Here is a 71,607-nt window from a genome sequence, read left to right on the forward strand (position 1 = left end):
ATATATATATTATACAATTTTTAATATTTATATATTTAATATTTATACAATTTTTTATATTAATATACACATGTTTCACTATTATATATAATTTTTAGATGGTATAAATTATGAAGGGTGTGCTGAAGTCACCACACAAAAAAAAATGGTATTAAAAACTGTGGTCGACGTGTACAGACAGGGACGGAGCCACCCCAAAGGATGGGGTGGGCTCCAGCCCAGACTTGATTTTTGGACTTATTTAAAAATATGGATTGAGTTTTTTTTTAAAAAAAAAATTTAGCTCATTTCAGCCCACATTTTAGCCCACAAATTTAAAAAATAAAATAACATTGAGTATATTACAAATTTTAGCCCAAATTTTAGCTCATATTTTAGCTCACAAATTTTTAGTCCAGGATCGAAACTTTTTCTGGCTACGTCCCTGTGTACAATTATAGGCATTTAATTAAGTAGATCCAATCAAATACTATTTCCTATTACAATCAGAAACATACATGAAAATGACAAACTAAGGATTTCATTCAAAATATCATGATTGCCCGTTGAGCATGTTTAATGGATCACAACCGGTCCGTCAAGCCCGAAACCATGACCGATATGGATAAATCGGACTTGAAACCACCTCCATCCATTATTTAATTGATTGAACATACATTTTGGGTCCAGTTTGATAAGTGTGATTAAGTTTGGATTGTTAGATAATCTTATGTTTGATTCTATTTATAAATTTGAGATTGAGTAATTGTAGGACAATTTCTACTGTTTACCTTGGCAAATGTATCCATGCTTTCAGGGTGGATTAGTTTTATCCGAGTGGACTGAAAAAAGAAATGACCATAATAGCCCTTACCGTGAATAAAAAAATTGCAAGTGGGTGAGTCTATTTCTTCTAAAGAAAATCGCTTAGCGACGGTTTGTAAAAATCCTTCGCAAATAGCAACGATTGTTTTATAAACCGTCGCTAAATGTCAAATTAGCGACGGTTTCTCAAAAAGATCGACGGTTTAAAAATAGCGGCGACGGTTTCTCAAACCAAGATCGGCGACGGTTTCGCAAGATCGGCGACGGTTTCATGCACTAATAAACCGTCGCTAAATGTCAAATTAGCGACGGTTTCACAAGATCGGCGACGGTTTCTCAAAAACCGCCGCTATTAGCGACGGGTTTTCAGAAGCCGTCGCTAATTTTCCGGACAGGTAGAATGACGGTTCCCGACCGGCCGCTTGCCGCCGTCGCCACTATCGTCGTCGCGAAGGAGATGGGCAATTTCGTCTCTTCATCAAAAAATTCAAAATTATCCTACACTTAAAAATCGTATCAAACTTAATATTATTTTACACCATATATTACAATCCTACCACAATCATTTTCTTTATCATTTACAGTACTAATCATTAATTTATCCTATCCTTCCAACCAAACGTAGCCTTTGAAAAAACATTTAGTCAAGTTATATAAACTTGACTCTGATATTATACTATTATTCGGTAAAGAACCAACTCAGTAAACAAATTAATCATTCAAGTAGTTAATTTTTCACAATTACAAAAAAAAAAAAAATCTAAAAAAACTATAGTTAAATTTGTTACAAAATATTGTCAACCTTTTAAATAACAGAATAAAAAAGCTTTGTTGAATTTACCAGTACCATTCAACCTAATTTTCACAATATTATAGGCACACTTAATAAATATCGATTTGACACGTATAAGGAATATAAAGAAACAATCAAATCACATCTATCAAATATTTCTTGCTGAATTAGTTCGACAACTGATATTTGGATTAATTTGAAATATGAATGTTATCTTGTCATTGCATATCATCGAACGGATGAAATTTGAAATATCAAAAAAATATTTTTAGCTCTAGACCATTTAGAATGTTCATACAACACATACAATATATCAAATATCTTTTAAATGTTATTACTATAATTCATTTACCCATACGATATGTTTCGAATGTCTTGGTTAATGTTAAGAGTATGTCTCTTGTGAGACAGTCTGACAAATCTTTATCTGTGAGATGAGTCAACCGTACGGATATTCACAATAAAAGTAATACTTTTTCATTGACGACTCAAATAAGATATCCGTCTCACAAAATACGATCCGTGAGACCGTTTCACATAATTTTTTTGCCTTATGTTAATTATTGGTGGCTACATAACCAATTCCAAAGAATCAAATACATATTACAAAATAACCCTTAATTGTTGTAATTGTCGAGAAATATGTGGTCCATTATTATTATTTGTGTTGGATGATGTTACACCGGAAGTCTCAAATCAGGCCCAATAAAATTAATATTGGGTTGTCGATTGGATCACAAGGGGCCCAAAAGCTATTTTTAGTTTTCGTTTGTCCATAAAGATATAAAACCTTTTAAACTTTGGACTGGTTGGACGTATAATCAATATACTTTCAAAAATGACAAATATAAATTATTTTGTTTTTGAATATAATAAAGAACTTAATTTTTTTTTAAAAAAAAAACAAAGTAAAACCTAAGATGTTGAATTCGTATTTTGTAGTATGTATATGTAAATTGAAATTATGTGTAAGAATGACAGATGGATATTGAATTAATATTTATTTAATTTGAACAGCTAATATCATATATTTGTACATATGAATTAAATACAACATCGAACTCCATTATGATACAGATGATCTGATAAATATATAGAGAGTAGGACTCTTGTGAGACGGTTTCACGAGTCTTTATCTATGAGACAGGTTAATCCTACCGATATTCACAATAAAAAGTAATACCCTTAGCATAAAAAGTAATATTTTTTCATTGATTACTCAAATAAGATACTACTTTCACAAAATGCGACTCGTAAGACGTCTTATATAAGTTTTTGCCATACATAGAGTACCATTTTGCGATTGTTCGAAGAAAGAAAATAGCTCGTCTTTTCTTTATTCATCTAAAATCATTGGTTTTCGTGAATGTTTGACCATTAATTGTTAATATAACGAAGAATATCACAAAAAATGTTAATGCAGCGACCAGAGCGTGTATTCTACATTAAAATTGGTACAAATGCATAACAAATATATTCATATGTTTGTATATATTTGTGTGTGTGTTACATAAAGATGCTTTTTGTACATGTAACATGGTTTGATAGTGTTTGATTGTATGAGCTTTGGAATATGGTTTGCTAAGATTTATGTGACATTTAATAATTGGGAGTTTTTATTGCGATCCACATATTCTTGTCTCTGCCCTCAACGTGCCCTGCCCATCTACTTTTCAAGCACAACTCACTCGCACAGGGAATCCTATGCTGCATATTTTTCTCCTGCTTGAACAATCCCATGCCCCCCTTTCTTCTTGTGAAGCCGTCGAGTCGATTTTCAATATTCGACATGCGATAAAATTTCATATCTTCCGCGACAACGTGACACCAGATCTTAAATATCGAAGCGAAAAAATCGCGATAAAAGCCGAAATATCTAATTTTATTTATACAATGTGTGCAGGCACCCAACCTCTCTGTGTTTGTTCAAGAGTTGGTGTATACAAAATGTTGCAAATAGCAGTTTGGCTGGTCAATGGATTTTCAATTTCAGATTTAAATAAATGACCAGAGTTTGTTGTAATTGAACTGTTTGGTAATTATTAGTATATGTTGGTGTGAGTTTACATTTATTTTAATAGTAGGTCTCTTGTGATAGGATATTTATTCGTGAGGTTGCTCAGTCATGCTCATATTTAAAATAAAAAAATAATATTTTTTTATAGTGACTCAAATAGAATATATGTCTCACAAAATTAATCCGTGATATCATCTCACTTGAGTTTTTGTGGTATTTTTTACATACTAGGAGTCTTGAATTAAAGTTTCACTAGATTTGAACATACTGTTTCTAATATTTAAACTAATTTTTTGAAGAAAAAATAATCGTGATTAACATGGGTCCATGCATGGAAATATTTAAAAAACCGGGCAGGATAATAAAAAATAAAAGAAATCGGGTGGGATATTAAAAAAAAGACAAAAACTTGTGTGAGACGGTCTCACGAGTCGTATTTTGTGAGACATATATCTTATTTGGATCATACATGAAAAATTATTTTTTTTATGCTAAGAGTATTACTTTTTATTGTGAATATCGATAGAGTTGACATGTCTTACAGATAAAGACTCGCGAAACCGTTTCACAAGAAATCTAATCTTTAAAAAAATTAAAATTAAAAGAAATGGGATGGGATATTCCATATTCGTGGTCCTCCGTGGAATAATCAAACATTGCCACATTCAAAATGATTTTTTGGATTTTTATTTGAAAATTGGTATGTGGACTTTTAACTATTTCTACGAGTAATTATATTACTGGTGAATAATTTAATATATTTTTTAAAATTATCAAAATCTTTGTTCTATTTGCACATCAAGTTGCTCATAAATTATCGGTGGACACCTTTTTCTCATATAAATGCACGAACATAATAACTCATGTGACAAAGTGTCGTAGATCGATTTATGAGACAAATATTTTATTTGAATTATTCATTAAAAAACATTATTTTTTAGGTCAAAATCATTATTTTTTATTAAAAATATGAGTAAATTTGACTCGTGTCACGAATCGAGAATATCTCGCAAAAGACTTACTCAACGTCGAATGCTGTTATTTAATTTGTACTTAAATTTTCAGTACTCAAGCTTCGTAAAATTATTCAAATTGCTATTTATTTGTTGATTTTTCAATTCATTTATTTCTATTAAATACCAAATACTTGAGCTTACGAATTCAGAAGTATCGTTTATGTCAAATTGGGAGAATCATATCTATTGCACTTTTAAAATATCGAAAATGCATAAAACTCCAAAGTAAATATTTTTTCACCTTATATTTTAAAAGTCCCTGCATAGGCTTTTACGTCTGATTTATATAAAAATAAGATTTTAAAAAATCAATAATTCCATATAAGAGAGTTTTTTTATTTTTTCTAAAAATAAAAATTCATACGGGCTAGCTAGCTAAACGATATAAATTTAAAGTTATTTGTTGATATTAACTTCAGCCATTTATGACTTGGTCAAATATGCCAATTTATTGTACCGATATTAAATTTTCTCCATTAAAACTTGAATTTCTGTACATTTTTTAATAATTATTTGCAAGTATTAATTGTTTCATAAAGAATAAAATGTAAAATACACGTAAATGCAATCAACAGGGTAAATAGTTGAATAATAATAATAATAAAAACAGGGCCCCTTCAAGAAAATTGGGACATTGAATTTAACCCCTCCAATTATCTACCATTTAAACTTAGATTAAAAATAATAATAATATATTATTATTATGATAAAAAATATTTGTATCAACTTATATAATGATAATATAGTAAATACCTTGTGTGATAGATATGTAGATGAGTCAATCTGATCCATACATAAAAAAAAATATTTTGACATAAAAACTAATATTTTTCGTGAGTTGGGTCAAGTCCGATATCATTCTCATAAAATTAACATGCGTGACGTCTCACACGAATTTTTATGATATTTTTTGGACCTTAATTTGTTGTAAGTTATACATTTCCGACATGTTCTTAATTTGTGTATGACCTACATTAAAATATGTCATACTGTTTTATATACAGACTAGAACTCAAGATTCATGAAATGTGTATATCATTCATTTTTCTACGAAAGATTTATATTTGAATATTGTTGTGCTATATTTAAAATAGACCAATACTTTCCACCTTGACTGTGTGATTGGTCATCCCATCATATGGTATCATAATACAAATATATATGATTTTTTTTTTATAATTCTTAAACTATGGGTTGGGGAGGACTCGAACCCGAGCCACTATATAGGGGGGAGACGGTGACAGATATATGATGATGTTCTTGTGTTGATTATATTACACACAATGAGTTTCTGCACCATATGTCATATATATTGTTAGACACAATGTTTGGTAAATACCATATTTGTGGACTTGTGTAGAGATATGGCGTATTATGCAAGAAGAATACATAAATATGCACATCTTTGTGTGTGTGTGTGTGTGTGTGTGTAACTTAGTGATGTACAAGGTTTAAATCAAGATCATAGTCAGGGCTTAAACCTAAGGAATCTTCCAGCAGATGATGATGCCGCCACATCTTCTTCAGCTGTAAAAGTAAAAGACTGGAGTAGTTGCAGATAATGTATTTACAGTGTCCAAAAATAAACAAAAGCCAGCCAGACGTGTACATACGAGTACCCCACACCTATTTAAGCCTCCAACTCACAATTTCTCAAAAACTAGAAAAAATAGCCACTCAATTTGCTGTATTTCCCCCTAGGGTTTTGGTTTTTCCAGTTCAAAACTTCACTCATTTCCATTCACAACACACCACTTCTTGCCTCTCCCTCTACCAGTTCATTTTTCTTTACAGTCATGTCCAGTTTGTACCATCAAAACTTGAACTTTTCACCTGCTAGAAGAATCCCTTCTCCACTTCTAAGGACCAATTCTGATGTTGACAAGTATTTCTTATTTTCTTCCCTATTTATGCTCAAAGATTCTCGAATCTTGATTCTTGATGGGAATTTATTAATCTTTTGTTTTGCTTTTGTTGTCGATTGACTGCAGCCAATATTTGACAGAGCTGCTTGCAGAAAGGCAGAAGCTTGGACCTTTTATGCAAGTAGTTCCAATCTGTAGTCGACTCCTGGATCAAGGTTTTGCCTCTTGATCGATTATTGGATCTGGTTTTTTAGTTTTAGGAATTTCATTTTGGCTAATTATTAAGATTTCTCGTGTTTTAATGTGTATGCATGATCATACTGGGGTCCCCTGTTTTCAATTTTTGGAACTGGATCGTGGCATTGACTGTGATTAATCATGGGCTATTAATTTCTTCTACGCCTGCTGAAGTTTGTTTTGTGATGAATTTTTCCTAATGATGTTTCAAGATACATTTATATCTTAAATGGCTGGCCAAAACAATTCATTAATTTGCTTAGCTGTTTAAAATCTTACACCTTACTGTTACTAGCATGGAAAGGGTTGGTGGCGGTGGTAGCTGGCGTTTTGGTGTTGGGATTTGGGATTTGTTTTCATTTGCTACGTGTGATCGAAATTCGAGGAAAGCATTTATTGAAAGATGCACTTCACAGAATAAAGTGATACGTGTTACGAATGCACACTCTTCACGCGATAGAGCAATGCATGAGCTATTCTATCGTTTTGTGAGAATGGTAGGTCGAGTGACACATAGTTGATGGCCTGAAGTTGTAGGAAATGGAGGTGGCATGTTTCATGAGGTATCATGTTTTTTTTTCTCTCTCCCCACTGAGAATGATAGGTGTGGTATTCAGAACCTTGGGGTGAGCTTACGGGTGTGAATGAGTCGAGCTCAAAACGAGCTTGTAAAGAGTGTGGTTGAGATTTATGATTTGATGGTTAGGGTTCTATTTCGAATTTCACGATGGTCTGACACATATGGAGATCAAACATTCAGTACAAGAAGTTCCTGTATTGTGTAGAGCCGAGTAAGTCTCAAAGTGTAGACCTTAATATTGTCTGATACTCCTCATTGCTTAAATATATGATGTCCTTATTGGTGGGTTCATTCCTCATTCAGATAGAGATCTTTACTTGATTGCCAATGAGATTTTTGCTTCGAGTTTAAGATTGCTGAAATGTTGAGAATTCTTTAGTTTAATTCTCATGTATGGGATGTATTATATTTAAATTATCATTTTGATGACAGAAATTTTAAAAGTCTCTGGAAGATTCTCCATCCAAGGGTTTAGTGACTATGACAATCTACAGCGCGGTAGTCCAAGTCAGGTAACCTCTTTGGATTTGATGCCGGATATTGGAGGAAAAGGTATTGGTAGCTGGAATGGAAATGGCTGGAGCGGCATTCAACATGAGGTGAGCTAAGATTTTCCTCGTACAGAAATTAAATACTTGCATTTTTTCCTCGTACGGAAAATTACTTGCATTTTTTCCTCGTATGGAAAATTACTTTTCATCATTACGAAATATTTGGCTCTTCCCACTAATTCTGTGGGTAGCTCCTTATTTCATTTGGTGTTACTTTTATATGATTTGAAGAAGTTGTAAAGTTTTCACATTAGTTCTGGAGCTTATGTCACATTATAGACAACAATAGAGATGGTGTGCCGTTGGATCATTATCGTTGGTGCATGTATCTTTGAACTTCGAAAGATCAAAATTCTGACAGCAGACAAGCGCAGTTAAAACTTAAAACTGTTTATTGCTTCTACCTTAATCAGTAACATAATGCTGACAGAATGATCACCATTTCTGGCAAAATATATACTATCAAAGAAGTAGGGTGTATAGATGCTTAGAGTTTATCATCTTGATGACATGTTATTCAGTTGTCTCACAAATACTTGGCACTCATTTGTGCGTCCACAGATTCAACATTATTGTAAATTGTTTTATGTAAACAAACTAATTGACAAACTAGAATTTAATTGTAGAAGTCTTACAATTGTAAAAGTATAACCTCCTAGAGTCTCTTGCTTAATCCTAAACATTATCGTTTTATTAGTCACCTTGTACACATTCCACGATCACCTATTTAATATTTCCGTAAACAAATTACCGAAGGGAATTTAATTTATAAACTAAAATATGATGCTGGGATTTTGGCAATACAAAGTTGGCATACATTGATGGTTACTCTAAGGTTTCTTTCTTGCTTAATCTATGTCATAGTTGGTTTTCCAATATGTATAAGCTCTATGAAGTATAAATGATGTTTACTTGATCTGTTTCAAGTGGAATCTTGAATCTGATTTGCCAGAAGCTGACATATTAACCGATTTTTTCTTTCATTATATCGCCCTGTGCGTGCTTTAGGAAGCAAAGTTACCTAGTGAAGAAGAATACTAGCTCATCTACGCAGCAATTTAAACCCATGCTCGTACTTAATAAAATTTTCTTAACTTTTATTCTTTATTGATCAAACTTCCAAATTTATCAAAATGTATGTCTCTTCATGGTAGATGATACTTATATACTGTCATTGTGTTCATTGTGCAGCAGAGATTAAGTAGACCACAGGGTATGACCATAGACTGGCAATCGGCACCTGGAAGTCCGAGTTCTTTCACCGTGAAGAGGGTATTACGCTTGGACATACCAGTCGAAAGATATCCAAATGTAAGCTAAGAAGATCCCCTGCTAAAACTTAAGTTTCACTTTCTTGAACCTATTGCTAAGAACTAAGGATTGTAATATTCTCCTTGGACAACAGTTCAACTTTGTTGGAAGGCTTTTAGGTCCTCGAGGCAATTCTCTTAAACGTGTAGAAGCTTCTACTGGTTGCCGCGTATTTATCAGGGGAAAGGGTTCGATAAAGGATCCTGACAAGGTAAATACTTTCATTGTTTATGTTCAGATAGAAACTGTTTGGTATTTTTGTCAATCTGTCTGGGGTAAAGGAAAAAAAATCATGGCATTTGTATCTCATATAATTTTATTTCCACATATGGTCCCGTTCATCATCAGTTTGTTTGTGATATTTTTTATGGTCATTAATTCATTATTTATGCTTTAACTGAAGGAGGAGAGTCTGAGGGGGAGGCCGGGCTATGAACACTTGAACGATCCATTGCATATTTTAATTGAGGCAGAATTGCCTGCCAATATTGTCGATATACGGTTGAAACAAGCAAAGGAGATTATCGAAGAGCTGCTCAAACCTGTGGTATGTCCAATATTCATTCATTTATAATCATTGTTCGAGGATTAAATGATCTGCGATATCATAAGTTTCTAGATATGTGAAACCCATAGTCTCTCTAGGCTGCCCACCGAAATTGGTCTGTCATGTGACTCATGTCTCAGGACTTGGAAATTCTACATCTGAACTTTCAAGGAAATTGAATACCATGACATACATCATCTTCGTTTGGTTGAATGGCATTTAATGACTAGGAATACTTAATATATATATTCTATGATTTTTTTTCTTCATTTGGAATGTAATACAAGAACGTTCCTTCTTGAGTTCTCGGCTCATGTTTCTCATATCAATTACGGTTGTAACTCCATGTTATGTTACTGCACACAAGGCGTAGTGATCACTGTAAGCTATTTGTGCTTTCCTCATACTCTTTTACGTTTTTAATCACTAGTATTTTATGGAAGTATATTAGTTGGAACCTCGACAAAAATAATTAATGTGTTTTGTCACGTCCATGCCTTGTTTTCAAGTTAGAACTTAAACTTCTCTGTATAACATTCGAAAATCTTTAGAATATTTAGGAAAGCTATTTAGTGTTTTGGTTGATAGAACTATCGTCCTTCGGATTGAAAACAGGACGAGTCTCAGGATATGTACAAGAGACAACAGCTTAGAGAACTTGCCATGCTGAACAACATCAGAGAAGAGAGCCCCCAACCAAGGGGGAGTGTATCTCCCTTCAATTCTGGTGGACTGAAGCGTCCCAAAACTGGCTGGTAATAACATCATGCTATAGTTTTCTTCAGAAGCCGGCGATCTCCTAATGCATTTTACAGTGATGCATGCCTTTGGCCATTGAACGGAGCTCAACGACCAGGCAACGGACTTCAGACGCAAGAATCACATGAGAATATAGAAACCATGGTTAGAAGTAACAACGCCTTTCTCTGTGGCTGTTTATTGTTGTTAAAAGTAGACTAGTAGGATGGTTATTGGATTTATTTGTTGTTGATCTGTTATTTTTCCATGTTTTTTTGCCAAACCGATGGTGGTGATGTTTGTTAGCAAGCATAATTCTGTATTTTATGTTACATATATATAGCATTTTGCCTATAAGATTGAATTTTCGATTGCATCTTCAAACTCTCCATTTTGTCTTCTCATTTTCACCATGTTTCCTTATCGATACCGCGTTTCATGGTTCCACCAGAGGGATTCGGGGTCATGGTTCCACAGAGAGGGATTGGGGGTCGTGATGCAGACCGATAGTCTTCATGTTTCTATATTCTTTCCCTGCACAGTTCATTATTAAGTTGGCATACGACAGAAGCTTGGAGGTTGGAATCTAGTCTCAAGCTTCAGTTTTTGAGATGCTTTTTTGTGTAACAAGGATAATATACTTAACCATTTGGATCTCTTATTGATCTCAAGATATCATGACAAGTTTCCTAGGACATACAATAAGTCGGCGCTTATTAATCATTCTGTCTGTCTGTCTGTCTTCCTCCATATGACACCGACGGTTGCAGCCGACAGTTTACATTTTTACCACGATTAAATGACGTATGATTATTGATTACTCGTTTGAAAACAAGTTTTCATCCTATTTAAATGAATTAAGAGTTGAAAATTTATATAATAGACTGTTTAATTCAAAGACCATGCATCGTAATATTAAAATTTATCACTTAAGATTTTTTATTGATTACAAAATTTAGAAAATCCGTAGCATCAATTTCTCACATTCCTCCAACGATGCAACATTGGTGGAAAAATGAGAACCATTAGCTCATTACATATTTATGTAATTATCTGCTTGAAAAAAAACAAAAGAATAATGGGTTTAGCCACGCGTCCTAACACAATCAAAAAAACATTATTATCACTAGTACATCGATCCACATGTTACATGTTTATATAATATTTTTCATAATCTTTTATGTTCGTATTTTATTTTCAATTTCGCAAACAAACTACATTTCCTTATATGTTTACTTGTTTGTTATAACTTGAAAAAATATCTTTTTAAATTGAGAAATTTTTAAATGTATTGATGTGACTAAGGCTTCAAATTTTGGGGGTATGAAAAAATTTTGGGGGAAGATCTCATTCGTGAGATTGACATGATTTGAATTATTACACGTGATACTGAAAAAAAATAAGTACAAAAAAAATAAAAAAATTAACGTCTCTTCGATTTTTTATAACCTGTCGAACTATTCTAATATAGAAAAGATATATAAAAACGTACTTACAAATTCAGCGGCCCAATACGATTAATACAATCCTAAGAATTTAATACGCTTTGAATATCCTCCAATGCATCAGAAATAACTCAATCAATTAATTTGTATAATAGATCCAAATTCGATCACACCCAACGGAATAAGAAAGTTTAAGTTATCTCGCACGCGCGTGTCACCTTTGAAAAAACAAGTTTGTCACACAAAACACATAAATACATCATTTGGCCTAAATTGCATGTGCGACGTTGCTGAAGTTCGGAAGAACACATCAAAGCAAACACCTTTAAATTGGAAAAATTTGAGAAGGAACCAAAGTAAACAGGTCAAAAGTTGCCATTAAAACGCTAAATGCGCAAATAAAACAAATGGATCAATATGGAAACAACCATCATCCTGTCAAATTTATAATTTGGTTCTACAGAGAACATAGGGGACGACAAACAAGAAACAATGTTCAAAAACCTTCTGCTTAATGTAGCTGCAATGTCACACATCCTTCATCACGCAGTTAAATCCTCAGACAAGAAAGCTCTTCCTGGTTTACGGTTTGCCAATGGCCCGTGACATCCCAGAAGCTGCAAAATATGAAATTTCTAATACATCACACAAATGCTCCGAGTACAAATACCAACCAGCATATACCACCAAGAAATTATAATAAAATAACTAAAAGAAATTGTAAATATAGAAATTATGCCAGTCATCTCAATGCCATCACCATACTTTTGCATTGACACCATCTGGTAAAATCTTATTCTCCGATTTCCATTTGATATAATCAGTGCGGCTGAATTTAGTGAACCCCCTGCAATTCAAGGTGGAAAATATAAAGTATAAACTGCAAACATTTATAATGACAATTAAAAAATAACATCCTTCAATGAGGGATCCGTCAATAGGAAAACTCCAGTGGATCCAGTAATCCAAATAAGACCAATATGAACCAACAAATTAGCTTACCACTTCCTGCTGACAATAATCTTTTGCCGGCCAGGGAACTTGAACTTAGCACGACGCAAAGCCTCCTGAGCATGGGGACTGTTACCGTCTTTGCAACGGACAGACAAAAGAACTTGACCAATTGCCACACGAGCACATACACCCTGAGGCTTGCCAAAAGCACCCCTCATACCAGTTTGAAGCCTATCAGCTCCAGCACACGATAACATTTTGTTGATGCGCAACACATGGAATGGATGCACCCTGACTCTCAAATGGAAAGCATCTTTTCCTGCAAACTTGGTCATATACTTGTTGCACGCAATGCGAGCAGCCTCAAGTGCCTCACTTGACACATTCTCTTTTTCCCAGCTAACCAAGTGCACACAGAATGGGAATTCATCCACTCCCTTTTTCTTCATGCCCACATCATATATCCTGATCTTGGGATCTGGTACACCACGGCAGTACCGTGATTTTGGATATGGCTTGTTCTTGATTTGGCGGTAGCACCTTGCAGGCCCTACATGCAAGCAAGATTCAAACCATCAGAAACTCAGAGTTGCAACAACAGCAAGCATGGTTACACTCATGGCCAAGGTTCTAAAATTCGCTAAGCGCTCGTCAGGTGCTAGACCAGCACCCAGAGCCTAGGCCGCCTAGATAGGATAAAAAAAAGGAAATATGTTATTCATGATAACAAAAATAGGAAATGTGTCAAGATACAAAAATGTTTTAGAATATTTAGCTATTGCGGCATTGGCCCATTTATTTTAAATGGGCTTGTCTATTAAATGGCCCGTAGCTAAAAAAATTGATAGGCTTTCTTTTTCGATGCCCTAGTCGATACTGCCATCCCCATTCATTCACTTCTTTTATTTAGAAAGCCTCCTCACAGCAAATGAAAAATACAGCCGGAGACCGAGCAGGAACCCTAACCACGCATCATTCTTCCCATGAGTTGTAGTTTCAGAAGTCGGAGTCCAGGTACAGTCATTCTCCCCAGTTTACTTCCCTAGACGACGCATCATTCTTCCCATGAGTTGTAGTTTCAGAAGTCGGAGTCCAGTTACAATATCTAAATTCTTCTTTCCGTAACCATAACCAACACTCATCCAACCAGGTTTTTAACTAAAAGAACTTAAAAAAGTAAAAAACAATCGATCATGCTTAGCCCGTAGATAAACCCGGCTCCTCCGGTGAACCAATAAAAAACTCCCCAAAATGTTAAATTGAAGGAAAAAACATCCAGATACCTAGAAAGGAACGGCACCATCTAAATCCTTATTATCCCAAACAATAATTAAATAAAAAAGAGAAACAAGCCAAAGGTTAAAAAAGAGACATGATAAAAATCAGATCCCATTAAAGTCCCCCCATTTTTCAATATTACCAAAACAACAATCTCCATAATAAAACCATGTTCTAACAAATATAAAAAAAAAACAGAAAGATAACAATAGATCCAGACATCAGAAACTAATAATCATGCTATCAACCAAACATCATAAAATGCTTAATGAACACAAATCTATTGAAAGAAACTTACTTCGTCCCATGGCGAGGTCCTGGTCGTTGAGAGAAGACAGAGTTGAACGGAAACCCTAAACCGGATGTTATGGCTAATGCTATATATATTGTAGCAAACAAGGGAAAATTTTAGGGCTCTGTCATACGTATGGGCTCGCGTCATATCAACTAGGATTGGCGGGCCTGCCCAATAAATGGGCTGTCCAGAAGCTTCTTATTATGGGCTTCAAATGGGTCATATTTTTTTAGTATTTTAATTATTTTTTAAAATGATAAATTTTATAGAGAAATATCGCTATACAATTTTTATTTTTAATTTTTTCCCAAAATTATGGTGTTAAAATAAAATAACGGTTCGATTTCATTTACCACGTTGAACTATGACAATATCCTTTAAACTCCTCAAAGTATTTACCATTTCATTTTTCTCTTTTTAACTTCATACTATGCTTACTCAATCCTTTTTATACTCAATTTTGCATCTTTGTTGCCATATATTTATTTAGCAGGGGTATTCTGATTTTATTTTAAACCGAAAAATTTGTAATTCCAGATGGAGAAAACCAAATTTCGAACGGAACCGATCTGAACATAATATCAAATTTTTAATTCGGATATAAATTTTAAAGCCGTAATTTATTATTCGATTTTGTTTATATATGTAAAAAGAACAATCCGAAAAAAGTAAAATATAATTAGATGAATAAATTTTTTATGTTTATTTAGATTATATATTTTAAGAAATGATATTTAATAAAATAATAATATGTTTGCTAATTTTTAGTTAACGGTTAATTATTTAATTTATTTAGATCTTATATTTAACTGTTTTAAAGAAAAATTAACAAAAATAAAATATATTATATTTTAAAATATATTTAATTGCTAATTTAAATAATGATTAAAATCGAATCGAATAAACCAAAATAATCGAACCGTTTTGATAGAAAATCGAACCGAATTGATATAATATTTTTTACTTTGAGTTTTCATTGTTGACAAAAAATATCGAAATATTTCAGATTCACTCTTTAATTGTATTTCAAATTTTCAGACCGCTAGATCATTTCACATTATTCAGTCAAAATATCAGAAGTTCAAGCCGTTTTCACAAAGAAAGTCAAGCCGCATATTATTTGAAATCTATCTGCAAGATATCATTCGTCAAACTGACCGGATCAAAGTTATTTTTGTAGTACACGTGTTCAGACTATTGAAACTCTAATCGTATTGCAACCGGTCAGGCTTGAGTATTTCAAAAAAAATAATGCAAGTCAAGACATCAAAATTTTCATATTTTGAATTATTACATAGTGCTTCTTATTTTGTCCATGGTCTGTCAGCTTTTTGAATAGTAAGGAGCCTGCAGTCGCAAAAACACGAGAAATATTAAATGAATATTTAATGATATGTGCGACGACTTTAAGCGACGTGTTCGTTTTATCATGTAACAGTACCAGTGATTGTGAAAAGGCATGACCGTTGGAGCTTTTCAACTATATATATATATATATATATATATATATATGTGTGTGTGTGTGTGTGCGTGTGTGTGTGTGTGTGTGTGTGTGTGTGTGTGTGTGTGTGTGCAGATTTCAAAGAGAAGAAGATAGATTGAAACCATTTGAATTGTTTGATTATTTTCTAAAAGCATGAAATATTTCCAATAAATCTGAGGACGCTCAGACTTTCAATTTTAAGATGCTCACTTAGCAAACGTTTATCAGAATATATCAGATCTCCAAGGATCACTATGTGCTACATTATCAACTTAAGTCGTCAAGCTGAACGTTGGGTTATTTGTATTGTTTTCTGACGAACCGAGGGTTCGTAAAGATCCATATCTTGTAAAGTGATATCTAATTGTTTCAGCTTACATAGTAATGAGTCCTAGCTGAATTAAATTGTTACATGATGTTGTAAAATCAAAGTCTTTTAGTGGAATTTTTCCTAAATAGAAGAAATGATGACCTAGGAATGTTATCTTCAAATATCCATAAAAATATATGTCTCATTTATTGTACTCCTTATATTTTTGCATATTATTTTCAAGTCGTTACTTGTTAACTATCAATTGTATTATATAATTCTACCACTAGTTAAGATAGTCCGTTTCTGCAATTATTCACTTTTCAGTGGTCCAACAAAACTATCAGTTCGAGAATATTTCTTAATAGCCTCAAAACTATTAATAATGACTCAAAGTTCAGATAATTAAATAAATTTTATTCACCTCTTCTAAACTCTATTTCGATCGTAACATGAATAGAAGGAAAGATCACATATTTTTAAAACCGAAAAAACTAAAATAAATTTAATAAACTAAACCCTAACACTCCAACATATATTATTAATTATATCACTATTTGTTATCGAGTAGTACTTTTTATTATGATTAGATACCTGTAACCTGCCATTTGCAACTGAATGATAAAATCATTTATTTGAATTAAAATTATTATGAAACAAAATTTAAATTTGTTAAGTTTAGAAATTTTGACATTTGTTATTGAAATGCAGCACATAAAACTGTAGATATTGGAGAATGAAATCGCATTTCTGAATTCAACTTATTCCGAGTTCGAACATGATGACCGTGTAAAATGCTTGAGAAACACAAAACTGAGTACATAAATCAATATCATCTCCTAGCTTCAGAACAATCTAAAACAGCTAAGCTACAGATCGATTATGTACAAATGCAACACCAATTTTTTGATGGTATTGATCTACATGAAGCTATATGATCGGACTGTGTACGTTACTCTGTAAAAATCCATCCTTGGAGAAGGCATGGAAACATAGTCGTTACCTCGGTACAACGGTGGGAAAGACGCCACTGACAAGCTCGTTACCTGAGATATCTTGTGAAAAGTAAGGAACTCTTGAGGAAGAAGCCGAAGATGGCGGAGTCACAAACTTTCCGGGATCAGAGACTAAAGATTCTGTTATCTTGGGGTCAGATTCGGGTATCATATACCATATGTTCTCAAGTTCTCTGACCACTTTTGCCATTGAGGGCCGGTCATCAGGGTCATCTCGGCAACAATTCAGGGCCAGATTTAAGAACTTCTCCACGCACTCAGAAGGATAAGATCCCATGTGTTCATCAATGACAGAGAATATGATGCCTGAACTATATGCAACATTGACCTGATGCAGACGAGCATACGCTTAGCGTGTGTGCATACAATTGGGATTCTTGTTGTACATAATTTTGGCTGTTGAAAATTTTGAAAAGTGGAAACGATGCTGTGTTGAAGATAACTTAAGTTCTATCATGGCTGAAAATTATAATTTCACAAAGGCGGAAAAATTCATCATGAAAGTGAGACAAACAATCCATTGTTTGTTAGTTTTGTAAGAGAAGGAGGTTCAGGCAACCACTTGTGTAAGAAAATAGTGGATGAATAGCAAATCAGTGAGATGTCGCAGTCGCAATTATGCTGGAGAACACTTAAGCAACATAAATGATGCTCTTCATTACATGCCTTGAACTGTACTCTGCGAAATGGTATCTTACCTCCCTGACGATGTTTTTGCCATGAAATATTGGATGCATCCCAGTTAAGAGCTCAAAAAAGACAACCCCGAGGCTATAAACATCGCTTTTGTCAGTCAATTTTTGAGTAAGAAAATATTCTGGATCAAGGTATCCCTGCAGTAATCAGGCCACGACGAAACATATATGAGGAACATGATCGAATAATACATATACATGTGTGTGAGAGCGTGTGTTTATATATTCTCGCTAGCTCTTTTAATTGTTCTTACAGGAGTCCCTTTGACTACTGTAGATACATGAGCAGGCACGGCTCCTTCAAGCTCTGGTACTGGAGCTAGCCGCGATAATCCAAAATCAGCAACCTTGGCAATTAACTTAGAGTCTAATAATATGTTGCTCGACTTGATATCCCGATGAAATATCGGAGGGTTGGCTTCTGCATGAAGGTAAAGGATGCCTCTGGCCGAAGCTAACGCGATTCTTACTCTCGTAGCAAAATTCAGAGGCACTTTAAACTTACCTGTCATATCAAGGCACCATATAACGTTTTTGCAAAATGAACCATAGATTATTGCTGACCAACACAAAAGTAGCAATAACTCTACTTTCATAAATTACCAGATAGGTGGTCCCTCAAGGTGCCATTAATCATGAACTCATAAACCAGCATCTGCACCATGAAATGCACCACAAATATGAGAATTCCACTCATATAGAAAGATTTAGCAGCTTGTTATATCAATCAAAAGAACTAGGAGAATCACAAAGCTCGGGGAACATAAATAAAGATCTCAAATCCTGCTGTTTACATGTTCGGATTCTAAGTTTAAAATGATATGCCAGCTAATTGGCAAATTGAACCTTAAGAAATCAACTTATGGCTGGAGAAGCCTTCCCCATTTAAATTATATTTTGCCATAAAAAATCCAAATTTTCATAGGACATTCGAACAGGCACTGGACTTTCACCCATTAGCTGGGTTTGGTATGTACGAAAACGTGAAGTTGGTACCTGTTCACCTTCTTCATCGCAATATCCAACCAATGATACCAGGTTCCTATGATGCAACCTGGACAACAGGTCTATTTCCGTCAGAAACTCCTTTTCACCCTGTAGCGATCCCTGCTGGGCACGCTTTATTGCCACAACTGTTTTATCAGCAAGAACACCTCTATAAACTTTTCCATAACCTCCCTCTCCGACCTGGCTCGAGCTATTAAAATTATTTGTTGCCAGTGCCATTTCCGCATAAGTGAAATCTTTCACGCCATCAATTTTTTTGTAGATCCTAGATACTGAAATGTTTGCAATGATTGATTAGTCTGATTGAAGTTGTCAAATAATATTAGCAATTAATCAAGCACAAGAACTTCTCTACTGGACTTCAACAGAGGGTACTACTGCACCCGTTATCACAGCCAAAAAGGTAGAAAAGAGGGAACACTCACGTAAGCGTCTCTTTGAAGATATGTGATTTCTCCTTAAGTACAGCTTTACGAGAAGGAGTGCCACAAGTGCTGTTAGAGTAACTGTTCCAGCTATTGTCCCTAATATAATGCCTACTAATGCACCATGGCTAACACCAGATGATGATCGGGGCATCTCTGAGAAAGAAAACCAAAAAAGGAATAAGAAGCCACTCTCAAAAATTACGAAAGCGAAGATGACTGTTCTTAATTATATTAAAATTATGACTGCTTTATTAACTTCATAAAAACAATGTTGTAGTGCTTCAGAGACAATCAAACCATATCTCAAACTAGAGGCCAATTTGTTTGACTTTATGCCTTTGTATAATTCAAATGTCTATAAACATATCCTAGCTGGAAAAACAGACGTACCATTTGCATAAAGTTCAGAAAGAGTGAAATTGAGAAGCTCAAAAGGACCAAACACTTCACTATCAGGAATCCTCCATCCACTAAACAATCCACGAATACGTAGAATTTCGGTCCAGTTAAATAACCTAACACTATTGTTGATATATGACGGAAAAATCTTTAGGGACATTTTGAGACGAGGACCCTTTTGCCATGCAACGGAATCAACATCAAGCTGATCCAGATCCAACCTAAGCCCGGAACTTAGGTAGACCTCAAATGCTTTGGCATATGGAAGAAAATCTGAGAACCCAGGACTCTTCAAGCGATATCCAACATAAAGTGGAGCAGCACAAAAGCAACGTCCACTAGGAGATACGGGGGCATAATCATATGGAGGTGGGCATGTTAGAGGATCACAACTTTTGACATTTACAAAGCCTGAGGTATTGCTGAAATCTACTTCACGACCACCACAAAATTGAATCAGGTTGCTATTTGAGCATGCAGGATTTCCTTGAAGCCTGAATAGTAATGCAGTATAAATGGAAAAGGTACCTTAATAGTTCTAAACTTGTATTTATTCAATAAAAACATTAGTTAAGAAGGTAAATAATGCAACATTTGAAAGCTATACAAACGACAAACCCAATGGAAACATTTTGAGGGACGAAAAGAGTGCCCGAAATATTTGAAAACTTGTTGGACGTAAAATCCCTGCAATGCCAGCAAGTACACATTAATATACTAAAATTAAGAATACCATTCAGTCTAATGATAATAGAGAGATCATCATATAAAGGAGAGGCCTTACAGAAGAAGCCTCTCAGTCTCGTTTAAAATTCGATTTTGCCAGATGGTTGATGGTACAGAACCACTCAGGGAATTATTTGCAAGTGACCTGCAGCCAAAAAGTCAAATTATTTTAGGATGTAAAACATGAATGATAACTCTAAGATACATAGGGGACTTTAAAAATAACTAGACTAGAAAACAAGAGAATAAACTCCATCAAGTAAAGAACATGAAATTGATGGAAAGTCGATGAAGCCTCACAATTTCTGTAGAAGAGGCAGCCTTGAAAAGCTGTCAGGAATGGTTCCATTCAGCTTATTGTTTGAGAGATCACTGCAGAGTAGAAAAAAAGGTCCAACAGCAAAGGTACTTGTGTGTTATTAAAAAACAAAAAATGTGAACGACGCTTACATGGTTGTGATATTTTCAGATATAGCACCTGGTGGTATGGAACCATTAAGCTGGTTCCAGCTCAAATCTCTGCAATTCAGCACCCCGCCCAATTAGAGAAAGAGATGAATATTCATTTAATTTTCCAGCCATAATTCTAGGCACTGTTCCATGCTCGCTCTCAACTCCATAAGCCACACAGGGTATCGATGTTTAAATAGGCTTAGGACAAAATTATTTATGATACTTAAACGAGTCGATTTTTTCTTACAGGTGAATCATTCATATATTTGCGGATTAGCCAACAAATGGATATTTAAAAACCACACTAGCACCTTCTGCAGAATCCTACCTGTAGCAATATGAGAGCCACTTGCAACAGGACTCCAAAACTCAATAACATGTCAAAACCACGAGATAAAAGTAGCCAAGTCCAGAGTAGGAATCAAGTCTAATGAGTATCTACTTACATGTAAGCAATCTTAGGCATATTGCTCCAATCAGGAATAGGTCCTTTCAAACTGCAGTTCCTTAGACTCCTGATATATCCAACAAAACCAAATTTTATCAACTTTACCTTGCACTAGTTCTCAATACACCGATCCTCGTCAGAAACATCAAATCTTTTGAAAAGGAAGACAAAGCAATTAAATTTTAAGCACCGACCAAGTCTGCATATTGGAAATTGTGGATATTGGACTCTGCTGGAGAAGTTGAATTGAGATGCTTCATTTTTAGAATTACAGAAAAATGTACACTTAATGGGAAGATCATGTACCATGCACAACTGCGATAAAAATCTGTGTAGCACAGGAAAAGTTTAATAATATAATCATTCACTTACAACTTCAATAGACTAGACATGTTGCCGTATGTAGCAGGTATTGTACTTCCTTCAAAATTATTATTATCGAGCTGACTGAAAAACAAAAGAAAGAAAAAATAAGGTGGACGGAAGTAAACATAGAAATAGAAAATGATGCACCTCAGTGCATATACTCTAATTTTTTTTTCATAAAATAAAGATTCAGAAATAGAGTCAACTTCTTTTCTTTAACCACTGAAATATTAAAATGCGAAGGAATTAAAAACAAAAGGGAGTTGAGGAAGGCATTCTCTATGTCCTTCAACGATACTCAATTAGGAAACAAACAATAGTTGATAACCATACAGGTTTATTACTGATAATATAAACAATATACACCGTGCATCATCAGTTTCACACATGCGATAATGTGTGCGCATCATTTGCTGTGTGGCGTAGAGAAACAACATAGAACAAGACTGTACTTTATATAGCAAAGAAAAGTTTTGCGGAAAGAATCAGTACCAGTTCTTTCAAACTTGTCTGAATGTAAAAATGATTTCACTTGCATTCCTGTTAAAATATCTGGATGAGGCCATTATGTTAATGGAACGATTACATTAAGTTATTCGCCTTGATTTGAAAATCGGTGAGGCATAGTTAAAAGGCATCCCCAAGTTATTCTAGTAAAGCCACACAGTTCTAGACATAATGACAAGTGACAGCTGGATCAAAAAATTTGTTGCAATTTTGCATGAGGATTAACATTTCACGAGGAAAAGATGCATACAATATTTTCAGACTTGGTGTTTCAGACAATTGCGGAGGAAGATATCCTGATAAGTTGTTATTATCGAGCAACCTGTAGAAAAATTCATGCACATGTGTAAATGATCTTCAAAATGCCACAAAATTGATCTAATAAACAGATCTTCCACTCACAAGTGAACAAGAATCGGAAGTCGATACAAATCTGGGGGAATTTGTCCGCTGAGAGAATTATTATTCATATGGCTGCTCAGAATGCAGAGTAAGAATTACATGAAGTAAAAACATAGCCAAAACACCTATCACTTTCAATTGCTCGAAAAGGTTTAATAGTCTGAGAAGATAAACAAACTTTCACGATGATGCATCTATTAGAGTTAAAAAAGAAACAAATCCTTACAAGTGTTTTGCTTTGCTCAACTTAGCAAACGAAAGTGGTATCTCTCCCGATATGTGATTTTGGTCAATTTGTATCCTATCTAAATTTGAAAGGTTACCAAGCTCCTCTGGTAAGGAACCTGTAAGTTGATTTCCATTCAGAAGCCTGCAAAAAATGATGTGGAAACACCAGTGAAGGCATGAACTTTGATCCGCACATCTTATAAAGGAGCACGGTTTTAAAAATACCAAGGAACAACTTTAATTATTTGAATTTTGTTGTGCTTTTTTATATGAGTTTGACATTCTATTTATTTACGGCACATCATAAACTTAAACAGACTCATCTACATGTCCCTCTATCAAACCATGGACAAAGAAGAACAAGAGCATCTGGGAAAAAGAAACTTTGAAAAAAGAACAATTACAACTTACAAAAGTTGTAATGTTGATATGTTGCCTATCTCCTTTGGTATGGATCCAGTTAAGTTGTTCCACATAAAATCTCTGTAATAGAAATAACATTAAGTTCCTACAAGTTTGGCGAACCATGAGGTAATGCCAACTTTAGTGATCCAAATTTCTAATGTGCTGTAAAATGTAATGGGATAAGAATATTTTACTCACAGTATCGTCAAATTAGATAAAAGCCCAAGTTCTGGTGCTAAACTTCCTGATAGATTCAAATTTAATAAGAACCTGTTCAGGATAACAAAAGCAGGTAACGCATTCTTTGAACTGCAAGGCAACATTTGATGCCATGAATTTGTAATGCAAGGTCTGGAAAATTATTGGACGTACAGTTCTTTGACATGAAGATAAGCATCATCCAGTGGTGTATTATAACAGGTGATCCCAGTCCAATTAGAAGTACATGGATCCCCACTTTTCCAGTCGTCAAGTTTTCCGTGATCAATCAAACTATTCTTGATGGCTCGCAACGCATTCACTACACGAAACATGAAATTATACCATTTCATCAAATATTAAATCCTTTCGTGTTTCGACATTCACTGATGCCTGCTGACTCAAAGTAAGAATCATCCCTAGTTTCAGTACCGAAATTAGAGACAATGATACTATACATAGAAATCACAATCAGGACAATAAAAACCAGCAAAAATGAGATTGACAAATGCCTTTAATACTTGGACTTTAAATGGTTCTACATCAAACTACCACCCATCAATATAAATTACACAGTGTCGATCCCCAAACCAATTTCTCTACATTCGTAAAGCATTTACTACAGTGCGGAGCCAGACTTCGAAACGTGTAAAATTGCAGGCATCTCCGGCTCTTTAACCAAAAAGTTAACATCACGCAAAACCATTACATAAATTGAATAGGATGAAGGTTTCCGTCGCCACCACAGGACGTATAACTAGAATACATCACAAGAATATAACAAGAAGGATTATATCAAACGGAAAAGTTACCTTCTTTTGGATCCGTTAATTGGCTCTGAGCAATAAGAAACAAAGACAGACACAAAGCTACACTCAATCCAATCTTCGCAGAAGTTAACTGGGACATCCCAAGAATTGCCATTTATCCGAGATTATCAATATTTTCTACAACATATATCACCCACCTGAAATAGCAATCAATAAAAGATCAAAGTTTGCACACAAATTAACACAACCCCCAGTAAGGTAATCAAACCCACGCACACTCTATAACCAAAAAGAAGCAGCAGTCAACCTCCAAATCACTACGAAAAAGTCAAACCAGAACAACCCTTCAAAAGAAAACCAAAGGTATCTAATAGAATCCCACGAATTCAAACAATAACCACAAATCAACAAATTGGGCAGTAAAGAAAATATATCAAGTAAAAATTTTTGCGAAATGCTTACACGAGAAGGTGGTTTGTTTGCTGAATGAGCAATATTTTTGGTGGCACCGGAAAAGAAATCGATACAAAGAAAAGCAGTATGAAATAAAGAAATAAACCCAAGTAACTGGTCTGTCATCGGGCGGGTAACAAACAACATACATTGAATATATTTCTGCTGATGATCAATGATGAGAACAGCAGCCATCTCTTTCATTTGTGGAGGCTTCAACTTTCAACTTTGAATACTTCCAAATATATATTTACTATATACTTCAGATATATATGTGTGTGTGTGTGTGTGTGTAAACTGTACATGAATATACAAACGGTAATCAAGCAGATGTTGGTCCTTTTCTAAATACAAGAAATATAATTAACGCAGTAGTGGTCCAGTGGATGCCATCGTTGACTTAAGCTCCGTAATGTACTGACATTTAAGCTTTCTTTACAATAAAAAAGGGGAATATTCTTATTTTCTGATATATAAATTAAATTATTTATTGATCAAATAAATCAATCCTCTTCAAATTACCAGTATAGATACATGGACAATCATCATACATTATATATAGTTCATCTTATTTTCTTTAGAAAATCATAAAACTGCATAAATGTTAGCAATGCATAAAATCTTGAGTAGATATCTTGTGAGATGGTTTCACGAATCTTTATTTGTGAGACGAATAAATCCTACCGATATCCACAATAAAAAATAATATTTTTAGCATAAAAAATAATACTTTTTCATGAATGACCCAAATAAAATATCCGTCTCACAAAATACGACTCGTGAGTCTGTCTCACACAAGTTTTTGTCTAAAATTTTTAGGGGAAATTTTCCATTTTGTTATTTTTATCTATTGCAAGTTTGGTCATTTTAGCACTTTCATGCAAAAACAATACTAAAATCCAAACATATAGATATAAACTAAAATTTAACACTAACATATATGATAAAATTGTTTTTTTACCCAGTTTTTTATGGTAAAATTTTAATGATATGAGTATGTAAATTGATTGAAACAAAAGATAGGATTGGAAACCGCTGTAATTTGGTATTTAATTGTGCGCGACAACTTGTAGTCAGGGTTTCCGTCTCTAATTATTTAGGGCCGGAAAGTTGTTGAATTCAACTTTCATGCATTAAATACACGATTTGATTGATGGGAAAGCAAAAGCGCACACACACACACATATATATATATATATCATTGTTTTATATATTATAATAATATATGAAATTGATATAATCATATGAAAGACAAAGTCACGCTTCCTATGATAATTAATTAATCACAAAAAAAATTATGAGACGATCTCACGAGATAATTTTGTTAGAGAAATCTCTTATTTAAGTCATTTATAAAAAAATAATATTTTTTATATAAAAATATTATTTATTATCATATATATGAACATAATTAACTCGTTTCACCGATGAAAATATTTGATATTGTTATACAAAAAAATTACTTTTAATTAATTAAAAGTCAAAAGTAATAATTTTATCCTTAAAATATTGCTTTCTGAATTCGAAATTTTGTTAGAAAGATTCGTAATAAAATATATATCATATTATTAGAGGGGCCATTTGTCATAACTGGTCAATGCCTAGGGTCAAGTCGATGCTATCTAAGAGGTTTTGTCTCCACATGATTTGAATGGACAAGATTCACACACATATGTAATTTTTAAAAAATTATTGAACCTTGTGTATGTGTGGCTAAATTTAGACCTTTGATTCTATCATATGAGTAGTATCTCTACAGATAAGATGAAATCAACCAATGCGTAACCATATGGCTATATCATTCGTTTTAGATCTTGAGTCATATTGATTTTTTCTTCTTCTTCTTTTTTTAAAAAAATAAATTATATTTCAGTTGACTAAAATGGATATAATATTTGGAAAAATAAAAAACTAATTTTCTTTTTTGTCAGTTGCAATATAATTTATTGTTCAACACTGTCAAATCATTATAAAAAAAGAAGCAGTTGACTATATATATATATATATATATATATATATATATATATATATATAAGGAGTTAAAATTTTCGTTACACTGCTGTTTTTGTGTGTGTGTATATATACACACACACACAAAAACAGCAGTGTAACGAAAATTTTAACTCCTTCGGAATAGTCTCTATGACATTATATGGGATTATCTACATTAAATAATGCCAAATAATAAAATTTGTTTTGTAAATAAGCATAATTTTGATTTTTCTACCCTAATTAGTTAAATTTAGCTATAGTTTAATAACTTTTTTTATTTTTCAAATTTTAGTTTTTTTAAACGTATTGCAGATGTAGTTATTTATTATCCATGTCTATCGTTATGTTAGCATTCGTTGAGAAATTATGAAAATTGCAAAAATGTAAAATTATTGCATTGAAACTTAATTTTACAAATTAGAGAGTTAAAATCAACATTAAAAATTAAACGGATCGATTTTGCAAATTTTTCGGATAAATAAATTAGAACGAGGACACTTCACAAAAAACACTAAAAAATTTCATATGGTAAAAACCCATAAAAATATAATCTCTCAAAATCTCATTCTGCGAAATTGTTGTACCAAAAGAACATATTTTCCCAAAATATAATTTTTTCTGAATTTTTATATATATAAAAATAATTACTGTGATTGAACGAGACAATTACTATTGATGCAATGCATTATCTTCTTTAATTTGTAGTGTCTGATCAATATTTTTAATCTGTCTCTGATCAATTTTAAATTGGGCGAAAGTTTTATTTATTACTATTTTATCTCAAACGAAAAATTAATGTGACCATTTTAAATGAGTATACAAATTTATATATCTTCATATTCAAATAAATGTACCACATGCATCGACGTCATAGTAGCTTGGATGGTAAGATACGACGGACACCTACTAATAGGTCAGTTGTTCAATTCCTCTTTGTCTATGTCTTCTTAGTTTGAGTTTATCACACAAAATTTGCTCAGTGTGTATTGTTTACCCGAACAACGTGATTTGCAGACTACTACATTTCTTCTTCGGGTTTTTCTATAACCCACAAAAAAGATAAAAAAATGTTCCAAAGTTTTTTTTTTTTTTTTTTTAAAGTAACACGTGCATGTCCTGAAGGGCATGAGCGTAACCTGCAGGATTATTAATTAGGAACGGCTAAAATAAATATAAATCATAAATTTTTTATTGAAATATTATTGGAAAAAAATAAGATACATAATATTACACGTACTGAACTTATTTGACCAGTATTTATTTTATTGTAGAACCAATAGAAAGTTACAAATTTATTTTTTTACTTTGTGATATATTCACATGCATCTTAAACCTTTTTATTAAACATTGTTTTTTGTGTATTTATAAGAAAAACTTTTGTTTGTTGAATCAAATGAAAAAGTTAATGATTAAAACATGAAAAATTAAGCATTTTTATTAAATAATATATATAAGTTAAAATAAAGGGGCTGGCCCAGGTCAACCCTTAAATGTATTTGTCGTGTTCAAGGATGTCCGAGTTGGTGAAATACGTGATTGTTTGACTAACCATCATAAGTTCGATTCTCCCTACTGATAATTTCTCGGGCGAACATATCGTACCTGATTTGCCCAGTACAGATTACCTGACTAGTTTGATTTGCAAGATACTGCATTAGTCCAATATTTTATTTAATATGCAACAGATGATAGCAATCGTGAGTTCAATTATACAACTTGCAAACCAGAATGGTAGTCATTTTTCTATGAAAGTACTAATATATAGTGCATGCACCGAAGATACTAAGGTGGAAAAAAATAAAATTGCAAAAACAAAAAAGACTGAAATTTTAAGCCACATGTGACAAAAATCTCAAAGAAACATTTATACAAGACTAAAACTAAAATTTTCTCAGTTTTTTACATTCTTTTTCCCCTGAAATTTCTCCTTCGCTATTATACGAGAGACATTATATCGTAGGAATATGAAAGAAAATAACTTTTATTATGACATCGCGAAGTTTTATGTTAATCTCAGTTTTATAATAAAAAACAGATGTTTATCATATAACTCAACCAGTATTAAACTTTCTTCTATCTATTCTTACAATTTCAATTATCGTATGGTGGCTTTACGACCCAGAGTATAAATTTGCTGTTGCCCCCATTATTTTTGATCGAGAGTGGGTCTCATTTGAGACCGTCTCACGGATTTTAATATGTGAGACGGGTCAATCCTACTCATATTCACAATAAAAAGTAATACTCTTAGCATAAAAAGTAATATTTTTTCATGGATGACCCAAATAAGAGATGTGTCTCACAAATACGATCTGTGAGACCATCTCACACAAGTTTTTACGGGACCCATCAATTTATTGACAATTGCTTGTTACAATCTCCTAGATACGGTAAAAATAAAAAATCAATATCGTTTTTCAACACGTAAAGTTTATAATCAAATCTGGTTACTTTCCATATTTAATTCATTGTTTACAAATTTAATTTCATATTCACAAGGAAATTGTTTAATGAAATATCCATACCGTAAATTGACCGACAACTCAAATCCACGAAACCCTAAACCGCTGGTGGGTGGCACTTCTTGCTCCATTAGGTTTTGGAGAAACAGATCCAAGTTGTCAGTGGTTTTTGAAACATACGCGGAACATAGTGAAGACTTGCTATCAAAATTCCAATGGAAAGCCCCAGTGATCCGGTAAGTGTTTTTATTCCACTAAATTTGTGTCGTGGTTTTCTTAGGGAAGCCAAAGCTCTTTCCCTTCAAGCGTGCATGGGATGAACTCTTGGTTAAAGCAGTATTATGCAAAACGTTCCCAAAAATTGAACCATACTAGATAATTTTGAACAGGTTCCATTGTAAAGATATTGACAGAGAGAGTCGAATTTATAAACATTTGGCCTTTTGTTCACCTCATGCACTAACTTGGATATATCATAAATGGGACTCCGTGAGGGCATTCGAGTCATATTCTGATTTGATTAAATCTTGTTGCTTCGCAGATTATTGTTCTGAAAGTGAACAGCATGTGTTGTAGAACGTGTAAGAAGGAACTGAAGAAAGAATTGTCAAAACTTGATGGTAAAGAGATTTTAGTTTCATCCCTTTTTTTTAATCAATTACTTGATCTTTATTCATAATAATTTTCCAAATGCAGGGGTTTGCTCAATCTCCTTAGATCTAGAAAACAATCATGTTTCGGTCAGAGGCAGAGTTGATTCCAATTTGTTGCTGAAAACCATTGAAAAAACAGGGAAATATGCGGAAATTCTTCATTTCAGTCGGAACTCCGCAAGCAGGAAATCAAATGCTTACGAAGAATTCAAACCCTGCCGAAACGATACTGGCAAATGTCCCCATGAGACCAAAAACCGCGCCCAACAGTACGGAAATCCTTGCAGCAACAACCACAGATTTGAAAAGGACGAAGAAGAGCATAAATGCGAAGCATACGTGCCTCAAGTGATCGACGAACGTATTTGCAGAGATTTTTGGTGCAAAGACCATAAACAAAGAGCCATTTTTCACAACAAAGTGCCTGCTAGTGCGAGTACAGGAATTTTCAGGGATCCATTCCACAACTCGCGTGCGCCGTTTCATTTCCCAGATGATCCATGGCAGCAGCGTGGCCGCCACCCTGGATACAGTCGGAGGCCGCTGCCACCTACTGCATACGGCTTCTGTTCGGGTGGGTATATGCCTAGCTCATCCGGGGTCTTTGATTATGATTTTTAACTGGTTTTATGTACGGTGCAACTTGCATGGAAACGTGGATTGATGATTAGTCACCATGTTGAGATTTTTAGTTATATATATTTCTTAGAACTCTGGAAAACAGTCACCCTTGTTGATTTGAGTACTGTTCGTAAATGTTTTTTGCTTCAAATTGCTTTAGGTCCATGTTTATTTTTATTTTTTTTAAAAAAACAATATTAATGTATTTCACTAACTTAGAAATTAAAAAATCAAATTTTGATGTATTATATGTCTATATTAAGCTTGTAGCGTATATGGACAAAAGTTGGATTTTTGTGCCAAAACACGTGTATTTTAAATGTATAGCACACGACAAGAAAGAACATAACATGTCTGGATAACAAAATTTATCAAAACGAAATCGTAGAAAGATATACCACATCAAATCAACTCCATGTTGTACTTAAGTCATTCATCCTATATTGGTGTGGGGAACAGATGTTTTACGAGACTTTATGCTGATTTAAAAATCGGAGTGAAATTCATCCGATATAATATATAATTCAATATTGAAATTAAAAATAGCAAGCATGAAAAATACATGCTTGAGTGTTTGCATTTTTTTGAACACAATTTAAATTTTAAATAAAATTGATGACAAGGGATGAGTCAGGATTCAAAAATATCAGAAACCGACTCCTGTCATGATTAGACACTAATAAGGATATCGGTTAAAATCGAACCGAACTTCCTAAATTTTAATTAACCGAATTTTTTTCCGACAAATTGAACGAACTTTACTATGAAAATCGAACAAACCAATTTGAAGAAATTGGGACGATAACCGAATCAACCGAACGTTTTAGATTTTTTTAAAAAATATGTTTTAATTAAAAAATGCTATATGAACATCTAATTAAATAAATTTAAATTGTATTTATTAGAAAATTATTTTTAACTCTACCTCTATTATCCAATAAATTATATTATAAAAATATTTATATCCTAATAAATATTATTAGTTTTAATAGTATATTAATTTTTTTTATAAAAGCTCGTTTGCTCGGTTAACAGAAGTTTTCTATTAAAACCAAAATCGAATCGAACTAACCGAATCGATTTTCATATTAATTCAGTTCGATCGATTATTATAGTTGAAACCAGTATTTTGTTCACATATTGACTGAATTATTGTTAGCCTTTATCTTGAATCCAAAACAAATTTTTAATTTATTTTGACGTCCTGAGAATCATTCATGTCAAATAGTCATAGCCAGTTCACATGATCTTTTAAAACTTTTAATATTTATATAAATTAAATAAAGATCTAATAAATAAATTAAACAAAGATTTAATAAAATATGTATTAATTGCATAAATATATTATCATATAGTGGTCTCATGTGAGACCGTCTCACGGATCTTAATCTGTGAGACGGATCAACCCTACCATATTCATAATAAAAAGTAATACATTTAGCATAAAAAGTAATACATTTTCATGGATGATCCAAATAAGATATCCATCTCACAAATACGACCCGTGAAACCGTCTCACATAAGTTTTTGTCATTATCATATATTAGCTCAATTTAATATATTTTTTGTGTTAATATAAAAATAGTCTAAAAACTATAATTGAAGCTTAAAACTTGTTGGAACATTTCATGTTCGTAATCTTGATTTTAATGTTAACAAAACTTGTTTTTATTTCTAATAAATTTACTTAAGTGCGCAGAAAGCTATCGAGCCAAAACTAAATTTATCGAGACGCAAACTGAAAGTGTCAACTGATTGCTCAAACTGAACCACTTCAACTGATTATCGAGCTGATAGGTAGTTCAACAGAAGATCTTCAGAAGCTCGGCCAGCTGATAAAGACCTCAACTGATGAAGAGCTCAGCTGACCAGTTCAACTGAAGCCGCGATATCATTTCAGCTGACGAACCAACTGATTTCACAAAACTAGTTCAACTGACCAGTTCAGAATTTCAATTTGGAATCGACCAATTTACAGAAAACGAAAAGCTTATCTAAGTGAAAACCAGCTGTGTGGCATTAAGGAAAGCTATTGTCAAGTCAAAGGAAAATATATAATGAACGTTACAGCAGAGTTTAAAGACGTTCCAAAATGACTGTCAGAAAGAACGAGTCGCAAATATCGAGGAACAGATTCAACTGCTATATATACAAGATCAAAACATCAACAAAACATATCAAGAAAAGAAATAGTAGTGTGAGAAAAAGAAAGGCACGCTCAATTCATATCACCTTACAAGAAGCGATTAGCCCAGAGTTGAGGAAACACTTTAAAGTGTTAATTATCAGCTTATATTAGAAACATTTTTCCCTCAGTTTATGAGAACACCTTCGTATCGGTTCTCACATACACGCACAAACCATCACTCACATATATACAGAAAAATAGCGTATTGATAAGTTGAGTGAGTATTGCACATAGACAATAAACTTATGTATGTAGTCTTTAACACATGGATGTTAAACAAGTGTTGGCTAAAAGGTGCTACCTTCAGTTTAGGCTAAGAGTTCAGTTAGACAGTAGCGTAAGTTCTAATTTGAATGGGTTTGTACAAGATATTGTATAATTCAAAGTCTTCTAGTGAAACTACCTGATGTGGTAGAAGATGTGACGTAGGATCAGTTGAAGTCTCCAAACATCCATAAACATATATTACGTATTTAACTATTTAATTATTGTTTTCAAACTGATTTGATCAGTTCGAGCTGTAATCGGTTCAGTTCTCACCAGTGTTTTTATAACCGGACCGTTAATCGAACCGGTCAAGCCTTAAAAACTGGTTCAACCAGTTCCATCGAACGGTCGAACCGGATCAATAAAATTAATATTTTATTTATTTTTATAATAAATAAAATAGTACAATATTGATTATTTATATTTTTATAGTTTTTACTTAATTTTTAAGATGAAAATTACAACAAATATCCAAATAAACATCATTTTTCAAATTCAAAAATCCAAATTCACAGACCTGTGCAGTTCCTAAAGACCGGCCGGTTTCCGATTTTTCCGGTTTAACCGGGTTTTAACCGGTTTTTTTTCGGTTAAACCTGTTTTCCGGGTTTTTACTTATCTCCGGACCGGTCTGGAGGCCGGTCCGCGGTTGAACCGGTCCGACCGGCCGGTCCGATTCGGTTTGGAGAACATTGGTTCTCACCATAACTGAACCGATACATACAATAACTGATCTCCATCACTTCAGTTATTCAGTTCACATAATGAAAAAAGCTTTCATATTAATCAGTTTTCTTAACGAATGATTATTCGAGTATTTTTCGCTTGGTCTAAAACCAAACTCGATCTAATTCATCGGTATATACATTCTTAGAACACGAGCTATTGAAGTTCGTGGAGAATATTGTGTTTAAAGCACCATCGCATGTGGCAAAACCGATCTTTCAAAACTAATTTTAAAATATAACTTGCATCATGTCTTTCAACCATTTGAGCGAAATATAGCAAATGTCATATTTGATTATAGATATTTATAGAAGATTATTTAAAAAAATTCCTCATAGTTAAACAAATTTCCCATTATAACTAAAAAATACTCAAAATAAGAGAGGACTAAAAAAAAATACTCAAAAAATAAAAATATTTTTTTAAAAAAAAAATTGCTAGTCCGAGGATGGCTTCGTCCCTGCTAAAGACATACGCTACAAAATCCCCAAAGAGATTACGGGTTTATTTATTTTTCACGTAACTCAAAGGAAAACGCTTGACTCGGGAGATATGTGAAGAATATATGATATAAGATTAAGGATGATGAATAATATATATAGATAATATAATTATTGATATCTCTAATTTTTAAGTACTCGATTCAAACATCAGATGAAACAAAGATATATGATCAATTAATGTATTTTCATTCACACTGAACGATATTATGTAAATATATACACGCACATAGATATACAAGGAAAAGTAAACACGGGGGGGGGGGGCAATCTTTGAATTTTATAAATAAAATTTATTTATTTTTCATCTGAAGGAGTTGTTCATGTTTGGGCCTTGGACTGGGCCTTGTCTTAGTTATTACATTGGATGGATCGAAGTATGACTTCTGCACAATATTCTGTCGACATTTCAATTATGACACCGACAACTACTACTTTCCCACTCGTTATCAATCATGCATTTCATCTGCCCAACTAATAAACTCAAACCTCGACCTATTTTTCACTTGTTATTCTACTAAAGTTGGTCGAGATTATCCGAAAACAACTTAGATTTTCTACTAATCTTGATCCGAATCCTGATTTCCAGCGAACTAATCGGTAATTATTGGATCTAATCTCAATACTTCTATGTAAACTCTATATTTCTTGCACCTAATATATCAAATTACTTGGCAAACTGAATTATAAATATGTAATGTTGAAAAAATAGTATCCAAAAGAGAATAAAATGGTAGGGCCCTGAAACAAACCAGACTTGACACCAACAATTAAGTAATATGACATGAATATGAATTTTAGTGAAATTATATCCACAAGATAATTTGAGGATGACCACTTGGGCAGAGGACCAAAGGGTCGTCGAATTTTAGCTCAAATATCACTTTCAACTCCAGCTCGAACTTGTCCTTAGTCTTAAATAGTTCACGATTCCTATGTTGCTGTCATCAAAACCCTATCCTTATTTGGGTACGTAATTGATGCAAAGTAATTATCATTATGTAGATATACATGAAAATGTTTCTGCATGGTGGCATGTGCATTAATATTTGATCTAGACATATTTCACCTTCACGTTCTTGATAAGTCATTATATATATATATATATATATATATATATATATATATATATATATATATCATGAAGTTTAACTTGAAGATTCCACCACCATCCTTTCCATCAAACTTAACCGATTTGAGTGTTTTTTTTTTTTTTTTTACCTAATCTCGGGTGCTTTAAAGTCTTTCAATGAAAGGGAAATCTCTGGTTTTATCCAATCATTTTGGGCTAAAAGGAATTCTTGTAGCTTTTCTCCAAACTATCTTCTTGCCTTGTGGATTACGCCTCTCCCAGTGAAGTATAGTGAATGGGATTATCCAATGTTCTAAAAAGTTAAGCTTGAATCTCGACATAAACGCCTTACTTTGGATAAAGCGGGAAAAAACGGTCAAACTATAGTTGACCGAATTATCTGACAATGATTTGACAAATATTTAGCAATTTTTAATGTAATCTATCTGTAAAAACAAATAAAGAATGTAATTTTGAGATTTTTATGTTTTTATAAATATGAGAATTAATGTGTAAGACTTAAATTTATCATATTTATGTATTATTTTATCAATTTATTGGTTTGAGATAATTACAATTATACTAAAGAAAAAATGCTTTTTTACGCTTAATTTCATGCTAATCTCACTTAAATTTGAAAATTTAGAGCTCGACATCTACGGCGTTACGCTTTTTAGAAACTTGTATTATCCAATCAAGTACTAATGATTTGTAATGTTTTTCGAGACTGCAGAAAAAATTATAATATTTTTTAAACCAAATATAAATATATAAAATAATATTTGATTATTGCATGGATCCATGACATTGCATCGTGAAATATAAATATATATTATCTCTGTCTTGGAAATTCAAGGAAGATAAGGGCGGTGCCCAAGTGGCAAGAAAGTTGGAGACGGTGGATGACGTGGGATGCGGACGACCAAGATTTTATGTGGTGGAGTAGTGAGGGAGTCTACACCACTTATTTTGAGTGGCTGAATCTGATCCCCTCCCCACATTAACTTCGGGTCAAAACCATTGCTCCCATCACAAAGCTTGTTTATTTTCCTCAATTGTTTTTCAAGACATTTCCTCGATTTTATCATTCTGTATCAAAACTTTATATATGATATGTTGTTTAGTCATCGTATTTATCAATGAGGTAGCATTCATATATTGGATTTATAATTTGGATATGTTTCGTCATATTCAATAGATGATAGATGTCTCATTAATGGATACGAAAATGAACACGATGTCTGTGCGTATGTGTTTGTCTGTGATCTAGATCACTTGAAGATCTAATTGTATTTTTTTCCGACATAACACGCATACAACACTCTCTTAGGATGAAAATACTTTGTACCAAATGATACAACGTACATAAAAGTCGGGAGACATCAAATATGACTCCCGGATTGTTCACGTTGATTATGAGGATGAAGACAGATGGGTTTTTGTATCTTTTTATTTGCAGTGGATTTTTCAATAAATCCAAAATTTGAGGTAGCTTTACGCAATTATGCAAATAATTTAAATTTTTTTGATGAAATAATTTTCATACAAAATAATGACATGAACGATGAGTATGATTATAACAAGTTTAAGTGGTTCAATTATGTTGATATTTCGATTATCCAATCAAAAAAATCAACTTATAATCTTTTTAAATGTTTTTTAATAACCTAGTCGATACTTTTTCGTTCGTGGATGTGATAAGTAAATAATATAATAAGAAAATAAAAAATAAGTATAACTAATAAAGTGTGATAAATTATATGATGTTTAAACAATTATATTAAAAATTATTGTTGGTGGTAACAATACACTCAAATCTTTTAAATTATACGTCGAGTATTTCAAATTCTCTTTTTGTATAACGTCAATCATTTTCAGATTGTCCTTTATATTTAATGTACATTAAATTTACTTAGTGGTCATCCGCAGCTAAACGAATTGATGATAGATTGCTTTACTGGTTGTCTGGATAATTTTATAATATAAACTTTTTTAGAAAAATAAAGTAATTTTTTTAAAACAAAAATATACGTAAAATCGCTTCTCCACCTGGTGGGCAGTTGGTTCTGCGTTCAACTCTCACCCACTATGATACAAAGTCGAAATTTATTTAATTATTATTTATATCATATGGTACCAATTTATTGAGGGAACCTACAAAAAAAAAAAAAAAATTGAAATATACATTCCAATTATTTTCATTTATTCATTATTGTTTGTTTCTTGTAAGTAATCGATTAGTTCATAAAAAAACTAAATTAATCCTCGAAACTCTCATACGGGCAGTGGAGACCACATGCTCATGTAAACCCGGGTGACTCAATTTTTTTTTAAATTTATGTGTAAATTTTGTATAATTTTGGAATAATATGATATTATACCGGGTAGATCAATTTAAAATAGTAAAAGATTCTAGAGTATAAAATTATAGCCCGAGCATAGCCATATTTCTGAATCCGTCAATGCACATGGGAATCGAAGAAAAACTTAAATAAAAACACATTTCAATGGGTCGAATTGATACTTATGACATCGTCGATAAACTTTCATAATTAATCTTTGAAGGGAAATTTTAGATGAATTTTCTTGTCCCCGATCAAGTTGGTCATACTCTTTCACTTTCATATATCTAATATTAATGAATTTAATCCACATAAATAAATAAATTTAACATTATTATATTGATAATTAAATAAAAATAAGTTAGAAGCTATAAACAATATATTTTTTTTGTCATTGAATATAATTTTAAAATAAAAATATAAAAATTTAGTTTCATATTATATTTTCCTCGTCATCTATTTTATTGACTGCAAACAGAATACAATTGATGTGCGTAGACGTGATTTACCTTGGAACAGAGGACGTCATTTACCTTGAAGTTTATGCAAAGACTTTGGAAGATAAAAAAACTCTTATGAAATCGTTTTACGTGTCAATTTCATGATACATATTTTTTATCGATTCAATACGACTCATAAAAATATATTGCTTTTATGTCAGAAGTAATGAGACAGTCGCACGAATCTTTATTTATGTGACGGGTCAACCCTAAAGATATTCACAATAAAAAATAATACTCTTAGCATAAAAAGTAATAATTTTCATTAATGACACAAATAAGAAATCTATCTCACAAAATACGACTCGTCAGACTGTCTCACACTTATATTATTCAAAAAAAGTTTTTCAAATAGTGGGCTTATCTTATTTGCTCGATTTTTTTTTATTTGAACAAGGATTTTGATTCTCTTCAACGAGAAGAAGAAATTTTTCGGCAAATTTGATAGATGATTGTTTGGACGATTGACGGAAATTTCAATTAAAAAATTCTTCACTCAAATATGCAAATTTAACAAATGTACGTTGATTGGATGGATACTACACTGCATGGCTATACGAAAATATGTCAAATTCACACCATATTGCAAAATAATAAAGCTATCAAATATATAAATCGAAATTTTAATATGATGATACGCAGAAAAAAAAACTCTACTTTAAAAATGCTTATATTTATAGAAAATATTTAAATCAAAATAAATTTTTTATTACATAATTGCGTGGAATTAATAATGTGAGGACATGGCATGCAACGAAATAGATGTTTGCAAAACTCGAAATCTGAAAATCCATCTAAATAAATAATTGGAAGATTATAAAATTTAAAATAAACTTTTTTGGAATAAAAGAAAACAAAGTTTATTGTGAAAAAACATCAAAAATAAAGTTTATTAAAATCACGGAAAATAATTGAAAAAACACATCACAGAGGGCGAGCGAGGGTAGAACAGTGATTGGAATCTTTATCACTCGAAAACTACGTAAAAAGTTACGGATTCAAGCCTGTATATATTCACCAGCAAGGCCGCTACAATTATCAAAAGCTGTCCCCAAAGAAGCCAAAAAGCTTTATATATAAATGGCCAAATTGGTGTGTGATTGGAAAACGATACTTGAAGATAAAATTAAATTCTTTATATAAACCAGTAAGCTCTTTTCATCATCCGAAATTCTTGAATTTCCCTCACATGGCTACTCCCATCAAAAGCAATAATAGAGTTTCGCTTGCTATGGAGAGAACTGGGCAGTGGTAATTATACATACAAAGATTCCTTATTCGAAACTTTTAGGATTCTTTTGTGTAGTGTGTTCTTTTGGGTACTTTTGCTGTTGTTCTTATTTTTCTTTTCTATTCTGAATAAAGGGTGTTATCTCAAGAAATCCCTACAGATGTTGTTGTTGAGGTTGGGGAAGCCAAACTTTCTCTTCACAAGGTACGAAAATTTCGTTATTTTTTACAAGTTTTTTTGTCATTTTATGATCTGTAATGGCTTCTGTTTCTTGGAAACTTTGTTTGTGTGAAAAATCTTCGATCTCGTAGTTTAATATACAAGTTAAAGTTTTACTTCTTTTAGTGTATGATATCGCATAAAAAGTTAAGCGACGGATTTATTTGTATTTGCAATATCAATATGTTAGCTGAAGTGGTAGCTTTATGGAATCATTCAACGATCTTGAGACAACCCAGATTTTGTAATGAAATGGAAACTATCAGTTTCAGATCTTTAAGTCACTTTTCAAGAACAAGACTTTCTATGGATATTCTAGGCCGGATATCCATTCAAGATGAAAGTTTTGACAACGGTATCGAGTTCTTTTAAAATATGAAACAACTGTTCATCCCAACTCATACGAGCTCGATAGCGAAAATGGCTTTCTATTGTAAGTATGTTAGAGCAGATCAGGTCACGGGTTTATAATATGCATATGATATTCTATCAAGTTCGCTTGGAGATCATATATATGAATCTCTACGAATGTGATCCCATTAATGTATCAATAATTTTGTTTTGAGTAGTGTATAAATCTACTTCTGAGCCTATGCTTGGAAAAAAATGGTTTTTAACAAAATCTGGCTTCCAAATGTGACCATCATGAAATTAATATAGTTCTTCGGCTGTGGCAGTTCATGCTTGTAGCTAAGAGCAATCACATAAGGAAGATGATTATCGAATCTAAAGAAGCAGATCTAACAAGAATAAACCTCTCTGACATACCGGGGGGACCTGAAATATTCGAGAAAACAGCGAAATTTTGCTACGGTGTGAACTTTGAGATCACCGTGCACAACGTGGCAGCCTTGCGATGTGCAGCTGAATATCTTCAAATGACGGATAAGTATTGTGACGGTAATCTTGCTGGCCGGACTGAGGATTTCTTGTCCCAAGTTGCGCTAACGAGCTTGTCTGGTGCTCTTGTGGTGTTAAAATCCTGTCAAAATCTTCTACCCATGGCTGAGGACCTCAAAATTGTTCAAAGATGTGTTGAAATCGCCAGTGCCAAGGTATTTTATAGACAATTATGAGTGTTACAAATGTGATTTTATGACATGTATTATCAATAATAGGAGGTTGCTTGATCTGCTCGTGGAAAGTTTGTTTGTAAAGTTATTAGATCCGGTATGCTAGTTGACTAAAATGTGGTCTGATTTTTGTTTTATAGGCTTGCGTTGAGGCAAATTTTCCTAGCCGTTCTCCCCCAAACTGGTGGACCGAGGAGCTGACAATTCTAGACATAAGCTTCTTTCAAAAGATCATAGCATCAATGAAGTCTAGAGGAGCGAAGGGACTTACTTTAGCCAGTGCTATAATCACGTATGCTGAGAGATCACTCAGCGATCTTGTTCGCGACCACTCTGGCAATGGTGTGAAATCATCCGATCCTGGAGACTCTGATACTAAAACCCGCCAACGAGAACTCCTTGAATCTATAGTCGCCATCTTGCCCTCGGATAAATCTGCATTCCCCTTAAATTTCTTGTGCTGTCTCTTGAGAACTGCCATTTTCTTGAAAGCTGCTAATAGCTGCAAAAACGAGCTAGAAAAGAGGATATCGGCTATCTTAGAGCACGTGACGGTGGATGATCTTTTAATCGTGTCATTTACATATGATGGCGAGAGGCTTTTCGATCTTGAGAGCGTGAGGAAGATCATATCAGGATTCGTGGAGAAAGAGAAGAGTGTTGCGGTTTTTAATGCTGGCGATCTTCGAGAAGTTTGTTCAACAGCTATGCAGAGAGTTGCCAAGACTGTTGATGCTTATCTTGGGGAGATTGCTACGTATGGTGAACTGAGCATTTCCAAATTTAACGCGATAGCGAATTTAGTGCCTAAGTCAGCAAGAAAGGTGGATGATGATCTTTACCGGGCTGTTGATATTTACTTGAAGGTCGGTACAATTTGATGCTTAGATTGGCTTGTCCAACATTTTGAAAAACTCAAGGGTTTTATCCTATATTTTTTTCAGTGTAATTAACTAGTAGCATAATCCTAGGTAAGGATTTATCCATCTGCTCTTTGTTGATTGTTGCTAGTGGTGATTTTAGGCTCATCCAAATCTAGATGAAATCGAGCGCGAAAAAGTTTGCAGTGTGATGGATCCACTCAGACTATCCTATGAAGCGCGAGTCCACGCATCACAAAACAAACGCTTGCCCGTCCAGATAGTACTACATGCACTCTACTATGATCAACTCAAGTTAAGAAGTGGTGCAGATGATCATAAGATGCCTGATGCAGCAACCACGCGAAATCAAATACAAGCAGATGTATCACTTGCCAAAGAGAACGAAGCATTGAGAACCGAGTTGCTCAAGATGAAAATGTACATCGCGGATATGCAAAAACCATCTACAGGGACGACGTCATCTAAAGTGAGTGCCAAGAAGCCTACATTTTTCTCATCCGTGTCGAAGACGCTTGGAAAGTTGATCTCATTCAAGAATGGATCAAAGGATACTTTGAACATAGAAGATGGAACAGTTGATTTCACCAAGCCTAGAAGGAGGAGGTTCTCTATTTCTTAGGTCTGGGAATGCTACGGATTGTTGTGCTTGCGTGTTGAAATTATAATTTGAAGTGTTTGTTTGCTTATGTGCATGAGACATCAATGTAAAAACTATCTGTTCTTATCAAACTGGCCTTCCTTCTGGAATGTGGATCACCTCTTTTTATTCTTAAAATCTTTATATATTTTCTCTCTTTTCTTCATTTGGTGAATAAAATTTCATTTGAGAAAAGAGTGCCATGCATGCTTAAATTCTTGATCACATTATATGATAACGATCAGAAATCAAGAACTACTTGTAAACCAAAATATATGGAAGATACAGAAGGTATACTAAACCAGTGAGTTAGTATTGTGAACAAAATAGAAATAAAGCAAACCGAGGCTGTATGAAATACAGTGTTCTTAAAACAGATTCGTCCCCTCCGGAATGTGCTTCGAGGATGAACTTAGACGTCTGTTTCTCAGGATACAACGGAACAACCAGCAGTACCCTAGCACGAGGTACCACTACGGCGAACTGAAATGTATCTGAACTTTATCAAGAGGACAGAGTAACGACAGAGGAACAGCAGCCGTTGGAAGAAGCAGCAGCAGCCGAGAAAACGAAGCAGAGCAAAGTTTCGAAAAATATCAGAATGTAGGAGAATGTGTTGGGTCTAATTTTTGAAGGACTATGTTGCCTCTACATATAGGCACAATCCGCCTCCATATGAACAGCCACTGTTGGTCATCCGAAAGGCCAAAGGTCAGCTGATCAACCGAAAGGCCAAGCCTGGAGCACCAACAGTTACGCAGGTCATATGAAGAGTCGGGTATACGGAAGGTCATTCATAACTGAAATTTCGAAAAAAAATATAGCAAAAGCCAGGTGAACCATGGTGGGAAATTTTGCCTTGATCGGTCCGATATTCGATGCACCCAGGTCGCGCTCGTACGCTTGCACACAAGTCGAGCCTTTTTCCACTGCAAATCGGGACCATGATTTGCACCCCCTGCGCCTGTGTGCGCGAGAAAGAGCCTCTTGATCAATCATTGTTACACCTCCATAAAGTGTAAAACAATATAAGCTCACCAATGCCATATTCTTTTTCCTATGTGGATCACTTCCCACTTACCATCCACAAACTTGTCCAATTTCTCATTCAAATGGACCAAGCCCAATAAACATAAGTCCAACAATCCCCCACATGAATGAAAATTGAAAGATATTCAACGATTTTCGTGATAAAGTTCAACAGTAGAATCTTGCATAGGATAGGTAGGTATTACCCTTTAAACCTTCCCTTGTGAAAGCATAATAATTCACTGGTTGACAGTAGACATGATGTCTTTGAACTACAGCCGTTTGTGTGACTTAAGATATACTTCACACAAAACTCTTCCTAATACTATTCAGTTCTTATGATTGTGTTCGTTTTGGCCATGAACACGCTCCTGATTTTGCAAGAGGGTCTAGAATTGAGCCCTGCAATTAGGGGTGAGCAAGATTTCGGTTAAACCGAATTAACCGACCGAACCGAGCCAATTCGGAAATTCGGTTCGGTTATTTTGGAAATTCGATTTTCAAATTAAAACAATTCGGTTATATCGGTTAATTCGGTTCGGTTACGGTTTTCAAAATTTTTAAATCGGTTAACCGAATTAACCGATATAATAAATATTATTATTTAATAATTTTATTTATTTATCAATTTTTATAAATATTTTAATTTTTAATTTTAAAATCGATATAATATGTATTAATTGTGTTCAAATAAAACTTATACATTTGTGATGTGTGTAATTTTATGTTTTTATGCATTTTTGTAAACTGTAGTGTTAAAAAAAAATTTACATATATAATTAAAGTTAAATCACAATTTTTTTAAAAATTAATCGGTTAATTCGATCACCGAATGAATTAGCCGATTTTAAATCGCTTCGGTTTTCATCGGTTATGAAAATTAATTCGGTCGGTTCGGTAATGGCTAAATATTTCGGTTCGATTCGGTTATGGCTAATTCGGTTCAGTCGGTAACCGAATGCACCGAATGCTCACCCCTACCTGCAATTCCTTCGAAGCGGCCCCACTTCTCTCTCATATAGGTGATTCTATATTGCTTCTCATCACAATCATTAAAAGCCGTAAGCTTATCCTCAACATTCACTGTTTCATAGTAGGAATGGACTAGGGATAACCCCCACAGTGATTTTCTAAATTAATGCGATTAGGTTTTCCCATTGAACCTAGTTCTTGGGGATCTCCAGTCAGCTTATGTTGGGTTTTCCTTCACTCCAATTTATTCTATAGGCTTGAGCCTCATTCCCTTTGACATTTTCGCAACTAACTTTCTGTTTAACCCTTTGGTTAGCGGATCCGCTATATTATTCTTTGACTTTACATAGTCAATAGAGATAATTCCGGTTGAGAGTAGTTGTCTAATGGTATTATGTCTACGACGTATATGCCTAGACTTACCATTATACATATATTTTGGTTAACACTACTGAACCTAAGAGACTCGAGTGAGTGCAAACTCCTAGAAATCAAAGAAAAACTAGGGGAGATTCAAGGAAAAGAGAGCCGAAGGATTAAAGGAAGCATCTAATTATGTACAATATTTATAGATATTGTGTTTTCAATGTTAGAAATGCTATTAAAATGTAAGACAAGACTAATATTGAGTTTTATGTATAGTTTTATATAAATTTTAAACTTTGTTCGAAAAATGAAAACATCTAGACATGAGCTTTTCGTTTCATGTTACGTTTGATTTCAACGATGGATTCAATGCTACGTCGGTTGTATTTGTGAAAAAATCTCGTAAACTTGTAGATCCACACCCATAAAAGATAGATAGCCTACAACATGAAATTCATTTGATTAAGCTTAATCCATCCATCAATTTGGTTTACCCTCATCAAAAGTGAAATTAAGCGATTTGATAAATGACTACAATAGTCTTGGTATGTGGAATCACTAGGCAGTTGTTAAATATTGGGCCACTGTGGGCCTGAACATTTGGGCCGATATTTTTTAAAAAAACTGGGGTGATCACATGTATGAACAGTGTTGTTTGGGTTTAGAAATATGATACTTATTATTCTTAGGTTGTAGCCCATTTACAGCTTTGCATCACGTTTTGTCACAAAAAGAATAGAGAAAACAAACAAGCAGAAATTAACGTTGTCTGTTTAAATCAATAATTTGTTTTCTTATTAATGTCTATGGGACAAAAAAATAAATTACTCCAATTGGACTAAAATTTGATTTTTATAAATTAACAAAAAAAAATAATGAAATTCAAATCAAATACATATGAATTCAAAAAATAGAAAATAGATCGTTCTTTGTTGGCCTCAAAATAATGCATAAATTAAATATCCGCAAGTATGTCAAAATATATATGTTAAGCTCGTCCGAGAGGATGCTATGTTTATGAGTTTTAAAAATAAAAAAATAAAAAATCTTGCTCCCAAACCATAAGACATCAAAATCATACCCGAAAAATGAAAATGATTGTTATAGTAGGGTTAGTTCAACCCATTCCACGATCCGGGAAGTGAGACTGTACCCTCGTATAATGCCCTGAGAGTACATCTAACGGTTGATATTTATCAATACTTGTTGGTCCAAACTTTTTATGTAAGGTTCAAAAATACATCTAAGAGTTGATATTTATCAATATACGTGAGATTCAAACATTTTTATGTATACTTCACGCATAATATAATTGTTTACCTTCATATTCACTTTAGAGTAATATATGAGGTTAGGGTGAAATTTTCCCCATGATCCATGCATGCATTTTGTATTCCCATGAAATAGCACAATACAAGGAAAAATGTCTTTTTATAAATTAAAAAATTGAACAAAAAGGGGTCCATAAATGTCCCAATCCATCCCCAATGGGACAAGCTTACCTAATTTTATAGAGTATAAGTGTAACATTCTGTTTTTTTAGATGTGTTTGATGGATTAATTTCATTAAAATGCATTTGCTTATATGGAATTTATGTAAATACAATAAATTATACTTTAATTATTCGTGTTTTTTCAGTCAACGAAATCATGTTTTTCTTTCAATGACGTGAGAATCCACGACCAAAGCCATTCGTTGCATACTGAGTAAATCTTTAGACTAACACATTTTTCTTTTTGTCAATAAACAACGCCCGCCAGAGTAAATCAAGTCTTTATCATATTATAACACAATTTTATAAGAATTCAGGCAGATGGGCATTGAAATATAAAATGCAAAAAGGAAAATGTTGAAATAGTCGAAATGTAGCAAGTAGTCAGAGATCAAAGAATGGGGCCTTGAAAGATTCTGCTGACCATGTAATTACAAGAATTTATTAAATATGTTATAACAACATTAATTAATTCTATGAATTATTGCCACAGATCCAGGATTTTATTACTATTAATTATGAATTGGCCTGCCGGAAGTCAATCAATAATGGGGTAAACCGTATTTAAATTTAAATTTTAACAAATTTTGTATATATAATTGTGCAAAACCTTTTTTTTTTTACTATTGCTATGCAAATATTCACAATAAACACATACTTAAACTTGAGGAGATACATTGTCAATGATCAAGTTTGTTACGTCACAAACATGATACACGAAATATGATGACCATAACCAATATATAGATAATTTTTGCAATTTTCTTCTGATATTTCTGCTTTAACCCTCATACAAACAGAAATTACATTTGTCTTTATATATTAAATGTCAACAATCTATAATTTATATTAAATCTCATTAACCAAAACTTTAATTGATCCTTTAAATTTTGGACTTAACCTTATTAGACAACTCACGATACATAATTATGCGCGTATAAACAAACTAACATAAAATTGATGTAACAAATGTAACTTAAATATTAGTTAACCAAGCAAGGGGGCATTTGGTAGGGCCTTTGTGAATTATGCATGTATTTGTGTCCCTTTTCTTCTTCCAAAAATTGAGTCAAGAATAGAACAAAATATCCCTCAGATTATTCAAACTCAATATGATTGAAGCCAACAAGATTGTGACAAAATGTCGGTAAACTAATTTCTAACTTTTCCTTTGACAGCTAACAAAAATGTTCTCTCATGATTTTTCTTCTTTTGTGGCGTGGTCTCTGCTGCCAACATAATACATTTTTTTATTTCATTTATTTTAATTTTTTAGTTTTTCGTTAATTTTGAAATTTTTGGTTTGAATTGACATCACGAACATTAAACAGAAGAAAAACATTAATTTCAGACATTTTTATTTAAAAATATATATAAGAATCAGTTGAATCGAATATTCCATGTCTCAATAATAGAGCATGCATGTATTATAATATTTAAATAGTCCTTCACGTTTCTTTTTATTGCGTAAAATAAATTTGGTATCACATACTGAATTTTGATATTTTTTTAAATGCCAAAAGAAAATGTAACTTTCAAATATGTACGTATGCATACATATATGTTGAGAAAATATTTCGAATATAAATAATTTGTGAATGAACTCCCAGGTACGTTTACAACGTTTTATTTTAAGAAATGTTTTATCACTCACTTTAGTAACAAAGATATGAAAAAATCTCTGTCATGATACAATTGAGATATTCTGTATTTGTAGGTGACTAAATAAAATCAAAATGAAAAAAACAATACAATTTATTAATCTAATGATGTCATATATATAGAAACGAAATTCGATTCAGAAAAAACTCGATTCTTCATCAAACATTGCATTATTTCATGAAAATCAATCATGAAAAAAGTGTTGTTTCCAAATAGTTGTCTTAATCATTGCAAATGATTGCGTGTTTTCTGAAGAGTTTTTGGGGACAACCCACGAGGTGGCTCTACCGCCTCGACCCTCGCGATCTGATCAGACATGTCGATCTCTGTAATTTCCGCAGCGGTAAACATTATTCGTTATCAACAAACTAAATAATTATGAAAATTATTATAATAATATATACATAATTAGTTAAACATTCAATCGTGAAAATATCTTTGATGATTAAGGACCGTGAATGTTTTAAAAAGTTCATCAATACTCATGCATATATATATATATAAATATATGTGTGTGTGCGTGCGCGCGTATTCTTTATTTGTTCTCTTCAGACATGAGACGATGAAAGATGCATGATATTAGATATGATAAACTAATATGAATGAATTTGAGTCAAACCTACGATGAAATAAGAATATATAATCATCTACTTATGTCTTAAACGAGATAAAATATATTCATATTCATATTAAATTTTTATATATATCCTAAAATAAATCATTTGCATAGAATGTGTTTTTCTCCATGTAATAGAAACCAGAGATCAATTTTTAAAAAAAAAGATTTTAAAATATGTATTAATAATCGTCACAAGATTATGTAAATGACATGTGATTGCGCAGTGGAATCAAGGGATGATGAATCACGATTCTTTTATAAACTTTATTGGTTAGCATTTAAAATTCCGCGTGGTCGTCTACATTAATGAAACCCTAGCTACCCACTTCCTCACTTTGAATATCATGAAAATTATTTAACTTATTTTTAGATTGTCCAGCCCTTCAAACTACAAGGATCTGACAATATATTTAAGTTTATACTTTTTTTTAGTCGAATAATCGGATCTCGAACTCAAGATATATATTGTTCTGAATTTGGAAATTTGGTGTCAAATAGGCTACATGCTATCGGAAATTTAAATATATACTCTAAAATATGAGGTGATAATCCAAGAGAAAATCATTCAAAAAATTTATTGTTGTGTGCAATAATTGTTTTTGCTTAGTAGAGCAATCGAACCGTGGTGCTTGAGCTGCTGTGCGGTTTAAAATATTTGAGTTGCACCATAACTACTAACTATAACTTTTGGTAGAGCGGAAATCACTCGGTCCTACAACTAGTATCAGAGCCAAGGTCACGGGTTCGATTCTCATTGATTGCGAAAAGTGCAATTATTGGGAGAGAGATTGTTGGGTGTAAAAATTGTCCTTGCTTGGTAGAGCGATCGAACCGTGGTGCTTGAGCTGCTGTGCGGTTTAAAAGATTTGAGTTGCACCATAACTACTAGCTATAGCTTTTGGTAAAGCGGCAAGCACTCGGTCCTACATCTACTTTCATGCTTTTTATTTATTTTTTAAAAAAATCTGCAAAAATGAGTGTCATTCAAATTCATTAAATTGTCATATAGGTATGCAATATGTTTTATTTGTATCAGGATATAATTGTAATTGGAAAAATATACTGTTATTATAAAAAGTATTAATTTATTTTAAAATATTAGATTTAATTATTTGATTACAATATTTTCATTTATATATGTAGATCCAACTAAAATAGTTTTATCTAAATAACTAAAATATACACAAAATATCTCAACAAATTAAACTAACATTTTATAGTCAAAGCATTGACTTTTCAATATTTGCATTTATTTATTTTTACTTTACATGCTATAATAACAGGGAAACGAAAATGAAAGAAATTAATGGCACCAGCCTTGTCACCTCTTTCACAGCAGATTAATGCAGCCCATGTTCACTCTTCTGTAATATCAATGGGTTTTTTAATAGAAAAATAATTACAAATTTTCCCAAAAAAGAAAGACAATAAATATATATAAGCAAAAACTTGTGTAAGACGGTCTCGCGAGTCGTTTTTGTGAGACGAATATTTTATTTGGGTCGTCAATGAAAGAGTATTACTTTTTATGCTAAGAGTATTACTTTTTATTGTGAATATCGATGAGTTGACTCGTGCCACAGATAAAGATTCCTGAGATCGTCTCACAAAAGACCTACTCATATATATATGAAGGTCGTCCTGGTATAGACCCGTGAACATGCATGATATCTATGAATCCCATTTATTTTCTAAACTAATACTTTTTATAATAACAGTATATTTTTCCAATTACAATTATATCCTGATACAAATAAAACATATTGCATACCTATATATATATATATATATATTTATTTATTTATATATATATATATATAATTATTTCAAATACATCATTCAAATACCAATTAAATCCAAATCTCTTAATCTGAATGCAACATCGGGTAGCAGTTAGATGGAAGGATTTGATTTGGAGTGATAGGTTTAAAAGATATATTTGAAATGACGAATATTTTGGATGTATTTCAAATCCATCATAATCATAATTGTATTTTATATAATATAAGGATGATATGGATTTAATATTCATCAAATGTAAATTCATTTAAACAATCAAATAAATTCAATCAATCCAAACACAACATTTGACTTGCTGGAACCAACTTGTCTTTGTTGAAATATAGAAGTTGGATTCCGATGATTATGTAGATCTAAAAAAATATAGTATATACGATTATTAATGATTATGAAAAAACCAAAGTTTCGTTTGGGCAAGTATTTTAAAAACGTTTTTATTGTTTAATGATCGAAAAACTTAAAGTATGTGTGTTGGATAAATTTTTTCTAAAAAATGTTATCAACTGTAGTCTTAAAAACAATTGAAATGTGCTTTTTTATATTTTTTAGAATAACCAAACTTCTTATCAACTCTAAAAATATTTTATCGAATCGTTGTCCAATTAGATATTTAATTTTAAAATTAATTTTTAAAAAATTTTATAAATCCTTAATTTTTTTTTAATAAAAACGTTTTATAAGTGTGTTAAAAAAGTTAAATTCAGATTATGTTTTAGTCTCATGTTTCCTTATGTTCTTTAGAGGCTACGATGGTCCCAAAAATTGCCATGGCTCATCTATCGAGCAAATTTAGGCGATACTAGCGTCAGTAAAGGAGTCCGAAGCGGCATTCGCAGCATGACGTCTCAATTCTCCATCACATTATTTTCTGAGAGGCAGTCATATTTTGTGATACAGATATTTTGTTTGGATCATACATAAAAAAATATTACTTTTTATACTAAGAGTATTATTTTTTATTGTGAATATCGGTAAGATTGATCCGTCTCACAGATAAATATTCGTGAGACCGTCTTACAAGAGACCTGCTCTTTCTTAAGAAACTTATAATAATTGTAGAACCAGGTGAAATTTTTTTAAAAAAAAATTGGCTGACAATACATTTGAATTGATAAGTTTTAAATATTAAATTATATTTTCTAAGTTTTAGAGAATCGAAACCGTAAACTTCAAATTCATCAGATATATATTTTATATAATATTTCATGTTAATTAAGATGATAAAAAATAAATTTAAAATTCATATATTTATTGTTAATTATAATCGAAATACATGAACTTAAATACATCTCCCCAAAGGAAATATTTTTGAATCGAAATTTATATAATTCCAATTACAATATTAATTATCTCCGACGTATATTTATTTCTTACATTTTGATTGATGGTACATAAAAAAAGAGACGTTTTTTTAGGTACAAACAAAGGAATCAACAGATTATTAATTGCAAATCACACCCTGGAAGTGGTTGAGTAGTGAGTTACTTCAGTCAGCGACTCTTCCCTTCCCTTCTCCCGCACTTCATCTTTTGTCCTTTCTTTTCCAGCTCAACTAAGACTTATCTCACTGCAGCTTCATTTTCATCTGCGAATTCCCATTTGTAGTGATTAGAAAGAAGAATGTGGCTACCAATGCTGCTGCATTCTCAAGATTTGAGCCGTGTAAAAATTCTTTCTTTGTTACTTGTGTTCAGTAAGCTTCAGCGTCAAGATGGGAAAGAAAAGCTCTGATTTCGAGTCTCGAACTCACCATTCCTGGTAAACCCCCTGTTAAAATCAAGAAATTGGCCGAGAAATTTCCGGGATTATCGGAATGCTGCTGCTTCGAGGTAATCTTTGCAAACCCTTTACTCTTTTGATCTCTTTGTCTCTTTTATGTGTGGTTTCTTTACTTGTTTTTTTCTATTTGGTGTAGATGAAGTGGGAAAATTTAAGTTTAACTGCAGATCTGGGTGTGCTTGAGTTAAACCAGTTGCAGAAAATATGTGTGCGTTTATGAACTGCATTTGTTGCCCCTGAGGACAATCTGAAATCGGTTTATAGAAAATTTTGTATGCCAATTTGTCATACTGTTTTAAGCTCAGGAATCTTGGTTATACGGTTGAAACAATCCACTTTTGGGATTCTTTTTTTATCTTCTCAACTACCCAAAGGCGCATTTTTGCTCTAGGATTCGCATGAAAAAGTAGCATAGAATTCCTTTTCATTCTCTCCCCTTTCTTTTAAGTTCTAATCGGGAAGAAAATTCCTGGTGAATTTCACCTAAAAAAGCGAAAATGAACCCTTCTCTGTGTTTTGTTTTCTCAGACGACGAGTCTTGAACATACGAGATGGTTGGTAGATAGGGACATAAAAAGAACTTTTATGTAGGGTTGGAGCTGAGCCTTTTCATGTGCAGTATTTAATCTAAATAGCTAAAAACTAATGGGGGCTAAGATATTTTTTTTTGAGTTAAGTTACTTGCTAAGAATTGATGTTATTTTGAGTATGCCCTCCCTCCTCTCTCTTTGATATGAATAAAATTTGTTGGATAATTTGGTTTGGAAATTCCTTCTTCCTCCAAAGCGTACTTGATGATTAAGTTTGCTTTAGTATTCTTCTCTACCATAAACTTTTAATCCACTTTCGAAACATTAAATTATATTAATCTACTTAGCTACAACGTTTTGGAAAAAGGTGGCATTATTTTGCCTTTTCCATTCCAAAATGCCTTTTTGCTTTTAATTTTGTTTTATTTTCATCTGTTCCATGACTTTCTGAAATAATGGATGATGAGGGTAAAAATGTGTTAACTTTTTTTTTATGTAAGAAGTGTTGTGTTGTGACTATCATTTTCTCGAACATTTGGTTCCAAATCTCAAAATTATAAGTTCGTTTTTTGTCAGATTATTCAAAATTGTGACTGGTTTGGCATATAAAAACAAATCATTTGTTTGATCTTGGCTATCATGAGAGAATCTATAGCTTGATTATCGGTTTCCTAGCGCCTTTTTTTGGCTATATCCAAATTCAATTTAAGTATAAGCTGACTTGGTTTGTGGATCCTTTCACTACAAATTTGTTTTACTTGGACCTGATTTTATTGTTCTGTAATCATGAACAGGTTGTATTTACATAGAGTCACTCTTTTTTGTCTAATGACTTCAAAGGCAGATTGTTTTAGTTTTGTTTTTGTTTTTTAATCTCTTCTGCTAATCTAATGTCAATTAATCATCTCTTTCTCACCTTCAGAAAAGCCGCATCATCTCCTCCCGAAACTCTGCACGGCCCGTGTATTGCTTTCTTTGCTTGTCATAGCCATCAAGTTTCTGCCTATAGCTCTTGGTGACTTGAAAACGGATGGACAAGCCCTCTTGGCATTTGCCACTGCCATACCACACGGCAGGAAGCTCAACTGGAATCTTACTTCTCCCTTGTGCACATCTTGGATTGGAATAAACTGTGCTAAAGATGGTAAAACTGTGATCGGTGTTCGCCTTCCTGGCATTGGTCTTACCGGTCCAATTCCCAACAACACTCTCGGAAAGCTGGACTCGTTAAGGGTTCTCAGCCTTCGATCAAATCTCCTCAGTGGAAATTTACCTTCGGACATTCTTTCGCTCCCTTCTCTTCGCTACCTATTCCTCCAACATAACAGGTTTTCAGGTGAAATCCCTACATTACTTCCCCCTCGATTAAATGTGTTGGACCTTTCATTTAATTCATTAACTGGAAGTATTCCCACAACCATTCAGAATTTGACTGAACTTAAAGCATTGAACCTTCAGAACAACTCTCTTTCTGGGTCTATTCCCGATCTGGGCCTACTACCTCTCAAACGTTTTAACCTGAGCTACAACCATCTCAGCGGCACCATTCCATCTTCTTTACAAACGTTTCCTAATTCATCATTCACTGGAAATTCTTTATGTGGTCCACCTTTAAATCCTTGTTTTCCCGTTCTTCCACCGTCCCCTACCCCGAGTCCTTCTCTACCACCCACGGGAGGCCCTCAGAAACAAAGCTCCAAGAAAAAACTTTCTTTAGGAGTTATAATCGCCATTGCAGCAGGAGGTGCTGTACTTCTATTTCTTCTTGCTCTAGTTTTATTTTTGTGCTGCTATAAGAAAAAGAAGAATGACGGTGGTGCTGTGCCAAAAGTTAAGTCTACTAGTGCTGGGAGGGGTGAGAAGCCAAGAGAAGAGTTTGGAAGTGGGGTGCAAGAACCCGAGAAAAACAAGTTGGTTTTCTTTGAAGGTTGTTCTTACAACTTTGATCTCGAGGATTTGTTGAGGGCTTCGGCGGAAGTGCTTGGAAAGGGTAGTTTTGGAACGGCATACAAGGCAGTTTTGGAGGAGTCGACTACTGTGGTTGTGAAAAGGTTAAAAGAGGTCATTGTGGGGAAGAAGGATTTTGAACAGCAAATGGAAATAAGCGGCAGAGTTGGACAACATCCAAATGTTGTGCCTTTACGTGCATATTATTACTCCAAAGACGAAAAGCTCCTAGTTTATGATTACTATACAAATGGCAGTTTGGCGACTATTTTGCATGGTATTGACTCACTCTAAAAAAGGTTTTTTGCGTGATAAAAGTTGCCTAACTTTTTGATTCTGGACAAATTTTACTTGCTGAATGAGGTCATTTGAACTTTTAAAGATCTTTCAAGATCAAATGAATACTAAGACATCGTGCTGCTGTAAATCCATGATATGATTTTATGTTGGTCGCTTTTTTTCCCAGCATCTGATATTTTTTCTATCAAAGAAACAAGCTTCCGCTGATGGAAACTTTTTCATGCTTCTCGTTTGATTTTATTTCTCACTTACAACTGAGCAGGAAACAAGACCGCTGGAAGAACTGCACTAGACTGGGATTCAAGAGTCAAAATATCTCTCGGGGCAGCAAGAGGCATCGCTCATTTGCATTCAATAGGAGGCACAAAATTTGCTCATGGAAACTTAAAGTCGTCAAATGTCCTCCTAAATCAAGATCTGGAGGGGTGTGTCTCAGATTTCGGCTTATCCCCTCTAATGAATTATCCCGCAACATCATCTCGTCTTGCAGGATACCGTGCTCCAGAGGTAATCGAGACGCGGAAGCACTCTCACAAATCTGACGTCTATAGTTTTGGGGTCATATTACTAGAGATTCTTACCGGGAAACAACCCATTCAATCCCCAAGCCGTGAAGACACTGTTGATCTCCCAAGATGGGTACAATCTGTTGTTCGGGAAGAATGGACAGCTGAGGTTTTTGATGTCGAGCTAATGAGAATCCAAAACATTGAAGAAGAGATGGTGCAAATGTTGCAACTCGCCATGGCCTGTGTTTCAAAGGTGCCCGAAACGCGACCTAATATGGATGAGGTAGTTAGAATGATTGAAGAGGTTCGACTATCTGACTCGGAGAACCGGCCTTCTTCCGAAGAGAATAACTCCAGGACTTGAATGTGCAGACACTATATTCTTTAGAAATGAATGCTCACTCATTCTAAATTCTGAATTTTCTCATCTGTTTGTGTTGTGAAACATTCATCTGATTCTAAGAAGCCATTTGATATTTACATGATTATTTATTCTGGTTTGCCTTGTTTGTTTATCGACACCATTGAAATATATATTCAGAAGCTTTCTTGACATTTTAGTAGTTATGACGTCTCCTTTACCTCAACTGTGTTTATTCTAATTCTCCCATCAAAATTTATTGAATTCTGATAACCGATTCTGTGGGCATCTTATTATCTGAATGACAGGTTCAGAACGAAAGGAAGTTTCACACAATTTAAGGGCAGCCCCAGATTACAGTCTGCCACAATTGTACGGTCCTCCGGAGTTCGAGAATACATGAAACATATCCCATTGAATCATATGATCATACTCACTTTGCCCTCCTGAGATTTTAACGTGTTGAGACCCGTTTTCTTGCCATGGCGGCAGGCCAATTTTCGAACAATGGCCCGAAACCGCTGCAGAGGAACCTCAGCCGCCGTGTCTCCTTCAACGAGGCCACCCTGGCAAAATCCCAAGAGCCCCCAAAACCACCCTCGGAGCCTGAGTTGATAGACACCGAAACTCAAGTCAGCCGTCGCCCCCGATGCAGAGCATGCTGCAACTCGTGCTGTGCCTGGACCTCCCTAATCCTTGCTGTGGTGCTACTCTTAGCTATACTTGTAGGAGGGGTATATTTCGCCTTCCTCCAATCCAACCTACCCGAGGTCCGCCTCCATCGTCTCGATGTCTATTATCTCGGGGTCAACGACACGGACACGGACACTTTCGTGACCACGGATTTCGAAGTACGTCTAAATTTTACAAACAATAACTCGAAAATCAAGCTATCTTACAGCCAAATGTCCGTCTCTTTGTCTTCGGAAGGGGTCGACCTTGGGACGGTGAAAATCCCGGCGATAAGTCAAGAACCAAGCTCATCGGCAGACGTGAAGGCGAGGACGTGGATGAGGAAAACGACCGCTGAAGAGGCGGTGGCGGACGACTTGCGGGATAATTCATTGAGACACTTGATGGTCATCGATATAGTGCTTAAGGGACACATTGACTTCTTGGTGAATGGGAACAAGATGAATGGTTTCCCATTTAAGGTTTCTTGCCGGAGCATTGATCAGTCGGAGATTGACAATGGACATGCTCCTGGATGCGCTATCCAAATGACCCCTGTATAAGGTAAAACATGCACGTTGCTCATTATTTTCAACTCGAATTCTTTTAGGTTATGTTTGGAACGATGGATTTCAAATTCATTTATTTCAAATATATTTTTAGAGTTTTAGAGAAGTAAGACCAAAAATTTCAAATCAAACTTCTATATGTTTTATATTGTTTATGTTAATTATGATAGATTTGAATTCACACAATATCAGAGATATTTGAATTCTATTATATTTAGTTGTAACTTATGTGTAAATAAATATGAAATAAATTTAATTTTGTTCAATTGTTTCATAGATTTCAAATTCATTCATCCAAATACTAACTTAACTTTAAAAGTAAATTACTTTATGTTGCACATAGCCAGTGGTTGTCTAGCTTGTAAGGGTTATTGAGTCGAACTAATTATATGTAGGATAGGCCTTGAATTGTCGTTCTTTTTGGTCCAATTTTTTGTTTTTTTTTTTTTTTATCTTTATGGTAAAGTTATAAACAAACTTAATGGAATGGGTTTTGGTGATTTAAAGTTTTAGGATTGATGAAAGACAGAAACACACAGCTCATCACGCACGACTTATATGCATGTGTAAAATACAAAACAAACTATTATTTTAAAATTGTGTGAGATGGTCTTACGAGTCATATTTTGTGAGACGGATCTCTTATTTGGGTTATCCATAAATAATTATTATTTTTTACGCTCGTAGTATTACTTTTTACTGTGAATATCGATAGGGTTGACCCGTCTCACAGATAAAGATTCGTGATATCGTCTCACAAAAAACATACACAAGAAAAAAATGGAGCCAGATATTATAGACATTCCTTTATCTCATGAGCTAATACATGCAAAATATATGTAAAGTTTAAATTAGAGGATATCTAGGAGAAATACTCTTTATTAAATATATTGGTTGACGGGCTTTAAAAAAACTAATTTTCAAAAAGATAAATATACTTAAATTTTGCAATTTCTTCTAGTTTCTCTATCAAGAAAATTATGAAATGGAATGAGCTTTCGAGGCGATTGAGTAATACAAAATAAAGTATTTCTGATAGACAGATGGAGCTCTAAAATGTAAATGCATCTAGCTCCTTAGGGGTGAATTTCTTGATAACATATATGGTCTAATTGGAAATTTTATGATACTATTACGTTGCGCTTGGAAAGAATGATTTTAAGCTATGATTCTAACGCAACCTAAAAACTTGTTTCATTTCAAATACGTGTTTTTAAATCTTTCTCTAAATCAAATCTTTTTTCGTGAATCAAAATTTTCCATTTAAGTAGAACTTTAAATTTTCTCCTGAAAGATGGATATTCATCATTACACGTCGGATTTACACGTGACAACTGACAACTGTCTTTTAATCTATGGATTTATTTATGACTTGCGTATTTTCTATACGGGAAATTAGCCTTCAGTCCTCAGCCGTCGATTTTTTTGTGTTCAGTCCCTAGGTAATTTTTTAGTACCACATTTCCACATGAAGTATACCACATTTTGTATGACATAGTACCACAATTTTGTGGATAGAAAGTGAACCCAAAAAAATGTTTTGATTGAAGATTTTCACCAACTTCCCCAATTCTATATAAGCGTTTACTTTATGATTTTTAACTAATGATTTGTGCCAAAACCTCCAGGGGCCGTCGTTTGCTGATTTTACACGTTATTGCGTGTAATTTATTATTATTATTATTATTATTAGAGTGGATATATTTATATTATTATATTATATTATATTATATATACAAATAATTGTTGTAAGCTGTTTTACACTCCGTAAACATATTAATAATTTTCGCTTAATTGACAAGCAATAGGTGAACAAAACATTTATTTACTCACCTGCTGGGCCAAGGGCCCAATGGGCCCTGAATCCCTTTGCTTCTACCTAAAGTGACGGTGAGCCTACCAATTCTTACTTTTCAAAACTCATTTTCAATAGATCGTAGAATTTTCTATTCATTAATTTCATGACTTATTTACTAACCCCACTTTGCATGTGCTTATTTTTTTTTAATATATAGAATATTTAGTTATTTTCATTCAAATGTATCTTTGATATTCCATACATCGCGTGGTTGATGTTTTCCTATTATCACTTGATGTAAATTAAATAACAATGCTAACATATACATGTTTCATTTACACACAATTTTTTAAAAGAACGTCTCACAGTTCAATTATATGAGACGGATATCCGACGTCGACATCACTTATGAAAAAATATTAATTTTTATTCTAAAAATATTACTTCTTGTGATAATTATGGATCAGATCAACAGGATTTGGAAGGATTTCATGGGATTTGGATTTCAAAATCCTATTTTTACTATTTGGCAAGATGTTAAAAAAAAGGATTCGGATTTTCTTAGGATTTCATGAGATTTCAACAAGTATATCCAAATCCCATCAAATTTGATAAGATTTGGTGGGATTTGGATTTTAAAAACATAAAATTATTTTTTATCCAACACATCATTCTCCACCAAAGTTTCTAAATGGTTAGATTTTTTTTTTCCTTTTAACTTTTTTAGAAGTCGAAAGATTTCATTTAAATTTTATAAGTTTATTGTGTTATTTATTGATTAATATAATAAAAATTATAGTAATTACCAAAGCCTCTTTTTACGTTTAATAATTAATTTCATGTTAAAGTTTGAAGTTGTTTGATGATTTTTTAATTATTATTTTATGTGCACTAATTAATAAATAATAATTAATTTTTTAATTTAAAAATAAAAAAATAGAGAAGAATTATTAATTTCTAAATTTTTTTTAGTTATTTATGTTGATATGATTTCTAAGGGTAGTTTAGTAAAATTTTAAAATTCCAAATTCGAATATTTTTTCTCCAAATAAGAAATGGATTTGTAAATACCATTTTTAAATTTTAAACCAAACACCAAATGGAATTTCAAATACTTGAATTTTCAAATCCAATTCCAAATCCAAATCCAAATCCCACGAAATCCTATCAAATCCTGATTACCAAACACACTGTTATAATTTAAGCGTGGCTGCTATATTTATTTACTCCATGGAAATTTTGGTCGTGTCCCCCCTACATGGGTACGTGAGATTCTGAGAGAGGAGACTGAAACTCTAGCCTATAGTTTGGGGAATTTTCTTAAAGCTTTGATTTTCTTCCCCAATTTTCTTGTCACTTATTTATTTCTGATCTCGTTCCATCAGTTTTCAGTGATGTTGATATTTATCGAACTTTGGAATTATTCAATAGACAGGACTTGTTATCGAAACCTTTTCCAGAACATTTTATTATATTCAATAATATATATATATATATTATTTTAAAAATATCTAAAAGCTATAATGTATGGGTTATTCTTCTATTTTTATTTAAAAACAAAAACAAAAACTTTTTTTCAACATTTATAAAAACGTCAAAATAATTTATATTTTTTTAATAAAAACAATTTAAAATGTTATAAATATTTAATTTTTTTAAAAAATATATATAACTTCAGCAGCCACACCGCCCTAGGTGATATGTAGACTAGTGGAGGAACAAATATTAATTTCACCAATATTAATTGTGGTGGGTAATTAGAGGTGAAGAAAAAAGGTAGTATCCATAATTAATAACCTCATCAATGCTATTTCCAACTAGCGCGAAATAAATAAGGTAAATCAAAATCTGACACGTACAACATTTGACACTGTTACCTTAAATTAACCAATCCACATAACCTGATCAACAAATGTTCCTCTCGCAAACATGTCCAAAACTCTTGTGAGATAGTTTTATTGATTTATTTTGTGGGGAAAAAAATTTTATTTGAGTTATTTATAAAAAAATATTATTTTTTATTGAATTATTTTTTAAATAAAAATTCATGAAATCATCTCACGAGAGATCCGCCTCACACATATTTTGTCACCTTCGGCGGTGGCTATGTATCGAGTGGGTAAACTCTGTTATTTTTCAAGATTTTGGAGAGTGGACTGTGTTTCGGCCATTTATTTTAATTTTTTTAAAAAAATTAAAATTTAATTAGATCTGTAGACATTATAGCATGGCTATCAGTTTCTTTGGATGACTTTTATATATCTATGTGAGTGTTTACAGAGCAATTAATTAATTATAAAAATATATTGAATTAATCATTCCACTAATTAATCGGGAAAGAGTAAGTTATTATATTGAAGAATTTACTATACAAATACATAACAATCTTATCACGTTGGGGAAAACAATTATTAACTGTTTATCTTAGGAAAAGATTGATAAATTCATCTGGTCAAAAGATTATATAATTTAACCACAATATATATTTTGAATAGAAACCACACAATTTAAATGTGAGTAGTTCTCTTGTGAGACAATCTCACGAATTTTTTTTTGTGAAACGGGTCAACCCTACCGATATTCACAATAAAAAAAATACTATTAGCATAAAAAATAATATTTTTTTCATTGATTACCCAAATTAGATATACGTCTCACAAAATACGACAAATGAAACCGTCACACACAAATTTTTGCTTTTAAATATATTCATCATCGAAATATTTAATTAAAAACCTCATATATGTATTCTTAACTAATTTGAAGAAACCTTGTTTGAATTTTCAAAAACTCATCGTCTCATATATCAATTTTAATGAAAACGAATATCTTTCTCGGTCTGATTTTTAAAAAAAATTTATTTCTTATGTCAAAACTCAAAAGTTTTTACATTTTATTACATTTATGAACATAATCGACCCAACTCTTTTAAATATCATATATGCATAATAAATACCCTTCAAATGCATCAAATTGGTTGGATTTTAAATATCGGCATATGGTCAAATGACAAAATTTTACGGAACCGTTGTCTTTGCATAAAGTAATTTGGCTGAAAATTATGGATGACAATTTCGTCCGGTTGGAGGATCTGATACTTGACCCGAATAGAAGAGGTATTGAGATATTTTTAGACCCGATTAAATAATAGGGTAATTGGATATGGAGATTTTCGGGTTCGAATATGGAGGCGGGTTTAATATAATCCGGCTCACACTCGACCCGAATACCCGTTTAAATTAATTAATATATATAAATATATATATATATATATATATATAGTAAATTATATTTATTTATATTAAAGATTCATATTCTTAAAATCCGTTAAATCGATACATTTTCTTTTCTTTTCTCTTCCCTTTCACTTTTATTTTTTCGTTTCAAGGTTTTACCACTCTCTTATTTTTTTATTCAATTTTTCTCATCTTCTCCATTGGAAAGTTTATTCCATATATGATTTTAAAAATTGAAAAATACTTTATTTTTGTTGAATTACTTATTTTTGTTCAACTAATATAAACTATTTTAATATTTTATTATTTTTTTTTATAAAGTTTATTTTGTAAATTTTTATCATCAATAATTTTCTTATTGTTCATTTAAATAATTTTTTAAATATCCATAAAATCATTGAAACCATTTAAATTTGAAAAAATTCAATTGTATATGATAATAGGGTATTTAGGTAGGGTATGTGTATCCGATAATCCGATTGGTATGGGGATGAAGATGAAATTCAATACCCGATGGGTATGAGGATGAATTTAATAAACGGGTATGAAGATAGATGTATGAAATCCGACCCATACCCTACCCATTGTCGTACCTACTGAAAATTTACATTTTCCCCCTTTGTAAACTTTAAATAAATCGGGTTTAAAATTTTCTTAAATGTTTACTTATAGCCTAGAAATTAGTTTTCATCCTATCGTTTCTCTCAGTATATTTAAACATAAAATGACAGAGACAGCTCTTACAAATTACAAATGATCCTCTAGAACACATGTTTTCTTTTAATGATTATGTCTTAAGGAAAAAAATCCATATTAAAACTATAAATAGTTATTTTTTGTTAAAAAAATAAATAAATAAAAGCAAGCTCCATCGAAAGATGGCATGAATTTGAGTAACCTACGACTCTAGCCCGCGACCATATAATTTTCCACCATATTATTGTTATTGGCCTTTCGTTGTTATGTGTTCAATGAGTGGAATAGCAAAGGCTCCACTTGTATACCCTTCCTTTCTTCTCACAATTTCATACTATTCCATAAACCAACAATTAATTGTTCACCATAAATTAAATTTAAATAATTTAGAAGTGGAGCCATGTTTTCTTCCCTCCCCACTGCTTTATTATTGCCCACACTAAATCAACTTTTAGATTTTATGGATAAGACAAAAATTTGTGTGAGACGATCTCACGAGTCATATTTTGTGAGACAAATATCTTATTGGGTCATCCATGAAAAAATATTACTTTTTATACTAAGATTATTATTTTTTATTGTGAATATCGGTAGAGTTAACCCGTCTAACAAATAAAGATTCGTGATACCGTCTCACAAAAAACATACTCTTACATTAAACTTGACTTTACACTTACTCCCTTACCCAATTCGATCATAAATTTTTTTCTAAAGTAGTATTCCTTGTCATGAAGATGTGTAATTTTTTCGCTTTTATGTGGTTTGTTTAATAAAACGATGTTTATATCACTTTACCCAAACGAACTCTGCCGATTTATTAGGAAAATTATGTATTGAAAACCATCACAGTGAATGTAATCACTAATCCGTGGACCTGTAGTTCCTTTTTTTTTTCTTTCGGTTTGTTTTTTAACTATTTATGTTGATGTTAACATGTGGACTTGGGGTAGTATAAAATACAGACAAAGCTCGCTGCTGCGGACACAAAGAGACGGCGGGGTGGAGGGAGGGAATGAGATATTGTGGTAGCAGCAAGGATCCTGCGTCCATCCATTCTTTCCACTCCACACACCACTCTGTTGTCTCGTCTTTGCTTGTTTCCCGCCAAAACAAAGGAAAAAAGGCGCGTTTAATTACAGCTGCTGCTGCTTTGCTGCCTGAATCACACCCCCTTTTCCCTCTCTTTCTTGAAACCTGTGCGACCCTACACCCACTTCTTCTTCTCTCTTTGTATGTTCTATAAAACACATATATACACAGCTACAAAGATTCAGTATTGGTGCATGCCTACATAAAACTGAGGCAGTTGTCTAATTGCTTTAATGCTCTCTGTTTTTGTTCTTCTTTTGTAAACTGTTGTGAGCTTCTTTCGTCTCTTCCGTCTTCACCCCTTTCACTTGAGTACTGCTACTGCTGATATTTTGCTCAACTCCTTTGGTCTAAAGATTCTTGATTTGGCTTTTGATTTTGAGCTTATGGGAGGTAGTAGAGCGGCTCCACTACTTACGGGTTTCTTGTTGTGTTTATGATTTAGTCTATTTGGATACGAAACCAATGGAAGTCCAGCGACGATTCAAGTTTACGGAACACGTTGTCTCTACTTCCAAGCTTGTAAATCACCGGAGATCCACCGCTGATCCAAAGAGAACCCGGAAAGTGGTTAGAATCATTCTTACAGACGGCGACGCTACGGACTCATCCGGCGATGAATCCGACTCTGCCGCCGGACTCTGCTTGCGAAGAGTCAAGAGGCACGTGGAAGAGATAAGCTTCCGTACATCGTCCACGCAACAGCTACGTGGACGATATCAAGATCGTTTCAACAAGAAGAGGCGTTGGAGACCGACTGGTAATGACGTCACCAGCCGGAAAAAGTTCCGCGGTGTGCGTCAGCGGCCTTGGGGGAGATGGGCGGCCGAGATCCGGGACCCGACCATCGGAAAACGAGTCTGGCTGGGAACCTACGACACCCCGGAAGAAGCTGCCACCGTTTACGACAGCGCAGCCGTGAAATTGAAAGGCCACGCCGCTGTAACCAACTTCCCTGTTGCCTCCCCCGTCATAGACTCCACGACAGAGAGCGAGCCCGTCTCCTCCGGAAACGACGCCGCTCTTTCTCCGACATCAGTCCTTCGGTTCGAGGATTTCCCGGCTTTCGACAGCCTCGGTTACGGCGTCGACGATTTGGGGTTTGACTTTGATTTGCAGTTAGGCCTGCCGGGCATAAGGATGTCGAGGGATCACCTGGCCGACGAATTCGGCGAGTTTGACTTTGATGACTTTATCAACAACACCATGACAGCAGCTGATCTTGACGTGGCGCTATAGTATTGGCCAAAAATGATGTGGGAACTTTATTTATTATAATTATAATGCTCGGATTTGTCATTAGTTGTCTTAAGAGCGTGTATTTAGTAATCCTACATATATATAATATTTATATATATAATTATATACCGCCGCAAAGTTTTTTATAGGAGATTTTGTGTGTATATTTCTAGTTAGAATCAAGCTATGAGATAACTTTAATGTACTGTAAAAATTAATTTCCAAAAGAAATCATAGAATATTTCTTGTTATTACATTATTTATACAAAGCGATTGTTCGTAAAGAACATCGCAATCGGTGATATTTTGACAATAATCAATTCCTAATTAAGGTAATTTTAATTTAAATGATATATTGACGAATCCACATGATAAAGACAGTATTGAATAGTAAATTAAGTTGTAATTTCTAGTATTCGTTGAAATATCCTAGTCCATTTAGACAAATAATGTGTGGTTTGTGTTGGGTTTCCAGGTTCAATAAATTCATGCCTGGGGTGGCCCTGCGCATTTTCTACACTTGGTTTGACGGCCAATGCTACGATCATTGGGTGTATTTCACACTGTGGAACCATTCACTCATCCCAGTCGATGCTACACCTAATGGAAATAAACATTAGCACTTGTCCTATAGTGTTGCTGGGACTGTGGCCATTTATTTATTTTCATAAGACTGAGGTCCAGGTTTCTAATCTAGACTATCTATATTTTTCGAGTGAGATTTTAACGCAAGATTTTATGGGTTTTGTACTTTCTTTCAAAAGATTTTCATACCTTTTTAGTTTTCTTTTTGTAAAACACATTTTAGAGTGAATTGATGAACGATTTCATACCTCTATAGCACTTATTGATTCAACATCTCTCTTAGCCTCTTTGAGTTTAGGAGCATTTTCAAGTAGGAAATTGATCAGGTTTAGCCTTGTCAAGTAAAATAACATTTTTTGTTGTCATCTTTTAAACAAATACATGAACTTTGTCATGAGTAGAAAAGGAGCAGCACGAGACAGAGACAAGAGGAGTTAGCCAAATGTTACTCTACCGGAAAACAAATAGTCAGCTATATGAAACACCAACAATTAAATAGGGAAAAAACTTGTGTGAGACGGTCTCACGGGTCGTATTTGTGAGACGGATCTCTTATTTAGGTCATCCATGAAAAAGTATTACTTTTTATGCTAAGAGTATTACTTTTTATTGTGAATATGAGTAGGGTTGACCCGTCTCACAGATTATGATGCATGAGACGATCTCACATGATACTCGCTCATTAAATAGATATAAGGTCATATCCAAAAATATCTGGATTGTGAATTAATTTATCTGAATTAATTTATTTACAATCAACACAAGTTAACAATTTAAATTAAATAATTTGAAATTCATCGATCTAAACGCGACTCGATGAATCTTGTATATGTTTCTTAAAATTGTTGTGAATATTTGCCATCCAAGTGCGATTAATGTAACATGAATATTTTTCAACGCAGAAAGAAAAGGATGACTGGAAATTGCGTGGAAAAAAGAGGGATAAGAATAAAGAATTGGATGGGTCCAATGGTTGGTGACCAAATGTGACCAAACTCTCTACGTGGCCATTCAATTAGCCGCCGCCTCCCACTATTCTCCCCAAAAATCTTTGCCAAATATATATTTCAAATTTCATTTATTTATTTATTTTAGCAAAATATTGTTATATTTTGTAAATGTAATTTCTCTTGTTATTTTTTTTTGGCAGGGACACATGTTAAATTCTATATATTCGATTTTTTTTTTAAATATTTACTTTTAAATTTTGATTTTATTGTATTTTACATTGTAGTTAATAAAACAATCAAATCTGATCATATATTAAAGGAGTAATCATGAATAACACTCGTTCGTATACAGAGGATGCGATAGGAGATTATTAAGAAAGATGAAATCCACACTTTTTTGGATACTTATTTGGGGCTAAACGAAAAACATGAAAATTAACAAATTTATAGGGCTTTTGTTTCACGCATCTTTACTTGTGAGACGAATTAATTATATCCGTAGACGAGTTAATAATGTCCATTTTTGTAATTATAAGTGGTCAAAAACTTGTGTGAAACGGTCTCACAGGTCTTATTTTGTGAGAAAAATATCTTATTTGGGTTATCCATAAAAAAAATATTATTTTTATGTTAAAAATATTATTTTTTATTGTGAATATCGGTGAGTTAACCCGTCTCACAGATAAAGATTCGTGAGACCGTCTCAATAAAGACCTACTTTTGTAAGTAACACTTTTGAGATAAAAAAAATAATATATTTTCATTGATAATCCAAATACTAGATCCGTCTCACAAAATTGATTTGTGAGACATAATTTTTTGTGACAACTAAAATACTTGTTAAAATAAAAGATAAATATAATTATCAAAATCCTTTATTCAATATCCAAAAAAGAAAAAAAGAAAAAAAAAAAACCCACAAAAATGTGTTCCTTAATACTCGATCAACAAATTGCTTGGAAACTGGAGTGAAATCGCACTGCTGATTAATTTAATTATTAATTTATTTGATTGGCTTGGAATAAAGCGTGGTTCAACTTCAGCTAGCAACTTCTTTCCTTTAATAAATATATTTCATTTAATAATCCTCGAGGGGGACTTAGACTCATTCCCGTCGATTATTATATTTTGACTACTTATCAGTAATATTTTTTTTTGTAATTAAATTTCCAATAGGCTAAATGTCACATACTAAAAAACATAAAATATATCAATCAAAACAAACTTATTATACGCATGATATTTATCTATTTCAATGACGTACATCTCAGATATTTAGTGTACTTATTCAAGACTATAAAATTCGAGAGACACGAAATAAGTGCAGATGACATGAAAATACAACCATACAAATAAAGATGACAACGAGTCGTATTTATATAAGAATTATACATCTTCCGTCTATGTTTTCATTTATTACATTAAATTTCATCCTTATCTTTATCGGGTATTCAATTTAATCTTTATACTTGTATCCATCGGAAGATTGAAAATCCATATCTTACCCAAATTTTTATGGCAAAAACTTGTATGAGACGGTCTCACGGATAATATTCGTGAGACGGATCTCTTATTTGGGTCACCCATGAAAAAGTATTATTTTTTATGCTAAGAGTATTATTTTTTATTGTGAATATGGGTAGGGTTGACCCGTCTCACGGATTATGACCCATCCGTGAGACGGTCTCACATGAGACTAACTCAATTTTTATTATCACCTATGATTGGATTTTTTCAAATTTGAATTTTTTTTAATAAGCTATGAATATTTACTAAATTACTGAGATAATAATAAAAAAAATATAAAAATTAGCAAATTAAACATTATAGAAAAATAGTAAAATATTAGAAATAATTTATCTTAACTTAATAATCCAATCGGGTAAAAAATCTTTTGGTATCCGTCGAGAATCAGATTCTTCATCGAGTTCAGAAAACAGTTGTCATCCCAAATAGAAATAACACATGGAAAATATGTTGCTCATAACATAAGCATATTTAGTCTAATAGGAATAAAAGTTATTTTGGTTCTCTAGTTTTCTTTGAGTTTTGCAAAGAGTCAAATTTGGATATTAATCCGCTAATTTTTAATTTTTGGTTATTTTTGTTCGATTTTTTCCACGAGTTTCTAATTTTAGCCGAAAATCGATGTTGTGAAATCCGATGACATGACAACAAATTTGGAGACCAATATCCAAGTTTAATTAATTACATGACTAAAAGAGAAAAACGGTATAATAGAAAACAAAAATATATATTTTTTCCCAAATAAGTATGTCTTAAGAGTGCCTCGATGATTTATCTCGTTGCCATCTTTTTTTATTTTTAAAAGCACTTCATATAATATAATATAATATAATAAATAAAACACTAAATGTTACAAATTTTATTTTTATTAAATAAAATACTTAAATACTAATAGGCTTGATTGATTAAAATTATTTTAACAATAAAAATATTTGAATTTTTGGTGGCTTAAGTTTTAAGATCGTTTGTTTATCATTTTGGGGTAAGTGGGTTTGGGCTGTGAAAAATATCTTCTTCTGCCAAATGCCCGTTGGTTGAAACCCATTTACGAAAAGCCCAATACCTGATAAGCCCATATCCACTGAACTACAGAAGTTAAAACTTAAAAACCCTCGAGTCCGTAACCCGGCCGCCAGGTTCCACAATCGCAAGCACACCAGCAGCATTCTCTAGATTTCATGTTTTCTGGAGAATCCCACAGCTGAAATGGTGGAATAAATAAATCTCAGAAATCAACGTTTGCTTTACTAAATTTGGGAGGTAAAATCTGTGTGTCGGGTTCTGATTTTCTGAAAATTTGATTTTATCTTGTTTCGGATCCGTGTATCGGGTCTAATCTGGCATGAGGCGGCGGAGATGTAAGCGTAAACAGCTTGTTTGCTGCTTGCAGAGTCGTGAATGTTCAGAAGCATTTCCCTTTTCCATTCGTTTTTTGTTTAAAATTTACTTCGGGGGCCTATGATGATCGAAACTATTGCCTACATTGTCTGATTTTTTTAGGTGAAGAATGTTATCGACTACTTCTGAGGCCCCCTTTGAAGATTATGAAATTTTTTTTTAATGGATTTTGATTTGAAATCCAATTGATTACTTGGATTAATATGTATATTCTTCTAATATAGCAATCACTAAATCTATGTAGATGTAATAGAAATTACGATGAATTTAAAATTAACTCATGATATCTTTCATTTCAAATTCATCTTTCACATATACGTAGCCACGTTGTGTTCCTTGTTTTCTAAGATTCGGATTCAACATGGAGGCAGATGAAAACTACATATCAACATTCCCAATATCGACTTTTAAGAGAAACCACTGTAGTTTTCTCAATGTGTTTTGTGAAGCTTTTTGTGCAGTTTGATTCAACAGTTATTCCTGGTTTTATTCTACCTTTATGCAACAACAAGGTCATCAACACCAGGACTACAACGGATAAAGTAGCAAAAACCGGGGTGGAGCTAAATCTGTATCCTTCATATTTGTATAAACTAGTTCCTGTGAAACCTGGGAGATCTCTATTGAAAAAAAATAAAGAAATTTACCTTGAAAATTACATGTTATTTGTTGAATGTTCAAATGCAAGCAGCTTCGGTTTTAGTAAGAGGGGGAAGAGTTGAGGATTTATGCGATGTAAGATCACATTGTTCGAGGAACTTTAGAAGCTGTTGGAGCAAAGGTTTGTCAACAAGAGTATTCTAGTGCGTTGTAGATTCTTATCCAAAATTTAGATAATTTGATGATGTCGTGTAAATCGCTAGAAACATGTGAAAGTGTGTGATAACCCAATAACAAAAGTTTTGTAAGGGGACTTAGATTCAATTCACAACTGTTATATGTGGTTCAATGTTGAAATAATTGCAGATGTTTTCTCCGATTTTGTCCATTTCAACAAATAATTTGAACAACAAACAACTCATTATCAGAAAAATTGACACCAAAATTCCAGAATGAAATTGGTAACTTAATTTTTTTTAGTGGACATCATTTCAATTCGATAATATAAATTTTTTAAATAACGTTTACACCATAAATAAACTATTTTCAAACTCTGTGAAAATATACTCACTCAACATGTACAAAACGACTTCGAACAAATACCAGATAGGTACATGTAAAGACAAGGTTACGTTTGACTTAAAAGATATATAACGGAAGTATACGCTGGATGTACTTTTCCTCGTAGCCTCTCTTTCCGATCTGTCTCGCTGAAGCTAGATCCATTGGATTTCTTTCATTAAGAAATAATCAAAAAAGGTGAGCCATTTTTCTGGCCATTCTTTTGCTTTCTTTTTGCACGACTTTTATTCGATTATTTTTCGCATAATTATTTTATTTTTCTGGTAACTTGTCTATTGATTTCATGAAAATCCCTCTTCTTCCACTGATTTCTTTATCTCGTTTTTTTTTTCCTTCTAGTTTTTGCTGCTGGGGATTATGATTTAGTACTGGAAATAGCTTGCTTCCTGATCTTGAAATTTGAACCTTTGCCGAGAAGCTTCTGTTGGGTGATTGTTTGTTGGATGAACTTGAAACTTTTCCCATCTTCACAAGTTTCTCCATTTTAACACGAGAATCATATCTAATAACAATAATATTCATAATAATTCTTTCATTTTTCTGATTTGTATTTGTTGATAGCTGTGATACTACAGTGAAGTAGCTGTCATTATCGCGATGAACTTGCTGAATTTAGCTCCTTTCTTGGAAAGTAGACTGGCTTTTTGTGTACATAAATAATATAATTAAGTTAGTAGTAATCTCTGTTATCCATTTTTTTTCTGTTTTATCAAAGAAAATGTTGTTATTATTATTATTATTAATATTATTATCTTTACTGTTTTATAAATGATTGGAGCCTTGGATAAACTGCTCCGGTACCTTATATGACACCATAATTTTTGTTCTCTTTCTATCCACCATCTTTTGCCGGTGTTACTTTTTATTACTTTGATTTTATAGGTTTTTTTAATTTCATTTTTCGGATTTTTATTTGTTGATAGCTTTGATTGTTTACATGCAAAAGTTATCAAGTACATCACATAGAGATGAAACAAAGGTAATCGAAACTAAAATTTTTGGTTTATTAGTGTACAAACAGATTCGAAATTGCAAAATCTTGATCAAACATCAAATTTTCTCTGGTTGAACATACTCTGTCCACTGGTAGAAGTATTACTCCGAATGCCTGTGAACCGAACTTTTAGATCAAAGTAGCAGCGTTCAAGTCTTAGATACTTTTCAAAAGTCACCTTAGTGTTTACTAAAAGGGAATTTATATATCTC

General features: G+C 33.0%; 8 protein-coding genes, 1 non-coding gene and 1 pseudogene across 12 annotated transcripts in view; 8 read left to right on the forward strand and 2 right to left on the reverse strand.

Moving 5' to 3' along the window:
* Nucleotides 1-6,269: 6,269 nt before the first annotated feature.
* Nucleotides 6,270-10,835, forward strand: LOC140809856 (KH domain-containing protein At2g38610-like). 2 transcript variants are annotated; one of them, XM_073167613.1, is made up of 7 exons: nt 6,270-6,515; nt 6,622-6,710; nt 7,745-7,911; nt 9,055-9,174; nt 9,269-9,385; nt 9,578-9,721; nt 10,337-10,835. In XM_073167613.1, exons 1-7 carry the CDS (start codon nt 6,427-6,429, stop codon nt 10,478-10,480), a joined length of 870 nt encoding a protein of 289 aa, XP_073023714.1. In that variant the 5' UTR covers nt 6,270-6,426; the 3' UTR covers nt 10,481-10,835. The 2 variants fall into 2 exon arrangements, with proteins under 2 accessions (XP_073023714.1, XP_073023715.1); XM_073167614.1 differs by having other exon boundaries at nt 6,272-6,515; nt 9,058-9,174.
* A 1,426-nt stretch (nt 10,836-12,261) lies between these two features.
* Nucleotides 12,262-14,579, reverse strand: LOC140809923 (large ribosomal subunit protein uL16). Its single transcript, XM_073167703.1, has 4 exons — nt 14,435-14,579; nt 12,907-13,408; nt 12,670-12,751; nt 12,262-12,521 (listed from the first exon to the last, which is right to left on the reverse strand). The coding sequence occupies exons 1-4, from the start codon at nt 14,442-14,444 to the stop codon at nt 12,447-12,449; spliced, it is 669 nt and encodes a 222-aa protein (XP_073023804.1). The 5' UTR covers nt 14,445-14,579; the 3' UTR covers nt 12,262-12,446.
* Nucleotides 14,580-16,958: 2,379 nt separating this feature from the next.
* Nucleotides 16,959-25,016, reverse strand: LOC140808952 (probable LRR receptor-like serine/threonine-protein kinase At1g06840). 3 transcript variants are annotated; one of them, XM_073166346.1, is made up of 21 exons: nt 24,876-25,016; nt 24,316-24,470; nt 23,678-23,825; nt 23,504-23,575; nt 23,312-23,383; nt 22,899-23,042; nt 22,673-22,744; nt 22,521-22,592; nt 21,770-21,844; nt 21,396-21,464; nt 20,947-21,015; nt 20,797-20,868; nt 20,555-20,641; nt 20,389-20,457; nt 19,762-20,264; nt 19,369-19,524; nt 18,932-19,215; nt 18,539-18,590; nt 18,190-18,440; nt 17,939-18,073; nt 16,959-17,568 (listed from the first exon to the last, which is right to left on the reverse strand). In XM_073166346.1, exons 2-21 carry the CDS (start codon nt 24,425-24,427, stop codon nt 17,224-17,226), a joined length of 2,859 nt encoding a protein of 952 aa, XP_073022447.1. In that variant the 5' UTR covers nt 24,428-24,470; nt 24,876-25,016; the 3' UTR covers nt 16,959-17,223. The 3 variants fall into 3 exon arrangements, with proteins under 3 accessions (XP_073022447.1, XP_073022446.1, XP_073022448.1); XM_073166345.1 differs by having other exon boundaries at nt 24,736-24,964; XM_073166347.1 differs by lacking the exons at nt 24,316-24,470; nt 24,876-25,016 and having other exon boundaries at nt 23,504-23,549.
* Nucleotides 25,017-29,249: 4,233 nt separating this feature from the next.
* Nucleotides 29,250-30,570, forward strand: LOC140810084 (uncharacterized). The gene is made up of 3 exons (XM_073167891.1): nt 29,250-29,416; nt 29,722-29,800; nt 29,877-30,570. Exons 1-3 carry the CDS (start codon nt 29,396-29,398, stop codon nt 30,452-30,454), a joined length of 678 nt encoding a protein of 225 aa, XP_073023992.1. The 5' UTR covers nt 29,250-29,395; the 3' UTR covers nt 30,455-30,570.
* An 8,516-nt stretch (nt 30,571-39,086) lies between these two features.
* On the forward strand, nt 39,087-42,203 carry LOC140809086 (root phototropism protein 2-like). Its single transcript, XM_073166568.1, has 5 exons — nt 39,087-39,300; nt 39,415-39,484; nt 40,177-40,554; nt 40,713-41,438; nt 41,596-42,203. The coding sequence occupies exons 1-5, from the start codon at nt 39,239-39,241 to the stop codon at nt 42,073-42,075; spliced, it is 1,716 nt and encodes a 571-aa protein (XP_073022669.1). The 5' UTR covers nt 39,087-39,238; the 3' UTR covers nt 42,076-42,203.
* A 9,277-nt stretch (nt 42,204-51,480) lies between these two features.
* On the forward strand, nt 51,481-55,657 carry LOC140810927 (probable inactive receptor kinase At5g58300; annotated as a pseudogene).
* Nucleotides 55,658-55,942: 285 nt separating this feature from the next.
* LOC140810456 (uncharacterized) lies at nt 55,943-56,695 on the forward strand. The gene has a single exon (XM_073168308.1). It carries the CDS (start codon nt 55,943-55,945, stop codon nt 56,693-56,695), a length of 753 nt encoding a protein of 250 aa, XP_073024409.1.
* A 6,691-nt stretch (nt 56,696-63,386) lies between these two features.
* Nucleotides 63,387-64,885, forward strand: LOC140810933 (pathogenesis-related genes transcriptional activator PTI6-like). Its single transcript, XM_073168855.1, has 2 exons — nt 63,387-63,627; nt 63,966-64,885. Exons 1-2 carry the CDS (start codon nt 63,444-63,446, stop codon nt 64,757-64,759), a joined length of 978 nt encoding a protein of 325 aa, XP_073024956.1. The 5' UTR covers nt 63,387-63,443; the 3' UTR covers nt 64,760-64,885.
* A 4,386-nt stretch (nt 64,886-69,271) lies between these two features.
* LOC140811015 (small nucleolar RNA SNORD34) lies at nt 69,272-69,355 on the forward strand. The gene has a single exon (XR_012113408.1). It is a non-coding gene; the product is annotated as a small nucleolar RNA SNORD34 (small nucleolar RNA).
* A 1,033-nt stretch (nt 69,356-70,388) lies between these two features.
* Nucleotides 70,389-71,607, forward strand: part of LOC140810930 (protein NETWORKED 4A-like) — a 9,129-nt gene continuing 7,910 nt past the window's right edge. The window contains exons 1-3 of the mRNA XM_073168852.1: nt 70,389-70,578; nt 70,741-70,829; nt 71,325-71,380. Of these exons, the coding sequence (XP_073024953.1) occupies nt 71,339-71,380 (42 nt within the window). The 5' untranslated portion in view covers nt 70,389-70,578; nt 70,741-70,829; nt 71,325-71,338. The remainder of the gene's footprint in view (nt 70,579-70,740; nt 70,830-71,324; nt 71,381-71,607) is intronic.

This window comes from Primulina eburnea, chromosome 13 (assembly GCF_022965805.1).
Source record: "Primulina eburnea isolate SZY01 chromosome 13, ASM2296580v1, whole genome shotgun sequence".
Taxonomy (NCBI): domain Eukaryota; kingdom Viridiplantae; phylum Streptophyta; class Magnoliopsida; order Lamiales; family Gesneriaceae; genus Primulina; species Primulina eburnea.

Bases quoted from the DNA above. Each gene is read 5' to 3' on its own strand.
- LOC140810933 (XM_073168855.1), top strand. From the start codon at position 63,444: ATGAGATATTGTGGTAGCAGCAAGGATCCTGCGTCCATCCATTCTTTC. The intron at 63,628-63,965 runs GTGCGACCCTAC...TTTATGATTTAG, and splicing joins CCCTCTCTTTCTTGAAACCT to TCTATTTGGATACGAAACCA.
- LOC140810084 (XM_073167891.1), top strand. From the start codon at position 29,396: ATGGAAAGCCCCAGTGATCCG. The intron at 29,417-29,721 runs GTAAGTGTTTTT...GTTGCTTCGCAG, and splicing joins TGGAAAGCCCCAGTGATCCG to ATTATTGTTCTGAAAGTGAA. The intron at 29,801-29,876 runs GTAAAGAGATTT...TTCCAAATGCAG, and splicing joins AGAATTGTCAAAACTTGATG to GGGTTTGCTCAATCTCCTTA.
- LOC140808952 (XM_073166346.1), bottom strand. From the start codon at position 24,427: ATGGCAATTCTTGGGATGTCCCAGTTAACTTCTGCGAAGATTGGATTG. The intron at 22,593-22,672 runs GTGAGTGGAAGA...ATTTTTCTACAG, and splicing joins CTTCCGATTCTTGTTCACTT to GTTGCTCGATAATAACAACT. The intron at 17,569-17,938 runs GTAAGATACCAT...CGTCTGCATCAG, and splicing joins GCAAAAACATCGTCAGGGAG to GTCAATGTTGCATATAGTTC.
- LOC140809856 (XM_073167613.1), top strand. From the start codon at position 6,427: ATGTCCAGTTTGTACCATCAAAACTTGAACTTTTCACCTGCTAGAAGA. The intron at 6,516-6,621 runs GTATTTCTTATT...GATTGACTGCAG, and splicing joins ACCAATTCTGATGTTGACAA to CCAATATTTGACAGAGCTGC. The intron at 6,711-7,744 runs GTTTTGCCTCTT...TTTTGATGACAG, and splicing joins TAGTCGACTCCTGGATCAAG to AAATTTTAAAAGTCTCTGGA.
- LOC140810456 (XM_073168308.1), top strand. From the start codon at position 55,943: ATGGCGGCAGGCCAATTTTCGAACAATGGCCCGAAACCGCTGCAGAGG.
- LOC140809086 (XM_073166568.1), top strand. From the start codon at position 39,239: ATGGCTACTCCCATCAAAAGCAATAATAGAGTTTCGCTTGCTATGGAG. The intron at 40,555-40,712 runs GTATTTTATAGA...TTTGTTTTATAG, and splicing joins TTGAAATCGCCAGTGCCAAG to GCTTGCGTTGAGGCAAATTT. The intron at 41,439-41,595 runs GTCGGTACAATT...TGGTGATTTTAG, and splicing joins CTGTTGATATTTACTTGAAG to GCTCATCCAAATCTAGATGA.
- LOC140809923 (XM_073167703.1), bottom strand. The intron at 12,752-12,906 runs GTAAGCTAATTT...CTTGAATTGCAG, and splicing joins ATTATTGTCAGCAGGAAGTG to GGGGTTCACTAAATTCAGCC. The intron at 12,522-12,669 runs GTATGGTGATGG...CATATTTTGCAG, and splicing joins CAGATGGTGTCAATGCAAAA to CTTCTGGGATGTCACGGGCC.